General features: G+C 39.0%; 1 protein-coding gene and 1 long non-coding RNA gene across 2 annotated transcripts; both read left to right on the top strand.

The window, feature by feature from the left end:
- The first annotated feature begins 23,888 nt into the window (after positions 1-23,888).
- DLX4 (distal-less homeobox 4) lies at positions 23,889-47,913 on the top strand. Its single transcript, XM_081933683.1, has 3 exons — positions 23,889-24,660; positions 39,521-39,714; positions 46,322-47,913. The coding sequence occupies exons 1-3, from the start codon at positions 24,264-24,266 to the stop codon at positions 46,571-46,573; spliced, it is 843 nt and encodes a 280-aa protein (XP_081789809.1). The 5' UTR covers positions 23,889-24,263; the 3' UTR covers positions 46,574-47,913.
- A 15,661-nt stretch (positions 47,914-63,574) lies between these two features.
- LOC309382159 lies at positions 63,575-67,115 on the top strand. Its single transcript, XR_014173634.1, has 3 exons — positions 63,575-63,715; positions 64,076-64,157; positions 64,543-67,115. It is a non-coding gene; the product is annotated as an uncharacterized lncRNA (long non-coding RNA).
- The last annotated feature ends 4,974 nt before the right edge of the window (positions 67,116-72,089 follow it).

Below are 72,089 nucleotides of genomic sequence, written 5' to 3'. Positions count from 1 at the left end.
CACCTACCCCTCACTCAACCGCCCTCCCGCTTTCACCCAAAGCCTCGCGCCGCACCAGGAGGCTGAAGTTGGAATTTCTTTTCTCCCCTTTTGCGTACCTTGGCAACAGGACTGTTTCTCTCTGCCTCCTTTTCCAGCCAAAAAACATGGTGGCAACGGCAGTGGCGACAGAGGGAACCAGTTTGGGGACTTGGCTAGGCTGCCATTACTAGCGGTTCGGAAAGGTACGCCAGATTTTTACAACCTATTCGGGCGAACCGGACCAAACTAGTAGGAACCCACCTCTGCATGATCCCCAGGACAGGTCAATCGTCATAAACATAAACCAGTTGCCAAGCATTTAAATGTTGATGACTTGACCATGGGAATGCTGCAATAGTCATAAATGTGAAAAGTGGTCAGAAGTCGCTTTTTTCAATGCTATTGTAATTTTGAACAGTCACTGAATGAACCGTTGTAAGTCTACAACTACCTGCATTTTGCCTTTTTATTTATAATTGTCATGCTCAAAAATTATTAACTTTTAAAAAACCTATACCATTTATTTGTTCCGACAGTTAATAGGAGATTTCTAACATTACATAAGATAAAAGAGAATGAAATTAGTAATACTAGGTGTTAGATTCGGGCAACGAGAGAACAGACTCCGGACACGTAGTGACTTAACAGCTCTTTATTAGTAGTAGTAGTGATCCAGCTTGCTCTGTGGTCTGAGGTTTCCCCTTTTATAGGGATCGGGTACGCCTCTCGACCAATCAGAGCGATACCTGTTTCCCGCCGTAGCGGTGGACCAGAGAGGAGACTTGCCACGATATATGTTAATATCTAACACCCCTCCCCTCTTAGATGGAGCATTCCGGGTAGTTACATAGTCTTTCAAATAAGTGGGTGTTTGTCTAGCTCGGGTGGAACGTCGTAGTTCGGGTTGATCGGGAGTGGTTTCAGGATCGGTTGTTCTTTCAGCTTTGCTTTCTGGGGTCGGCTGACTTTCGTCATTTCGGCACTGTTCTGGTTCGCATTAAACTTCTTGTTCTATCCTCGGCTCGCAGGTGTCGGGTTCCTCTGTGTTGGGGCTCTCGGGTGGCTGACTTAAGTCTGGTAGATAGTTTTCGTTCTCAGCTCGTAGGTTTGAATGTGCCAGGCGACCCCGTAGTTGGTCTATGTGTCTTTTCCAATTTCGTCCATCTTCAAGTTCCAGCAGATATGAACGTGGACCCGTGACGCCGATTACCTTTGCGGGCATCCACAATGTTCCCCCTGCATAGTTGTGGGCGTATACTGAATCCCCTATGCTAAAATTCCGAATTTTACTTGTAGAGTCTGGGGGCAATGTGGCAGAGTAATTTGGGTGAAGACGGTCCAGGTGAGACCGTAGACGGCGGCCCATGAGTAGTTCAGCGGGGCTCCTACCTGTCGTTGCGCTGGGGGTAATATGCTGAATTAAAAGGTAATGGTCAATGCGTGTTTGCCAATCACCTGGACCCATTCTAGCGAGGGCCTCTTTTGCGGATCGCACCATTCTCTCCGCCTGTCCGTTCGATGCTGGATGGAATGGCGCGACGAGGGCATGCCGAATTCCCTGACCTGCTAAGTACGTTTCAAATTGCATGGCCGTGAACTGTGGCCCGTTATCGGACACCAGGAGGTCGGGCAGGCCATGAGTGGCGAAAAGTCGCCGTAGCAACTTAATGACTGCCTCTGCCGTGGTTGAAGTCATTAGGAGTACTTCTAGCCATTTGGAGTATGCATCCACAACTATCAGAAAGGTCTGACCTTGAACTGGCCCTGCGAAGTCGATGTGTATTCGCGACCAGGGTGCTTTAGGCTTCTCCCATTCTGTGGCGGGTGCTTCAGGGGGTGCTGGTCTAGATTCTTGGCATGGATCACAAGTGGCCACCCATTCCTCTATTTCTTTGTCCATGTTTGGCCACCAAACGTAACTCCTTGCTAACGCCTTCATTCTAACGATCCCCGGATGCCCAACATGTAATGCCTCTAACACATTTCTACGTAATGCATAAGGAATAACAACTCGATCCCCCCACAATAAACAACCTTGTAACACTGAAAGTTCATCCCGTTTTGCCCAAAACAGTTTGAATTCCGGGCCCACGTTTCCTTTCGGCCACCCCCTCCAAACCCAAGTTTGAACTTGCTTTATTATATTGTCCCTAGAAGAGAATCTGGCAACGTCGCAAGAAGAAACCGGTCCTGAGTCCAAACAGTCAATTAACAGTACCGGTACCTCGGGAGTGGGGTCAGGCAAGAGATCCGGGAGTGGGCAACGGCTGAGTGCGTCTGCATGTCCTAGAGTGGAGCCCGGTCGATGTATCAGCTTGTATGAGTACGCAGCCAGGAAAACAGTCCACCTGGTCATGCGTAGAGAAAGGGAGACTGGTGTGGGGCGGTTTCCCGCCAAAAGTCCCAACAGCGGTTTATGATCTGCAATTAGTTCGAAATTGCGGCCGTAGAGGTATTCGTGGAAACGTTTAACTCCAGCCACAGCAGCTAACGCTTCCCTGTCCATCTGGCTGTAATTCCTCTCGGCCGACGAAAGAGTCCTGGAGTAGAAGGCGATGGGTGCTTCGTTCCCGTTTGGCATCCTGTGGCTGAGGACTGCGCCGACGCCGAATGGGGATGCATCGCAGGTCAATACCAGTGGTAGCGTCTGGCTGTATTGCACTAGCAGCGAGTCGGTGGTGAGCAGACGCTTGACTGCGGCAAAAGCTGCTGCTTCGGATCATCCCCATCTCCATGTTGCGTTCTTTTGGAGTAGTCGATGTAATGGCTCAGCAACGGTCGCCTTCTGTCTCAGAAAAACGCTGTAGAAGTTAAGTAGTCCGAGGAAGGCCTGCAACTCGGTCTGATTTCATGGTGTGGGGGCGTCCTGGATCGCCTTAATTTTCTTTGAAGTGGGGTGTATTCCCTGACCATCGATTCTATATCCCAGGAATTCTACACTAGGCACGTTAATTTGGCATTTCTCTTTTTTGAGGCGGAGACCCTTCTCTCTGATTCTGGCCAAAACAGTTCTGACTCTTTTTAATAGTTGCTCCTCGTTTGCAGCGGACACCAAGATGTCGTCGAAATAAGGGATGACTCCTGGTATCCCTTGCAAAAGCCGTTCCATGACGCTCTGGAACAGACCTGGGGAAATACTCACACCGAATTGTAGCCGGTTGCATTTGAATGCTCCTCTGTGCGTCACTATAGTTTGGGCCTCCGCTGTGGCGCTATCCACGGGCAATTGCTGGTAAGCTTGTGCCATGTCTAGTTTAGCAAATATCTTTCCTGGCCCCAACGAGTGCAATAAGTGTTGTACTACTGGCACAGGATATGCGCTTTGTTGTAGTGCGACATTAATTGTGCATTTATAGTCCGTGCAGATGCGGACGGACCCGTCTGGTTTAACTGGGGTCACAATGGGAGTTTCCCAGCGCGCGTGATTCACCGGCTCAAGGATTCCTTGCTCTACTAACTTGTCGATTTCCTTATCTATTTTTGGGCGGAGTGCAAAAGGCACTCGTCTCGGTTTAAGTCGGATTGGCGCCACTTTGGGGTCTAAATTGAATGAGATAGGTTTACCCACATACTTACCAAGACCGGGGCTGAACACGTCCTCGAACTCCTTAAAAATCTGTTCAGCGCTGCTGTTCTCCACGGCGTTGATCCCGGTGACTTCTAACCCCAAGGCTTCAAACCAATCTAGTCCTAGAAGGTTCTGTAACAGCGCGCTGGCGATGGTCACGGGCAGCTGGGCTACGATGTCCTTGAAACGAATTTGGAACGTGCCTTGGCCCACGATGGGGACTCGGTTCCCCTGGTAGTCTCATAGCAGGATGTCTGGTGCACGTAATTGGCTCTTTTTGAGGCTAGGGATAGCCTTTTTCATGGAGGTCCATGAAATGATCATCAGGGACGATCCTGTGTCAACTTCCAGCTCGCAAGGAGAGCCCTCCAAGAGGACTGTGACTTTCAGCTTTTTAGGCCGCTTGGTGCGGACCTGACTTATTGTGGTGAGATAGGTTCGCAATTCCTCTCTCTGGGTTAACTCTATCTCAGGATCGGTATCCTGACAATACTCTCGTTGGGCGTCCTGGTAGAACGCTCTCTCAGCTCTTTGTGTGTAATCTCTCTGGGAATACGCCCTTTCAGCTCTTTGGAAATTTTCTCTCTGGGTAAACTCTCGTGGATTTCTCTCTGGGCGCCCTTTTTGATTTCGCCAAGCCCCTGGGTTGGACTTCTGTTGGCGGTACATTGGAGGCTGCCGTGAGGAGGCAGGGACTTCGCTCCGGCACACTCGTGCGATGTGCCCAAGTTTGTCGCAATGCGAACAAACAAAGTTCCTGAAACGACAGGTAGACCGGGGGTGATTCCCTCCGCAGCTTGCGCAGGGTGGCAAACGGAATCCGGGTCTCCCCCCTGGCCTCATGTGACTGCTCCGCATCCGGTGACTGTCCTCGAACTCGGAATCCTCGTAGTCTGGATTGGTGTCCTCGTAGTGGACTCTGGTGTGTCTGGGTGCTGGCTGGCTTACGTTGAAACCGCGTTGTATGGTTTCCGACGATCTTTCCGCTGACTCGGACGCCCTTGCTTCGTTTAGTGCTATTTGGAGGGTTAAATTGGGATTGGCCAACAGCCTTTTTTGTAGCGAAATGTCCTTTAACCCACAAACAAGTCTTGCCAGGATTTGCTTGTCCAGATCCCTGAACTCGCAATGAGTTGCTGCTTTACGTAGGGCTGCAACATATTGGTTGATTGATTCTCCCGCCTTCTGGTTCCCCGTGTTGAATTCCTGGCGGCAAATGTGGCGGGAAGGTTTTGGCGCGTAATGAGTTTGCAGAGTTTGCTGTAGTGCCGTCCATGATACCGCTTGTATCGGAGTAGGCTCGGAGAGGTCCCTGGCCGTGTTGAAAACTTCTCGCCCACAGTAGCTGAGGAAGATGTTCTTCTTTCGGGAATCGGTTATTCCCGTGTATTCATTCGCTTCGAGAAAGCACTCGAAACGAATCATGTATGCCTCCCATTGGTCGTTCATCGGGTCGAATGGAGCGGGAGGAGTGTGCATCGCCATCTTCTCTGCGTTGAATTTGCCGCGCTGCGGTGACCTGAGATGGCTGCCGGAATTTCTGCCGAATTCCTGGGCTGGATCGAATCCTGGGATTCTGGAGGTATCTTCTTCGTCCTATCTGTCTCTCGATCCCACCCTCGTTGCCAATGTTAGATTCGGGCAACGAGAGAACAGACTCCGGACACGTAGTGACTTAACAGCTCTTTATTAGTAGTAGTAGTGATCCAGCTTGCTCTGTGGTCTGAGGTTTCCCCTTTTATAGGGATCGGGTACGCCTCTCGACCAATCAGAGCGATACCTGTTTCCCGCCGTAGCGGCGGACCAGAGAGGAGACTTGTCGCGATATATGTTAATATCTAACACTAGGAAAAAGAGAAAGGTAAGCAACAACAATTAAGAAAAGCCATGCCAAAAAAAATGAGTTAATTTGAATAAGTACTAAAATTGAGAATTGAAAATATTCTAAGTTTAAAGTAGAGCGTGACAAAGATAGCAATTTGATTGCTAACAGTTGGAGTCATATTCACTAGGAGGTTAGCATCTGATCCCTTAGATGTGTTTACGACCAATATTTCTTCTTCTGTTTTCATCAATAAATAGGATGTGTGAAGTATTTAATGAATGATAATCTCCACTTGAATGACATAACGAGACCAGAGGCTCTGTTGCCCTGAGCATTTACACAACTTTCCTTCAATGAAAGTGGAGCAGTCTAAAAGCCTGCCTCCATAAAGCATTAATGATATTAATGGAAGAACTTCTATGTTTTTTATCATGGTAATACTAAGAGGAAAACTTTGAAATTTATTCTACAAACATGTCATTCAAAAAATGCATCTCTTTTCACTGCTCCAAGAACTAGGTTCTCCTGAGGAGACAGGCAATACCAATTTAAGATAGGAAACATGAGTTTGGTCCACTGATTTATACCCATTTAAGACAAGATTAAACACAAGATTTAATTAAATAAAAGCTTTCAAATTTTGAATTGTTACCATAGCCTTAGCAGGGAAATCTAACCACAACTGAGGAAAACTTTTTTCCATCCTAAGAAGAGCAGCAAAAGTATTTGAGGGAGGTCCTAACCCTGAATCTTCTTTAAGAAATTAAAGGTAAAGGTTCCCCACACACATATGTGCTAGTTCTTCCTGAGTCTAGGGGGCAGTGTTCATCTCTGTTTATAAGCTGAAGAACCAGCACTGTCTGATGACAATTCCGTGGTCGTGTGGCTGGCATGACTAAACAACTGAAGACCCATGGAACGCTGTTACCTGCCCACCAAGAGGGTCACTATTTTTCTACTTGCATTTTTACATGCTTTTGAACTGCTAGTTTGGCAGAAGCTGGGACAAGTAACAGGAGCTCACTCCATTACACTGCACTAGAGATTCAAACCGCCAAACTGCTGACCTTTCTAATTGACAGGCTCAGTGACTTAGCCACTGAGCCACCATGTCCCCTTAAGAAATTATTATGATCAGTTCCAACTGAGCACTCATCCCATCCTGAGATCTGAACCTCATGTAATATCTGAGCTATGAAATAAGTAACTACAAGTATTAATAACTGTCATCCTATAGAGCAGAACTTCAGATAAACCCCACTGAGTGTTGGTTGCTTGCTAAAATACCAACCTAGGGACTGATGAAAAAAGCTACTTTTTAAAGGAAAGGCATTGTTCTATGTCACGGACATTAACTAAGTTCCTATTTTAATGTTTCTTCTGTCAAAGGCCACTGCCTTTGTTTTGTCATGGTTCATCCTTAATTTGTCACTTTTACAATAGTTGGTCAATTTGATTAAAAAAATATCCCAATGCAGAATATAAGATCCATATCACTGGCATACATTAGGATTGAGATCTTATGTCCATTCAGGGAGGGGGTGAAAAAGTGTGGTTATTTCTTAGCCACTTCAATGTCAAAATAAATATTAAATTAAAAAGAGCTGAGTGAACAATCCTATTTAACACCTCTCTCCAATGACACAGGATCTGGTAAAAATTCTTGGGGACTCATTCTCTGTTTGGTTGTAATATCAGCATGCAGATTGATTATTGGCCTGAGTGAGAGGCAGTTATCAGTGAGAGCCAACTTGATACAGTGGTTAAGATATAAGGCTGGGTCTAGGAGACCATAAGTTCTCTTTTCTACTAAGGCATGAAACCAGCTGGGTGACTTTATCCCAATTATTCTCTTCCATAGGAAGAAGGCAAGGACAAACCACTTCTGAAAATCTTGCCAAGAAAACTATAGGGATTACTCCAGATACTTGTCAACATTGACTCAAACATGCACGCACATACACACACACATACACAAATCTATCAATATCTATCCCTTGACCTTTCTTCCATAATTGGGGAATACCAAAGGGAATCAAAGGGAGAAGTGAAATCAATAAATACAGTGTAAAGTTTCTTTTTAATCCATTGGTGTACTTTTGAATTAACACCTTCAGAATAAGATAGCCCTTGATTTTTATATAGCCTTTATGAAATCCTGCTTGTTCTAAATGTAAAATGTTTGTTGTTTCCTCCCAATCTTTCAGTTTATTCAGGAGACACTGAACTTAAATAAAATGGAATGTATGGATATTGGAAGGTTCTTTCCTATTGCCCTTTGTAAAAATAGTACATACTAGAAAACTCAAAACCAAAACATATGGTGTTAGTCCTTCAGAAAAGTCTTGTCTTCAGCTTTTTTTACAAAGTAGATAATGTTGAAGGAAAATAAGTCTCCAGTGGAAGGTCATTCTACAATCCATCCCCAATGACCTTAAAGGAGTACTTCCCTGCTTTGTTTGCATCTCCATCCCATGATTTCCCAGAATAGAGGACAAAATCTTCTTGTGGCATGATCGTTACGGTTAAGGTGACACTAGTGGGAAGCTATGTCCTTGTAGATAATCGGGCACAAGCTTTAAAAGGGCTTTATAACATTGTAGAGTACACAAAATAATAAAAATGGGATCTTTCTGAACATGCAAAGATATATTTAATTTCTTACAATGGTTGCTTCAGGTTTTCAGGACTGTGACTTTGTGTGAAAGTAAAATGGCAGATGCAGCTACTAAGTCAGTTGCTGGTAGTCACTGTGAGGACAGACAAACAAAGCCTTTCTCACAAAATGGGTCCCTTCAGAGGCCCAACTGACCAGCTAAAACCTCTTCAGGAGACAACATTGATTTTAGACTTGGCTACTTCTGAGATTATACATTTCAACTGAGCTGAATTAGGCAATGCACCTGGCAGCATGCATTTCCTTAAAACAAAAACCTCCTGATAGAAACCTAATCTAGTCATCTCTTGACATGTTAGTTTTTTAACTTGGCTGTTTCCGTGACATGTTAGTTGTTCAGTTGTAGTGAAAGTGGAGTGGGTTGCACAAGGGAATATTTCAAAATATGTATCTCAATTTGAAACCTGAAATTACCGTATATGTCAGTAAGAAGAATGGGATCAAATATCATTGAACCTTTCCACATTATATATAAAATGGGACACAGAAAGCAATTCCAGCAAGTGGGACTAGCATGGCAGATATTCAGGAAAGAAAACTTAGAAGCCACATAATTGCACTATTTGCCTTGTTTTCTTAAACCTCTGTTTAGAATACAATTATTGTTGCTTGTTGTTGCCCACGAAGCTCAGCTCCTGTATAGATGTGACTTGTGTACTTATGTACTTCTATGGTTTTGCAGAAAATGATCAACTCCAATTATCAGAATAATTAACCATATTAAGTGCTAAATTACTTCCTGGAACCCAGCCATTTCGAATATGAGACTAATACAAATCTCTTATCTAGTATTGGTATATTGATCCTCAGAGTTAAGCTAGTGATATTTTGCTGCTGTCTTTCAATGAGTGTTTAGAATCAGCATTTTAAGATGCTTTCTCCTGTCTTCCAGCATGTTCAACTGCCTACACATAAAATTAGATTTTCTCTTATTTACTAATGTTCTGTATTAGTTTATAATCTTCCCCGTCCCTCCCTTCCTTTTTGATAAAATTTAGATTCAAGGTGGGCTGTTACTAATTTATTTTTCCTTATGTGTTCTTTATTTTAAATTTTTTAAAACATAAATTTGTTTTGATCATTTTTTAAAAAATTGCTAGCCATTTGGAAGATGTTAGCCATTTAATAAATAAAATAAATCCCTACATTAAGAAAGGGTCCCTCCGTAAATCATAATTGAAAGTACACATTCAGAGTATGCACTGTCTTAAGTAAGTATTTAAATTAATGATTTATACTACAAGACTAATCCAAGATGCCTAAGAGTTAATTGTTCTAATTTAGAAATGAAAGCATAGCTTTCAACACAGGCTCAGGTGTCTTTTATTAGTACCACACTGCCATCAATTCAAGAGCTGGGGATTATTACCTCTTACAAAGCATTATAATCTATCTGTCAATCAATTAATCAAAAACCAACCTACCTATGAGGAAGAATGTGCTTTCATGTAAAAACATTTCTGCGTTTTCTAATTTTTATTATTCAGAATGCATATATCTATTTCCTGTACTATCTGTAATTTATGAAACTGTGAAGTTTATTTTTCACACAATCCATTTATTCTGGGAGGAAATAACTTTTAAATGCCAGAACCACCACCACCCCACACACACAAAAAAGCAGAGAATTATCTGCAGAGTGCTGAATACGTATTTGTGCCCTTGGCAAAAGGTTTGCTCAGGATCTCAAATGAGAAGAGGAAAGTGTCCATTTTGCTTTAGTTCAGCTTTTCTTTTCTTTTTTCATTTGTAAGTTAACTATTCTATCAGTTTGAGTTAATATTTTTATATATACACACAGAGCAGTGTTGGGTTTCAATTTTTTTTAGAACCTCTTCTGTAAGTGTGGCCTGCTTTGTGGGAGTGGCTTGCCAGCCATGTGACTGGGTGGGAGTGACTTGCCGGCCATGTGACTGGGTGGGCGTGGCCAACTTGTAAAATGTGGTGAAACTCACTTAACAACTCTTTTGCTTAGCAACCACAATGTTAGCTTAAGAACTCTGGCATTGAAGCACGCAAGTCTTAATGCTTTCAAGTTACAAGACCCTTGGACCCCTAACCCTTTAGGAAAAAAAACCAGGGGTGTTCAAACTTGACAGCTTTAAGACCTGTGGACTTCAACTCCCAGAATTCCTCCTCCAGTCATGTTGGCTCAGGAACTCTGGCACTGAAGTGTGCAAGTCTTAAAGCTGTCAAGTTACAAGACCCTTGCACCCCTAATTCTTTAGAAAAAAAATATCCAGGGGTGTTCAAACTTGACAGCTTTAAGACTTGTGGACTTCAACTCCCAGAATTCCTCCTCTTGCTCTTCATCTTGATGATGTGCAGACGGGCGGGGGGAAGGAGCTGGAACCAGTTCTAAACGGCACTGTAGATTTGTGGAACCTCTTCTATAGAAGGGGTTAGAACTGGTAGGAACCCACCCCTGACACAGAGAGACAGGTTTCTCCTTCTAGAAGCATTTTGTCTCCATTTTTAATTTCTTTCTAATGAATGTCATTTGAAGCAGAGGTGTTATTCAGCAGTTTCTGACCAGTTCTGGAGAACCAGAAATGGAAATTTTGAGTAGTTCAGAGAACAAGTTGACTACTTGTTCAACGGTTTGTTCCCATCAATTTTTCATTACTGGCACATGATTATTTTTACAGGTGTTCCAGTAAATCATTTTGGCTCCTGTGTTATTGTTTATAATCAGTTCATGCAATCTTTAAAACATATTTGATCTACTGTCTCTTTTGCTTCTTCACACAATCTCCACTTTAAATAATTTCATAATGTTTTAATTCTTGACTTGATTACATTAATTCAAATGACTCGCTCTTGAGTGGCCCACATCAAGCCTTTTGGTTTCTTTTTTTAAATGTTCCAGATGTAAAATCATTCCCAGATTTTATCATTATCCACTTTCCCATCAGTCTTGTAGAAACTGACTGTGTAAAATGGTTTTCCTTGCTAGCATTCTGTTCCTGTTTTTATTATTTTATTTCAATATTCATGTTTTGTTTCCTGCACATTCAGAAAGTTCCAATTTTTAACTTTCATCATTGCTTGTTTTTTTAAGTAATCAGTCAATGCTTACTTTCCTTCTTCAACAGTTTGCTTGACTTGAAATAACCTCTGTCTCCATTTCTGCACATAGATTTAAACTAGCAATATCAACACAGGATGTAACAAATAGTGAATAGTCATTAACTTTCTTGTTTTTCAATACAAACTGTCCAGTTCAGCTTAATGTCCAGTTAATCATTCTACCAGTTCATTTCCCCACAGGTATGGCCTGGATATTGGGGAGTTTGATGATGCGTTTGCTGTTCAATTTTGTCTTTAACAGTTTTCTTACTCTTTGGATGTATCCTTTATTAATCATGTTTTTAAATTGTCCGTGTTTAATGTTATCCAATTGTAAAATGCCCAGGTCCTTGTAGTTTTGTCCTCATTTTTCCCATTGGTTTGGCCATTCGATATTTCAATTTCATTACTGATTGTGATTTTGCCCCGATATCTCTGGGTCAAATTCTACTGCTATATTTGTGTTAAAAAATTCTTCCAGTATTTGTCAATGACTGGATTTCAGTTTCTGACTTTCTACAAAACTTCAGATCATCCTTACAAAGCAACTGTGAATTTTTGTTGTTAAAGATTTGTTTTATTCAAGATGACTGAAAGGAAAATTATAGCAATGACAAATGATAAGTTGATAATGAGTCGCCCTGGAAGATGCCTCTCCTAAGCCCACATTTTTCATTTCCAACCATTAATTCCATCTTCTGCTACTTTTGTTATTTTTTTCTATAAACATTCTAATGTTTTTTTTTACATGCGTTGTTTTCAAATATTCGATGATACAAGTATGTGATAATGAATCAAATGCCTTTCATAACCAACCAGCCTTTGTGCAAATTGGCTTTCCAGCTTTTGCAATTCTCCAAAACTATTTTACCAATCAGAAATTTATCTTTCTACCTCTGCTTTTCGTTTATTTTATTTTGCTTACCAGGGAGGATGTTATTTTCTTAGAAATAATCTTGTATGTTATCCACTATTATCCTATGAGTAATTAATAATTTAGTCAGTAAACTGTGTAGGCAAGCATGTTATGAGGCCTATGAGTTCCCTAGTATTGTCCCTTTTGCTAGGTCTTTTTGAACCAATTCTTAACAGTTGCTGATGCCTTCTTTATGCTTCATTAAGCTTCATAATTGGATGTAAGCTAGATATTTGAGCCAAAATCCATGCAACTGATCATTTCCGGAGGATGCCTAGTTTTAATCCTTTTTGCTCAATTCCTAACCAGGATGGCCCACATAGAGTACATTGCAATTGTCCAATTGTGAAGTGACTAGAATAAGACTGACTGTCTGAAAGATATCTTTGTCAAAGAAAGAATGCAACTGGTGCACAAAGGAACCTGTGCAAATGTCCTCCTGGCCATTGCTGCCACTTACTCTTTCAGCTAAAAGTCCAGGAGAAATCTCAACTCTATATATGTGTATCAGTGAAAGATGGCATTGCAAAATTTGGGGAAGATTAGTCTGCCTTCAAAAGTGAACTAAACTAAATTTTCTCTTGTCTACACTGTGTGCTAGTAGATTCTGGCTGCTCAGCTTCCAAACTCATAAATTCATATTGCCCAGGGCAAAAAACAAAAAACCTTGGCAACACAAGGTCTTCTCCTAGACAGGCTGCAATAAATCCAGGTGGCAGCTGGTTTCTTCTCCTAGAAAACGAGGTTGGAGTTTTGGATTTCTATTTCTGGGTTGCTTTTCTGGGCAATTATCACATCAAATATTGGAGCCATGGCCCTGCCTTCCCTTGTTGAATGTGGTGCCTGCAATCCACAAAGAAATTCAACACCGTAAAAGATTTAATTGCTCTGGCAACAGCAGACTGAGGCAAAGCTACGTTGTTCTTTCATTTTCATAGAAAGGATATCTTATTAACATAATTCCTCATTTCGGTTAGCAAGGCTGTTTTTCAAGTACATTCTGGATCATGGATTGCAAACGGTGGATTTACCATGAGTAGACAACAGTTTTTCTGCTATATTCTGGAGTGCAGATGCAAATATGTGTGGCTTGATCATTATACAGATAGTCCTTGACTTTTGACCACAGTTGAGCTCAAAATTTCTGTTGCTAAGCAAGACAATTGTTAAGTGATTTTTTTTGAGCCACTTTACAACTTTTCTTGCCACAATTGTTAGATAAATCATTACAATTATCAAGTTGGCAACATGATTGTTAAGTAAATCTGGCTTCCCCATTGACTTTGCTTGTCAGAAGGCTGCAGTAGGTGATCCAGGGACAATGATGTCATAAATATGAATCAGTTGCCAAGCATCTGAATATTGATCATGTGACCATGGGTATGCTGCAATGGTCATAAGCATGAAAAACAGTCATAAAAACTAATAAAAGAGACTATTTGTGGCTCAGCGCTAGCATGAGGGGTCCTTGATGCTCTCTGAGCTTACTTGTTTTCTTACAGATGTTTCATTACTCAAATTAGGAAACATCATCAGAGGGTAATGTTATTTAGTTTGGGTAATGAAATATCTGCAAGAAACAAGCAAGTGAAGAGAGCATCAAGGACCCCTCACAGTCATATGTCATTTTTTCCCCAGTGTTGTTATAACTTTGAACAGTCACTAAATGAATGGTTGTAAATCAAGGACTACCTATAATGTCCTAAGTTACTGAGCGCAATGACACCTTTTGAATGAAATACAGTATAAAAACATTGTGAATCGAATCAAACAACTCACATTCTTCTATCTGCCATCCTTTAAAAAAAGAGTTATTTCAACTTCCAGAACTGTAAAACATCAGGGACAACTTGGGCATTGTAAGAAAGGCCTCTCATACTAGAGCTGGTTTGTGGATTAAAGACGCCATTTCTACCCTGTTGTATATTGGTTCTTCCTTAGCTCATTTTTTTGTTAATATTTACCATTTTAATGTTATCTTGTTGTAAGCCACTCAGAGTTGCTTGATAGTGAGAGGGGAAGAATATACCTTTAATAAACAAACAAATAGCTGCTTTTAGGTGCACTAGGGAAGGTGGGCCATAGATATACTAATACACAAAATATCAAGCATGTAAAACATGGGCACCTTTTTACCTGATTTTGGATGAGTGGATCTTTAATTGGTATGTTGGTGGGAGGGTATGTCATTCTTTTTTTTGTACTAAGTTTTTATTTTATTTTATAGTGTATAAAAATTCCAACTTAAATTGAAGAGTGTGTTGTCTGGGTACAAATCATTTTAGGAAGTAATAATCAAAGTGTTTACAACAATATTCATCGCATTAATATCAATTATACTCATATTAATAAGAGTAATAATCATACTATTTGTTTAATCAATTTAACACGTCTTCCTTGTATCACTGATCCTTTCACATATTTCCCTGTTTCTAGCACCTGTTTTTGTCAGCTGGCCATTGATAAAATAAGACCCAAGCTAAAAAATATTTGGTTTCTTTCTTTTCCTTAATTGTAAGTGTTAGTTTGTCCATTTCTGTGCATTCTAATATTTTCCTAATCAAAATCTTCCTCTGTTGGATCTCTTCACTTTTCCATTGTGCAAATACTATTCTCGCTGTGGTTAATATATGTAAAATCAGATATATATTCCCTTTGTTATACTTATCTGGTAAAATACCCAACAAAAATGTCTCTAGTTTGAAATCTATATGTTGTTTTTTTTAATCATTTTTTTACAGCCATGTATGTATTTTTGCCCAATATTTTTTTTTTACTTTTTGACATGTCCACCACATGAACTGGGTGTCTGGTGGCATTTTCAACATTTTGCAGAATTATCCTTAAACATCTTTGCTAGAATTGTGGGCGGATAATGCCACCTATAAAACATTTTATAAAGATTTTCTTTGTATGCAGTAGACATTGTTAGTTTATAATTTCTATCCCATAATTTCTGCCATTGATCTAACTCAATCAAATGGTCAAAAGTTTTAGCCCATACTATCATTGTCTCTTTTACTTGTTCATCTTCAATCTTAATATTTAACACATACCTATTATGTTTCCCCAAAAATAAGACAGGATCTTATTTTCTTTTGAACCCCTAAATAAGCACTTATTTTCAGGGAGGTCTTATTATTTTTGAGATGCTGGAGGTGGCAAGCGTAGTCACCTCATGGCTCCTGCTGTGTTGCAATATTTTCAGGGAAGGCTTATTTTTGGGAGAGGGCTTAATTTAGTGCGTGCGCTAAAAAGCCTGGTTGGGCTTATTATCGAGGGAGGTCTTATTTTCAGGGAAACAGGGTATATATTTTCTTTATTAATTTTTCATCTTTCCCTGTTAATATCTGATCTAATTCTGTTAATTCTTTTTTTAAACCATACATTTTAACATCTTTCTCGTTTCTACATTGTATCTGCACATATGAACACCATGTTATCTTAATCATTTGATCACTCAATTCTAGTTTAGTTTTCAGTTCCCCTTTTTCATTTAAAATAACTTTATATCAGGTAACATTCAATAACATTTGGATAAATCAGTGCCTCCATTATTGAAAGCCAGACCGGTATTTTCAAATAATAGTGTTCTTTTCTCCCATACTAATAATAGTTCATTTCTAACATTATGTCTTTGGAAATAGCTGTGTATTTTGTTTTTTTCCATATCATAAAAAGGCATGCCAACCTAGTTCAGGATCATGTCCCTCCAATGTCAATAGTTTTTTGTTCCTAATACCAATCCATTATTTCACCCAAGTAAGTATCGAAGCCTGATAATTCCCAATCTGGTAGCCCAAAACCACCACTATTTTTAGAATCTTGCAACATTTCCAAACTTATACTTGCTTTTTTTCCCTTGTAAAATATATTTTAATATTGTTTTATTTAATTCTTCAAAATATTTTCCCCAATTTTATTTGTATTGTTTGAAATAAGTATAATAAACTTAAAAAAATATTTATTTTTATAGTGGCTACTCTTCCCATCAATGATAATTGTAGATTTTTCCACTTCTCTAAATCCGTTTTAATTGGTTGCACCAGTTTATAATAATTATCTTCAATCATTACACACCTTGTCATTAGTTGAATTCCTAAATATTTAACTTTCTTGACTCTCTGTATACCTATTTTCCTTCTTAGTTCTTTTTCTTATATGTCGGTGACATTTTAAACTATTATTTTGGTTTTTTTTCTTTATTTACTTTCAGTCCTGGAACTTCACCATATTCTTCTATTTTCCTAATTAGTTTAAGTCCATTTTCTTGTGGGTCTTCCAAGATAAAGACCAAATTGTGTGCAAGTGCCTGTAATTTATATTGTTCCTTTTTTATTTCCATAACTTTAATGTCTATATCTTGTCTAATATTTCTATTTAAAACTTCCAATGTAAATATAAATAGTAAAGGAGATAGTGGACATCCTTGTCCTGTGCCTCTTTTAATATTAAAATTCTCTGTCGCATCTCCATTTACCATCACCTTTTCTGTTTGTTTATGGTATATTGCTTTTAGCATATTAATAAATCTCTCACCAAAGTTGATAAAGTCGATAAATTTTAGTTGTAACAACATAAATTGCCAATTTACATTATCAAATACTTTCTGCGCATCTAAGAAGATCAATGCCATTTGTTTTCCAAGATGTGCTTCATAATATTCCAATGTATTTAAAATCATTCTCATATTGTTTTTAATCTGTCTCTTAGGCAAGAAGCCATTTTGGTCTGGATGCATAAATTCAGTTAGAAACCTTTTCAGTCTCTCTGCCATTATAGAAGCATATATTTTGTAGTCAGCATTCAGTAAAGATATGGGCCTGTAGTTTTTTATCTGCATTAAATCTGAGTCTTCTTTCAGAATTAAAGTAATATTTGCTTCCATCCATGAATTTGGGATCTTCTCATCAATCAATCAATCAATACTTCATTATAAACTTCCAAAATTGATGTGCCTAGAGTATCTTGTAGGCATCTATAGAATTCTGCCAGCAGCCCATGTGGTCCTGGTGCTTTATTGCTCTTTTGTCTCTTAATCGCTTCTGACAATTACATCATTGATACTCATTCATTTAACATAGCTTTTACTTTTTTTGGTACTTTAGGTAGTTCAAGTGGAAAGAGGTGGGGGATTGAGGAAATAGAAGATTGTTGTGTTATTGCTAACTATCTTTTAAAAAACATTTGGAAGATTTTAAGTCTATTGGAAATGATGAGCACTTCAAATTTAAGCAAAATAGAGAGAAAAATACATCTGCGTCCTCATCAGCAACTTCTTCTGCTGCATCTAATCCAGCAGGTTCAAAGATCTTTGGATAGCATGTTGCAGCAGAAAAAAATGAATGATAAATACGTGCAGAAATGAAATTAATTCTCCAAGCATTTCAAGAATCCACAACAAAACATTTTGAAGACATGAAGAAAAGAATGGAAAAAAATGGATGATAAAATAGAACATTCAACAGACAATTATGAAAAATGAACAAAGGATGCAGAAAATAGAAGAGAAATCAGAACAAACAGAGAAGAGAAGAGGTGGACGATAGATTCACACAGGCAGACAAAAATTCTGAGAGAAGAGTAATTGTGTTGAGATGGATAAAGCTGAATACTACTTGAGATTCCAGAACATCGAGGAGGAAAAAGGAGAAAATCTTGCAAAGATAATGGCAAAATTGTGGGCAGAAGCCATGGAAGGGGACAAGCAAGAGGTACTTGCTGGAATAGATGAACTATTTTAGAGCATATACAAGATATGCGTCAAGAAATAAACTACCAAGAGATGTACATGCGAGATTTACCAATAAGACATTAAGAACAGAGATACTTCAAAGAGCAAGAGATAACCCACAGAAATACAATGGAAGAGAAATAATAGTTCTGAAACAAGTTCCTAGAAGAGTAAGAGATACAAGAAGACAATATCAATTTTTGACAAGACAATTAATTAAACAGGCAGTACATTTCAGATGGTTGATACCTGAGGGAATTTGGTGATCTGGATGGACCAAAGACATAGATTGGATACTATAGAGAAAGAGCAATTTTATGATGAGCCATTTGGATCATATGAGGAAAAGAAAAAGAGAGAGGAGATGGAGGATAAAAAATAAGAAGCATCAGGAGGAGGAAATGTACAACAAAAAGAAGATGAAACAGAATTAAAGGAGAGAGCAGAATGGGAATGTGCAAGGAGAAAAGAATAGAGAGAAATAAAAGCGACTAGAACAACAAGACCTATCTACAAGTAAAATTATGGAAGAGGAAATTAAACTTTTGCCAATTAATATAAATGGACTGAATTTTCCTACGAAAAGGAAAAGGACTTATAATAAACTAGGAAATTTAAAATTAGATATTATTTGTCTCCAAGAGGTCCACATCAAAAAACAGCACAATACATTATTGGAATATTCTAAAATTGGGAAACTATACTCATTAGCACAACAAAAGAAAAGAGGCATGCTTTTATATATTGAACAAACAATAAAAGCAAGACAAATGTTTGTAGATGAAGAGGGGAGAATATTGATGGTGGAGGTAACAATGTATTATAAACAAATACTTTTAGTAGCAATATATGCACCAAATTACAAACAAGAATTTTTTTAATGAAAAATTACATAAGAAAATTACTGAATTGGAATAAGAAAATATTTGTGTGCTGGGGATTTCAACATGATTGTAGATGCAGAATTGAACTATAAAAACAGTAAAGTAAGTAAAAAAAACTAGAAAAAACTTCCAAAAATGTTTTTTTTAATGGCAGAAGAAGTAGGTATTCAAGATGTATGGAGAGAAATAAATCCTAAAAGAAATAAATACTCATTTTATTCAAACAGACATATGACCTGGTCAAGAATAGATATGATATGGATGTCACCAGAGTTAAAGTCAAATATGCAAAAAAATAGAAATAGAAGCAAAAACCTGGGCAGACCAGTTGGAGTTCAATCAATACTAAAAGACAAGGAATGTATACAAAGTATGGAAAAAGAAATTGTCTTTAAAAAGAATAAAATAAAAAAGAAGAAACTTCATTACAAAATGCATAGGACACTGCTAAGGCTAGTATGTTATACTAGCTATAACATACACAGGGGGAAAAACAAGAAAACAAAACAAAACCCAAAGAAGTTAGCAGAAGAACATAAGAGACTGGAACTAGAATTACAGAAAGAACCAATCAAAAAGATTTTTAAAAATCAAATGGAACTAGTAAAACATAAAATAAATTTACTAGAGAAAGAAGAATTGGCACAAAAAATAAAAAATGCTAAACAGGACTTTTTAAAAAATGCAAATAAACCAGGAAGATGGTTGGCATACAAACTAGAAAAGAGAAAGAGAAGAAATTTTTACATAGGTTGGTAGATGAGAAAGGAACTTTATACTACCAAAATGAGGATAAAAAAATAATAATTCAAAATTATTATGAAAAGTTGTATGAGTAATAGAAAGTTTCAGAAGAGAAAATTAAAAAATATTTGGAAAAAGCAGAACTACCTAAGGGAGGGTATGTCATTCTTATCTGCCACAATGAAACATCTTTATCATCACCTTAGTAATCAGTAGAGATGCTATAATTGTATTCTTAATCAATTGAGCATTAACAGAACACTACAACAGAATTATTCTCATTTCTCCCACACAGGAAACCAATTTGTGATTCTCTTTCTCATCTCAGGTTTCACAACAGAAAAGCTGTTCAATGGTTTAATTTGGGAGAGTTAATGTATTTTATGCGTTACCATAAATTTTCTGTCCTCCCATCAAAAACCAAACTTTAAAACAGACAATAGAACAAATTACAACAAAGTAGGCAAATGGAATTATAAATAGCTATTTATGTAGCCTAAAGAGTCACTGAAAGCTGTATAACTGAAAAAGAGAGAATAATATTTGCAAGAAAATATCTAGGTTCTAAATTACACTAGCTAATTTTAAAAATGGAGGCTGATGTCACACAGGAAAGTAGCTAAATGTGGAGTAATTAACCATTGAAGTTTTCATAGAAATGCTCATTAAATTATCCTGGTGAAGACTCACTCAATTATCTAATGGCCATCTGTTCTCCAAGGCAACCAGTGTTGATTCCGCCCACAAACTTGATTTTGACCTGATTGGAAAACATCCGAAAATTCAATTCTACCTGAGAAAGTCAGGCAGTGGGTTCCCATTCATTCTAGAGCTTTTTTTTGTTTTTTAAAGAGAAGTTTGGGTTTGAGACTGGTTATACTCCAGAGTGCTCAGACTGTAATGCATTATTTTTTTGCAGACTAATGGATGTACTCAGCTTTCAGTGATACACACACTTCAAAATATAAGCAAGCCAAGAGCCAAGACAAAATATAAATCTGAATTCTATAAGCATTCCATTAATTAAATGTAATTCATATGATTATTCTAAGTCATATTTAATCATTTTCTCCTTCTATAGAGATAAAACTCAATGATTTTTAGGGGCCCTAAACCCCTGGATTATATACTCCTGTCTTAACATAAATTGAGGAACAATCCAGGGTGTCTATAGATCAGAAAAATTAAGGTAGTAACTACATATTTGCAGCCCAACCTCTTTTTATATGTATCATATGCTTAAAAGTGGGCAACATCTTGACTTGTGCAAACACCCCTGCAAACACTCCCGGGCACAATTTTCCCCCTTTGAAGCACTTCCCACTGACAAACAAATGCCTAGAGGCTCACTTCCCTTGACCAGTTTTCATAGATGGACAAGAATCCAGAAGTCCAGCCGTTGGTCTTCTTCCAAGCAGCCTTTGCATACATTGTGGCTGAACCAAATTATATACAACTATTAATATTGAACAACCAGCTTCTCAATAACTATTCTTGTCTCTTAGTTCAAAGTCCAAACTGGAATATAACCAGGTATTTTTTTTTACCATTTTAGCAATTTGAAAACTTACCCCAGTAAACTCTCCTTCACTATTTCAGGATCATGAGATAACAAACTTATATTGTCTCTATATCAGCAGCTTAGAATTCTTGGCTGTCCTTGCTAACACTGTACTATGGATTGTGGGTTCTAATCTAGACCTGGAATCCCATTTATCCTGAGTGCCTTTCATGGGGCTGGGTCAACTAGAATTTCCAAGACGCTCCCAGATACAGATCATATAATTCAAGCGGATACAAACATGTGAAACCATAGTTTACTCCCAGGGAACAATATTTTAATGTGTTTATAGTACACCTTAGTAAACTATTTGTGTCAAGCGTTTTCGAAGAAATCTTGTAAATTGCTCTGAGATGATACCAAAAGAAGCCAAGAAGCATTATTCCATCACCCAAGGAGTAGGTGGATTAATCAAGATTTCATTCAAACCAGTACTAAATCTCAGGACTTGTTTCAAAACCCAGTGCACAGGCTGTCATTTGAACGAACAGCAAAAACAGCAGCAGCAGCGTAAAAGCAATTTCAGCACCTTTAAGCACAGTCCTACCTGGAATTCTCTTCATGTCTGGGATTCAGAAGAAAGATGTATAAGTAATCTTGAATCCAAACATATGTTTATTATATTATTTAAGCTTGCAAGATAACCAACCCAAAGATTAAAAGTTTGATCAATGAAAAGAAATACGAATAAGACTGAGAGGATAAAGTTCATTCAGGACTAAACAAACTTCCTTTGGAGTTCATTTAAACAACTAAGACAATTATAATCTCTTCCTATCCCATTGTTGATTTTGGCTTTGAGTCAGTGATATGAATAATAACAGGTATGCTTTGAGAAGCTGTCTTTGTATGATCTCCTTACTATCTTCCCTTTACATGCAGGATTCATTTAATGCTCAGCAGCCAAGAGTGTCAGACAGCTACCTGTTTCAGATTAGAATGATTGCATTTTTATTTAAAATAATGTGTCTGACAGCACAGTAGCTGGGAACCAAGCCCATATTTTGGAGGATTCCTTTGCTACTGCAGAGAGATAATTGTGCTTAAAATGAATGTTGGAGATGGGTAGTCTGATACTTTCAAAATATACCAGTTTGCAACAATTTATAAAGTGAAGTGTTTTGTAGAAAAAATGTTTCATTACCAAGAGTATTTTGCTAAATATCTGTCAGGCTAATGTTAGAGATTCAAAAGTAAGACTACAAATTCTGGATTATGTTTTGATTTGGGAAAGATATTTAAAACAATTGGAATAATGTCTGCCTAGTTTTCTTGTCTAGACTGAGATGGATGATGGTTAGTGAAATTGATGATGGTGTTGGTATAGAGAACCACATTTCAAAATTCATGTGGTTCAATTCATGTGAAAGATTAATTATTACAATAACCTTGATAGGTGGTTAGCCAGATACTGCATAAACATGTACAATGAAGAATAGTCCACCTCTCACTTGTATACTTGACAATCAACATTCACCATTAGGAAAATATTTTCCTTGAGGGTGATATTGTTTCCTCCCATTTTTTTTTCATTCTTCTCTTCCCTACTCTGCTCCATACCCGACTTTGTGGCAACTTTTCTCTGGACAGTTACAAATTCATGTGGGCAGGGGTATTGTTTTACAGCTTGCTAATGGGAATCTCATTGGTAAACCTGTTGAAAATAAGATATACTACATCCATAGATTCCTCTGATCTACTGTTTTTTTATTTAATTCTTTAACACAGTTGTCATGTCACTATTCTCACTAAAAATTCTCTGTAGCAACAGCATTTTTCCTCTGATGCTCATAGACTATATTGATCTGTATTATAACTTTCAAGCTGATGGTTCATTAGCAGTCTAAACTTTTTCTCTTTCTGAAAATGGATTTATCATCCAGTACATCACCTGTTCTCCAAGGATTCTGGAAAAATATGGTAGATGTTTTAATATCACACGTGCATACTCCTTTACTACCTGGGACAAAGTTTGTTTAGCCGTGGAAACTCTATCCAGATTTTTCAGTTGATCATGAAGACTTTTTGCTTTGGTGCAATCCTTAATTTGATTGCACTCTATCCTCTTCCAGCAATCCAACAGAAGAGTCAACACCATTCCTTGAGAGGGAGGAGAGGGAGGAGTAAGAGGAAGAGAGACCACTTAGTGACCATGAACAGTACTATATATATTCAGATAAATTTTTTTTTCATGGCCATGACCAGGTCCCAATCTGGGTAAGTAGTTGATAAAAGAACTTGATGATTTCAATCCCTTTCCCCTTTTTCTTGAATTTATTCCATCATAATGTGACTCTTAAGAGGGGGAAAAAACCCTATCCTATCTTAAATGTGTTGACAAACATTCCATCTAGATTCCTTTTCAAATTTCTAGAGGGAATTGGCCAGGGGAGAGGGGAGGACTTGTCTAGACCTGTTGATGAAGTCGTTTCATATTTAGACACTCGCTTCCTCCGCCTCCCCCATCGGTATTAATTAACAACTGTATCGTTTTCCCCTGAATTTTAGATAGTCCTCCGCCTAGTCCAAGGGTTGACAAACATTTGAAGTTGGACTTCCTCCTCTCCTTTCCCTCTAATATAGGTGAGAAAAATAGACGTGCCCGGACCTGTTGTGCTCCATCCAATCTATCCTCTTATTCTCCCTCTGTCTTCTCCCCTGGGGTGGGGGGGCGGCGGCCGAGGGAGTTACTTAGCCGGCTTGGTGGGCGGAACTTTAGAGGGAAAGCGGCGGCTTTTTCGCCCGGCTGGCGACGCTGAAGCTTTGGAAGGGAGGTCCTCAGGGGCTCCGTGACATCATGCAGCGGGCGGGCCAATTGGAGGCGGCAAGGGGCGGGCTCGGGGATGAAAGGAGAAGGGGGCGAGGCGGGAGGGGAAGGGGGGGGAAACGTCCCCTCGGTGGTTTTCCTCCTCTCTTGTGGGACCAGGCGTGGAGAAAAGAGGGCGCTCGGGGGGAGCTTGGGGGAGAAGGCGAGGAGCGGGCGCCGTTGCTTGGACGCGAGCGACTGAAGGGCCCGAGGAGGAGGCGGCGGAACAACTGCAGACGCTGCAGGTGGCAGTAGAGACGTCGGAGCTTCCCTTTGGCTTGACACGGGCTAAGGAGGCGGCGCTGCTTGAGCATGAAGCTGTCTGGCAGCGGCAACATAGATAGTGGTCGCCGCCGCCGGTCTCTCGAATCGCGGTAGTAGCCGGAGTCGTGGATGCTGCGGCGGCGGCGCCTGGCCTTTCTCCTCGTCCTGCCGCGGAAAGTCCCGCAGATCTTTTGATGATGACGATGAATTCTCTGGCCGAGAGCCTGCTGGGACCGCCGGACCCGTCTAAAGCTGCTTTTCTGGACTTCGGGCTGGGCGCTCCGACTTCTCCTCACCAGCAGCCGCAGCCCTCGCAGCCGCAGCAGCATCCGACCACTTTGGCGGCCCCTTACTCGCTCCAAGCCTTGCACCCGCTGCCGCCGCCTCCGCAGCAGACCCCGCACGACGGCGGCGTCTTTTCTTCTCCTGCCGCCTCCTACGGCAGCAGACCCCTGGCCTATCCCCCTTACCCCGGGGCGGCCGGTGGCAGTCCTCACACCTTCTACCACCACCACCACCACGGCACCTCCTTCTCGACATACCAGCAGACCTCGAGCACCCTGGGCCACGGGACGAGGCTGGAGGAGACGGGTAAGGGGAGGCTGGTTAGTTTGGGCGAAGGGGCGGGAGGCAAGCCCGGGGCGGCTGGAAACCCACCCCCACCTAATTCGGGGAGGGGGAAGGTGCAATCTCCGTTATTTTATCCGGATGATAGGATTCCGACACGGTCACCCCTGAACACCAGTCGAGAACAGCCCCTTCCTCGAGCCACCAAAAGATTGGACTGCAACTCCCGCTGTCCGAGACAACAGGTCCATGGCCTCCGGAGTAATGAGAGTTATAGTACAGCACATCTGGAAGGAAGGGGGCTGAAGGAATGTGGACAGAAATGTGCTGTTTTCGAAGCCTTAGGAGGGAATTGGGGGGGGGGGAGGAAGAGAGGTATAGGAATGGAACAAATCAATATTAGTATCCGTCACTAACAAAGAATGTTGCCCTTTCCTTTATTTGGGGGGTTGGGGTTGGGTTGACATGCAGATTAGGAATTAATGAGAAAGAGATATGAATTGCCCTTTTCTAAATTAAAAGTTATCCTGAGTTTGTTCGTTCAAAAATAAAGCTGAGGTCGCAAATTTAGACGAGACTTCCCTGTTCCATTGCACGGAAAGAGGGTTGAACCACACTGGCCTCTCCTCCGTGGGATGAAAGAGTCCTCAATTCCTCCTGGAGAATGTGAATCAAAAATGGATCGAAAACTTGAGGCCACTCCCAACAAGTGTCAGTGAAATGTTTTTGGTGGGTTTTTTGTTTTTGTTTTTGCATTTGCTCAGTATAAAATCTGCATTGCCTGCCGTTTCGTTTGCAGCACACTCTTAGATCTGAGTTGAGGCAAGCATTTCAATTACTGCACAATTATTTACAAGTAAGGAGTCAATGGGACGGCAGTCTACTTATATGAGATTTCTCTTCCCTGCATGCCCTACTGGCAGCCTCTAGAAATCTAAACTAAGATAAAAATGACAAAAGAAATAGAGCCCAACACTTTATTCAGAAAGGCTACCTTTTTTTGGGGGGGGGAATTGCTTTTGCGATGAAATGAATTACAACCCATTGTGTTATGCCACCCTTAGATAGTACAATTAGAGAGAGAGATCTTAACTCGAATGAACTATCAGATGGAATAGCTTGCACATGATTAAAAAACGTATTTCGATGAACATTTATTTATTTTCTTCCTCGTCCCCCACCAGTTTCCCCCCAAAAAAACAGCACCAGTTTCTCTTCTCTGCTTTTCTCCCCCTCATCCCCATTACCAGGTGGAAAGGGTCTGCTCCCCCTGAACTTCTTGTTCCTGGAGTCCATTTGATAAGCATCAAAACTTCACAGGCCATGGCTGAAGCTCTGGCACATGGATCTAAGGAGGAGAAAGGCAGTCCTCTTGGGGGCAAAACAGGCAGCTCTTGAGTAATGCATTTCTGATGCTCAAGCAGCTAGAGGAGGAAATCTCATTAGTTTCTCTCCTCAAGACCTTTAGAAACTGGGATATTGCTTTTCAGATTGTGTGATCACGATGAGCGCTGAGATAAAATTAAACCAGAGAATACTAGGTTGGAAAAGGTTACTAGTTAGGGTTTGTATTTTAATGAATAGTTGAGCAGTGATTAAATAATGTGCAAGCTTTCAAGACTCTTAATGGAAGAATTGGGGCAAAGATGCACAAAAGTAAAATTAATAATGCTGAAAGTAAAAATAACTACTCCAATCTTGATGGAAAGGATCAGATTGAGGAATGGGCCAAATTGATTTAGCAGCCTGGAGATAATAGGCATTGCAAACTTGTCTGAACAGTACCAAATGAGAAGGGAGAATGCCTGCAGCTCAGTGTTTTTTTGCAACTCCCAGAATTCCCCAGGCTTCATGCTGCCACCAGTCAGCAAGCAGGCTGGAGAGTTCTAGGAACTGGAAATCACACATCTTAAAGTTGCCAAGGTTGAAAAAACTTTGCTCTAGTAACTTTTGGTTCCTGGATGCTATTCTGCTTTGAGACTTAGTGTCTTACATGCCTGTGGTACTCTTTCAAGGTTACATAAGAGACCATGGACATATTTAATATATTTTGTTTTGCTAAGAGCAATCCAGACAAATGATGATATAAAATGATTTAAATGTGACATCTCACTTATTTCTGACCAAAGTCATTTCACCCTGCTGGAATGAAACTTTCTTTTTTGCTAACTGCATTTGTTTATATCTTTCCTGGAAACGTCCCTTTCCTCCCCAGCCCATCTAGATTGAACATGCCTCTGGGCACAGCTCTGTTGTTTTGCTGGTTTTCATTGCTATGTCAAACAACCAGGTACACTGAAGTGCTCTATAAATAACTTACTACAAGAGGTAGAAATTGTTCAGGAAGCCACCTGGAAAAATTCAATAGCAGCTCAAAGGTAGATGATATAGGACTGAAGCTTTTGTTGATGTGCAGAGTGTCTCTTTTTACTCCTACTGCTTGGATATTTTCCATCCTCTTGATATAGTGCTTCTAGAAGGAACAGGAATTAAGACCTGTTTTTTCCCCCTGGATTAAGTTTTACCCCTAAATCTGGTCTAATCTTCAGGTTTTAGACTTCAACCTCTAAAAGTTCCTGCATTCAATAAATTGAGTCAGATATGCCATGTTGCTCCCCATATCTGCACCTGACAATTTATATTGTTTTAGTCCCTCCACTTATGTATTCTTTTTCATTAGCTTTCTAGTCCAAATTCCTCTTCAGGGAAAAATAAACTTTCCATTTCCAGGATGTTCCTAGAAACATTTATCTAATTATCTATCACTTTGGATTGGAGATTACTACTCATTATCTTTTGGCACAGAAAATGTACTGTTTTGCTTTTGATTTTCTACCATCTTTATTAAGAGCTTTCTTCCAGGCCTATGTTCAAGGACACTTAGTCTAATGATATAGGAATTCTTTCTTTCCAATCCCTTCTTCCACTAAAGGATGCCATTTTTGTCCATGTTCGTGGGATTTCTAAACGTTTGAGAAACTTGATGTTAGTAGAATCCTTTAATATAATACTGGTTGACTTTTAAAATTGTATACTGCATACAAAAATATGAATAACATTCTTGTTAATTTACAACACAGGAACTGTTTTGAAACTGTCCCTTGAAGTCATACAACTTGGCTTCAAACTAAGATCACAAGAAACATACTGTTTAAAAATGAAATTATCTTCTAAACTGTGAATTTACATAAACCGAGTTCTGTTATTTCTTTTGGAGCCAGCTGAGGTTTTTAAAAACTATATAATTTAAAAGAAGCAACAGCACTTTAAAAAACCCTCCATGGTTTTTAAATGTAAAAATCAAAGGTTGTAGTTTAAGTATTAATTTATGCTTTTATTTATTTTTCTTATCTAGCAAGGAAATGCTTTGGAGAAGAGAAAATAAGTACTATAACATTATTTATGTTTTAGAATGCACTAGTGAAATTTTTAAAAGGTTACTTTATTCAGCTATAGTAACTAATGCTATTTTTAAAACTTGGAGCAGTGTTCCTTTCTAATTGTAAAGGTATTCTGACTTTAAGGTTAATCCATAACCCCTAGGCTATATGTCTCACACACACCCCTCAACCCCCATCTGTCCAAATTTCATAGAAACCTTTCCCAGAATTCCATGAGACCAGTTTGCTAAATTTAAGGGAGGCTCACATTAGTTTGCTTTAAACAATGCCTTGATGTACACACGTGAAAGGGGACAATTTACAGAATTGTTCGGTGATCAACCGCTGTCAGAAAGATAAAGGGAACATGGACATTAGAGATTCAGAGAGAGATATCTTCCCTTGCCAAAATAAAAGCAGGGGTTTTTAATTTAAGCATATTAAGAGCGATTTACCTGCAGTGATGGCAATACTGGAAGCAAAATGCTTCTACAGTTGGTGAAAAGCAAAGAGACGCTCTTCAATTTTTGGAGAAATAGCCTCGGCTCGCCCCTTGCCTGTTTCTGCAAAGAAAAGAATCCCTGGGTTAGTAATGCCAGTGCGTGCTCCCTACTGAAGTTAGGTGTTTATTAAATGTCCCTTATTTACTTGTACTATATACTTTTTTTTAATTTTAATTTGTACCTGTCAAATGAACACGTGAAAGAGAAAGCGTCCTGCTACCGTGTGAAACTAAATGCAGCAGCCAGCGAAAAGGGTCCCTCGCTGGCCCTTTGACTGAAGAACTAAAACTATTTAAGGCGAGACAGTCGATCCCACTGGCAGCTAATTAATTAGCATTTACTAATTGTTATGAACCCGAAGAGTGGGGAAGGGGGGAGCCCACAGCAAATATTCCAAATCAGGCAGCAAGGAACCGCGGCTGTAGTGCGCGCGCGCGCGCGCGGCCCTATTGAAGGATTGAGCGATCTCCGTTTCGGAACTGTGTTAATTTTCACTCCGATTTGTGGACTAGACAAAGCGCTTCGTTTTTAATTGCTAACGTTTTCCAGGTTTGTTCAGAAGGAGGTCGCCGCGGAGAGTCTGTTCCCCCATCGCGGTTTGCTGCATCATCCAGCTGTTGTTGCTGGGGACAATGTATCAGCCACGGGAACTTTCTCCGACGTGGTTTATTCAAGCGTCACCCACCACCGCGGTGGAAAGCTGATCTTCATGACTGAGTTACATCGGCCCAGCAATATAACAAAACGTGCTAAAATCCATAGAAGTTTTTTAGGCTAGACTCATTCGCTAAGCCACAGAGCGACCGTGTTTTATTGAACAAAACACGCCTGGCTGGGTTCGCATAATGCCTAATCAAACCCAAACAAACCTATTATGGTTTAATTTGAGTAGGAACCCAGCCCTATCTTGCGCTCCTAAGAGTACTTCCCAGTAAGTTAGTTTAGTCTGCTGAATAAAAAGTCGTTCCCTTCCAGTTGAATGGGCTTCGCCTGAACTGCATCTCAGCGCAGTTTTTTGCTTGAAGTTTGTGGGAAGATCAGAAGGAAGTGACGATCCCCTTCTATTGTCCGACGAGGTGGCTTTCCATCAGACATAGGTAACCTACCTGGTACACTCGAAATGGCTGGGTCTACATTTCCCATCATCTTTTGCCATTGATCACCCTGGTTGGACATGATGGGGGTTTAAATCAAACACAGCGGGAAGGTACCAGGTGATTGCCTATTTCTGTGGCTATTTCCTTGGAGCCGTACATCATTTCTTCCTTCGTGAGAGTCTTCATAAGCATTTTCCTACCCGCCTTTCAAATGTCTTCCAAAGGGCGGTTTACAAACATAGGTTGGACTACAAACATAGGTTGGACGCTACCGTTGCCGCTCTTAAGACAAGGAGGTCGGCAGGATTTGAGGCTGAGGGGAAATCTAGCTGCATCTTCGAGGCGAATGAACGGCGATGCCCAGTTCCTGTTTACTCAGAAAGAAAACCCACACTCATTTCACAGGCCTTTCTCCGTGCGTGTAAATCTATCGTTGCAATCCTTACCGATTTTTAATACATATATTTTTAATTTTTGGTAGTGAACCGGCTTGTGTAGAATTGCACCGTGAAATTGAATTTCGGGGAACTCAACAAACCTGCCCGGGGATTGCGCTGTGTGAAGACGCAGTCTTGTGCGGATTTTTCGGGTTTTTTTACTTTATAAATAGGGGGTGGGGGTCGTCCTTCATTCAGGCATTGCTCCGAGATGGGGAAAAGAATATGAGGCTGAATACCGAGCTGCTGGAGGAAACAGGGGAGCCTGCGCCCCACTCTCTCCCCTAACCACACCCTTCGCGCAACAGGTGGACGGCGGAGCGTTTGGACTCTTCCTTGAAACTCACCCACGGCCCTTGAGCGCTGGAGGGTCGCTTGGGGTGAATCGTGCAACTCAAAAGCGATGCCGGTCAGGAGGTGTTAAATAGTTGTTAACCCCCCCCCCCCTCCCAAGAAGCCGAAAGTAACAGTGCCCGGGTCATGAAATGGACGCGTTATGTGAGTCAAAGAAAATGAAAAAGCTCACTTTGGTAAGCTTAAAACAGTTTTAACAGTTCATGTGTTTTGGAACCTGAACTGACCTTTCTTTTTACGCGAAGCCAATATTCAAGCGGATTTCCCATGTCCCACCGCCCTGAATAAGATACTAGTTTCTCTGTTGCACATCTGCCTCGTTTCTATTCTGTTATTCTCCTGCCTGATGTAGTGGAAAACCCTAATTCCCCATTAATTCTTACCTTTACCTTTAGTGAGTTTCAGCTCCAGGTTACTGCTAAATCTTCAATCTTCCCTAATCATAAGCTGAATTAGAAATCAACGTTTCAAATAGATCAGCCAATAGAAACTTAAGGGCTCTTTGATTCCACTTTTAAAGGAAACCAAAATCAGTTTTATTTAGCAATTAAAGGTACAAACCATTAGATTCGCCTTCTCTCTGTCAAACAAATTTCACTTTACTTATTTGTAAAGGGATGTATAATTTAAGCTAGTAGAGCTGGTAGAAGCTAAGTGACTGGTAATTTATTTAAATGCATATTAGTTTATTGTATCTGACCCTAGTTTTAGAGTAATTAGCAGTTATTAGATAATGGGGGCAAACGTGCCAGTTTTCACTTAGCGTTCTTGTAAATTTCTCCTTCCCACGCATTCACAAGGTTCCTATTATCTGTCTCGGGCATATTCTTCTTGTCTTTATTATTCTAAGAAGCCTGCTAACAGACAATAGAGTTCCTTTAAAAAAACAATAACTAGGGGAAACCCCAAAGAGTTTAAGAGACAGTTTATATAATACAATGGGGGGGAAAAGCAGGCGTATTTTGTGTGAGAAAAAAAAATCCACATTAAGAAAATACAGTTATTAACTTAACGGACGATTTACAAAATAGAGAGAAACCATTCAAATTTCCAAGAATTCTTTATTACACAGATTATTTCTAGACGAAAGGGGGAGGGGTGGCGTTTAAACCTTTACCGTCCTCCCTCTGATTTTCTAATCAGATTGGGAGGTGCCTTGGGAAAAGCTAGTATCTAACCATTGCGTGGTTTATTAAGAACGGTTTTGGCCAATATTATTTCCTCCCAATCCGCGGATGGACAACACAGACAAAAACAACCAATTTGCATTGGCATCTCCAGGCATTGGAGATTTCGGATTGGATCTGCGTTCCAATCCGAGTTCCCCAATCGAAGGGGGGGAGGGGCGGAATAGCTGCAGAAGGAAACCCCTCTTTGGAGATCGTATGGCTCTGGTGCATCATCTCAGACACAAATTTTCCACAATTTGCCTTTATACACTTGTTTGTTCTATGCAAACAAGAGAGTACCGCATCGTATGCCTAATTACAAAGACGGAATGTACTTGAAAGAAGAAAAGGAAATAAATGCACAATTCGATGGATTTCCCCTTCACTCTGCCCCTCCTCGTCCTTTTCGCTTCTCACCTTTCTGGGGGCCTCTCAAGCTGCTTCAGTTTGGAGAAAAACACACTCCATCCCGAAACACAACCTAAATGCAGTGGCGTAGCAGACGGATACAAACATGCTGGTTAATAAATACCTAAATTTTGGAAGGAGAAATTTGGGTCTAGCTAAAGGGGAGTCCCGTTGAACTTGGTAGGGCGTGTCTCGTCCTGCCTGCAATTCAATCTCTGGGGTTTGCAGGTCCGGCTCCAGGCCGGCGGATATTCGAAGCATCTCTCTCTCTCTCTCTTTCTCCTTCCCTCCCTCTTTTCTTCGAGAGAGAACAAGTTTGAGGTGTGGCTCTCCCTTTTCTTTTCTTTTTTCTTTTTCTGTTATTACACTTTATCTTTTTAATTAGGGCAGACATGGGCCAGGCGTCTCAGAGTTTGGTCTTGGGTTGATTTTTAAATTAAATTATTCCTTTAGGGTTTCGGATGTGTCTTTTTAAACTCTGTTCTCCGCGGGCTGCGTGGAAGCGGTTGACGCCTGTTCAACTCTCTCTCTCTCACACACATACACACCTCAGGTTGATTTGCCAAATCAACACAACCCGGAGCTTTACAAAAAAAAATTATTATTATTTTTGCTTTTTCATGGAATCCCAGCCCTCTCGATGCTGCCCTTCGAGTTGTAGGGATTTTGTACGGCGGTCTCGTGTGTCGTCGGTTTTGTTCAACAATAAGAAGACCGCCCGACTGAGGCAAACGCGAGCGAAGTTGCAAAGCTAGAGCTGGATTTTAGGTGGCAGCCCTGCTGAAATAGGGGCGGGAGTGCTTTTGAGTAAAGACAGCCTCGCCATAAGCGTTATCGATTAAAGTGGTGGTAGGGGCGAAAATAAGGCCGAACTTCAGGGGAAAGTGGTTTGGGGAACAAATTTATAGTTTAGATCAATGCCGGAAAACTTACTTTCCCTCCCACTATTTTCTCCAGCAGCCAGAACTACTGAAATTCAGTTTTAATCATCTCAGAAAATTCATTAGTTCGGTTTAAATCGATTCGATGCCCATCAGATCGAATCATTTAATTCCTCACTTAATAAACCGATTTTTTTCGTTTTGTTTTTTAAGGAGTAGATCTTTTGGGAACATCAAACGGGCTGAAATCATCACTTGACACGTGTGCCGCCATATTCGTTTTGAATATGATGATGATGATGATGATTAGGCAAAAAGATACAGTGACGAAAAGGCAAAGACAAAGAGTTTAACCCATTAAACTGACCAAATCCAGTTATTGGATTTGAATCGATTGCAAGATAGCTGCCTGAAAACGGGGGAGGGGGCTTTATTTTCCTCATAACTCAGTCGAGTTCCAATATTTCCACTCCGTCTCTTCTACAAGGCAGATTAATAACACCACTCAACCATCGTTGAGATGCTATAAAGATATATAGGTTGATACTTATTGACTGCAAATAAGCACTCCTCTACTTAATATTCCCCAGGAGATTCACCTGTCGGCTTTCATCTCAGTTGTAATCTAGTCCATATTGACTTTCTCTTCTGTGTTCAGAGTGTAGTAAACGGGATTTTATTTAAATACGACATAATCTTGCCTTTGAAAGTTACTTCTTCCAAGGAGGTAGACAATAACGTTCAAAAGCGTGTAATTACACTTTAAACAAACTTACAAAAACAACATTTTCTTTGTATTCTTGTCCGTGTTGGGAGGCAGGAAGAAAGGCTATAGATGGATTTCTGATTTCTGCCTTGCTGTTTTCTATGGCATACTTCATTTTTGCGCAGGATTGCAGCACTTAATGCAATCTAAACACCTTTACTCAATTGATTTGTTTGGGGAAGTAAATGTGCACATAGCAGTTGTCACCTTAATCGAAGTGCCTACTCAGAAGTAAGATCACCAGAGGTCTGTAGTCATTTCTCCGTCCTTTCCCCCTCCTTAATATTGAAACTCGTCTTAAAAGTGACATGGACTTTCTCCCCCTCCCCCAATATCTTTATCTCCACCTTCTTTTTCTTAAGTGAAAAGTTGATTTTGTTTCTGGCTGCGTCCTAATCCTTTCCAGTAAAGCCTCCAGCTTTAAACCTGAATCATTCGCTTTGGCTGGAACATGAATCAACTTTGTAGTGCCAGAGCATATTCTTATAACACCCACCAAGTCTCCAATTCTACACCCTTCTGGAACTTGATATCAGTGCATAAAATTGAACTTACTTTTGGGTAAAGCTTGCAGAACAGTCACCTTAGGATAATTCTGAATTCTGATCCTAAACTCCACTGTGCTGGGTCCTTATTGGGATTTAGCAAATAATCAGTATGTCATTCTGTAGATTGCACAGCTTTTATCCTCTCGGCAATGGTTCTGACCTTCATAGGTGTAGAAGTTGTCCTTTCAATCAACTAAACCTTCAGTTGCTGAAATCTACGCTCCATTACTTAAACTTGAGGGTGCTTTCTGCTTGACCTATATGAGAAGCAGAGGTTTACAACCTAAGTCCCAGGGCCACATGAGGCCCCCATATGCCTCCAAAGGCATTCCTTTTATTATCTGACTGAATTAAAAAAAACTAAATATGAAAGTAGAGACTATATGGATATATTTTTATTATAATGTCAATGTCAAATTTGATTGCTCCTTCCATGATTTTTGAGAACACAGCTCCAGGCATAACTTTTGCTAACAGTTGTACGTGCAACACCAAGTCCATCCTTGGCCCAGGAAAGTTGGGCACTTCTGGTTTACAGAAAACTCTAGTATATTAAGTCATAATATCAAGCTCCAAGGAAAATCACCATAGTTATAATGATTGAGGATAAGGGGTTCCTTTTTTGTCAAATCCTCATCTGGAGGTCATCAGGTTGGGAAAGGATTGGAAGATGAGCCAATTAAAGTGATTCAGATAAAAATCCAAACAAGATTAGGAAATTAGGCACACTCTGAAGGAATGTTAGCTGGCAAGCGTAGATTGTATGAATCTGGTCCAATGCAAGATGTCTGAGTCAATATGATTACTAAATTTGAATAAGCTGCATTATTAATACTATTGACTGTATTTGCTACCTTTCTATTGAGTGAGATAAGAATCATGTTTATAGTACTTAGCATAATACATCTTATAATTTTATGTTAGTGATAGTTTTATCCAATTACCCTAGGGAAGAACAGCCTACTTCCCATCAGGCATTGCTGAATTACTATTTCCAACATTCTTATTGTTGATCATACTAGGTAGGCTGCTATGAACTATAGTTCAGCAATATGTGGGCCACGGGCTCTCCAACATCCCAGCAAGGAAGGACAGTCATATGCAGTCATATAGATGGGATGACAGGATTCATTCCTCCCTTGAACTCTAATACACCATTTTATTTGTGGCAATGGCTCTTCTGTGGGTTTAGTTTGCAATTCAATGTGCTGGACAAATTTAGGCAAGAGTTTTAATTGAGTAAATGATGCTACAAGAATGCAGCCAGTGTTTTGGTTCATCCATGGTTCAGTGAGTTGGACAATACCAAAAAAAGTCAGTTTCATAAACTGTGGTTCAATTAACCACAGCTTAGTAAGCAAAACTAGTTTTGTTTCCATGGTGTTGAAATACAGTAAATGTGTAGCTCTCCTGTGGGTTTGCAACCCTTGTTTTATCAGGAATTGTACTCTTCGTTGATTTTCATCGTATGCATGGTTATTTAAAAATACATTGAATATGATTTGTTCTATGCATTTTTCAGAGTTAGATTTATGCTTATCTGGATGTGAAGTGCATTGAGGTCTTTTAATTTTGAGGAAGGGTGCCTGGAAATGCAGAATGCTCTGAAAAGCTGAATCATCAAGGTTTTCAATCAAAGAGTTGCTGAGAAAGAGAAGGGAAAAAACCAATCTACTAGTTTAATACATGGGATGGAATTTTAAAGGAAAATGATACTTATATTAAATTAGAAGGGTAATTATAAATGTACTGGTAGTTTATTTTCTTCCTTAAGTGCTGCAGTACAGCAAATCCTCTGGCAGCCTGAGTGGGTTTCTTTAGTTCTGCATTGCACCTTTCTTTCAGCTGTCTCCCAAAATGGGGAAAGCCATGTTAAAGGATGAATTATATTCCAGGTGAGGCTTTGTGTCTCTGTGTGCATATAACCACTTATCCAGATCTGTTTCATTACTCCACCAATAGAAGAATTTACCAGGATTGATATTCATTTGTAGGGCTGTGATCCCACCAATATTCCAGCAATGGGGTAGCACCAATCCCAGGACTGAGCTACGTTTTCCTATTGAAGTCTATATTTGATCAGGTTTGCAAAGGATACGTGGTGGTCAGGGTTGAAATGATGTTTATGCATGGATTAAATTCTTCTTTTGGTTTCTTTCACATGCATTTTCTTTGTGTGTTGCTTTCCACCTTAAAAGTCCATGCTAAACTAAAATGCAGCAAAGAAAAAAAAATAAAGGAAAAAAGGTACACTTTAAGGAACATGATTTTTTTCTTTGTAAGCTAAGGCAATGCAGGAAGCCTTTAAAAAGCAGAGTAGCAAACTTTTTTAAAAAATTCTTTTTTAAAAAGATGTTATTATCTGGAGGGAGCAGCATCTTATAATTCCCTCCCACTGTCTCTTTATTTTTTTCTCAGCTTGTCAAAACTTTGTGTCTTGTGTTATCTCTTCTATTGTGGGTTCTCCAGTAGCACATGGATGTGGTTTACTGTGGCGTCTAGGGAGTATTCTTCCTTAAACTGAAGAGTTTGTCTTGCTCTTTGCACATGAACTAAGCTTCTTAATTAAATCTGCACTGGTGAGAATTAAAGGCAGCCCTGTAGAGGGATCTCTTCTTCTTCCCCTGACACAGTTTCAAACCCAGATGAGGGAAAACAAGGCCTCTGATTGGGCCACAACTGCTCTCTGAAACTGTTTGCATTTTGCAGTGTTGCTTTCTTCTGCTCAATTATTTTCTCCCGGGGAAAGGGCAGGTTTTTAAAAACACAGAGGATAATGAGGAATTCTTGCCATAATGCAGTAAGCTTGGAATGCTCATCAAATCTAATAGGCCGGGAAGAACTGGGTACACAAGCTAGATTCTTTGTACAGTGTTGTTGTCGTCGTCGTTTTTAGCAAACTATAGCACTATATCAAAATGCACAGAAAAAATGCCATTGATGAAACATATCTTGCAATTTTGACCTTGTATCTCTCATTCCATGCTCTTCTCTCTGCAGCTCTTTCGTCCCTTTTTAATCCAGAAAAAAATGAATCTTTGAGCTTGAAATACAAACAGATGTCAGGTTAATCCCCGCCCCAAACTTTGCTCTTTTGGAGAGAAGATAAGCTTTTTGTAATAGATTGAATTTAATTGTGCTGCATCATATGACCTTAATAAACACTTTCTATGGGTTCATCCATATTGTTTGCAGCCTAATTGACAGCTGCTTCAGTAGCCTGTTCTTGTTATTTAAACTCCTTCTTGCCCATGTTATCTCAATCAATCAAAAATGACTTAGCCAATTTGATAATTCCATAGTGAAAGAATATTGTTATTAACCAATCAGATCAAGTTATAATATCACAAATAGCACTCCTGCTTCTCTTCATTCTTAATGGCTATGCTTTTCATCTTGCATATTTGGGTAGGCCAGTCAACTTAGCAGGGGCCCCCAACCTTTTGAGTACTGGTTCTGTACCTGAGAGAGGTTTCTCTGTGGACCGGAGGGGGCATGGTTTTGTGTGCTGCCTGCATCCCACAGATGTGGCTTCACTTATTTGGACAGCCCAGTTTCTGGCATGCTGCCAACTGGTGCCAGTCCATGGACCAGGGATTGGGGACTCCTGAACTAAAGTGTTTTCAGACTGTCAAACACTTTTCTGAACAAATGTTTTGTTTGAGCAGAATGTAAGTGAACTAAGAGTGCATGACAGCTTAATTGCCAAATTTCTTTCTTCAGATCACAAGTATTTCAAAGTCATTTGTTTGTTTTTTCTGTTAAATAATCTTTCTGATGATACACTTTATTTGTGCTGAAAATCTACTGGAGCTCAAATTTCTCCCCCAAATTCCCATCTTTGCCATTTATTCAGGGTACATCATTACCTTAATTTAAATCCAAATCCACTAATTAACAGTTCCTTTCTAATGAATTGTTTAGTTTAGATAGTGATTCAAGAAACATCCTTGATTGACATGACTATAGTTTGTGGTGGTTCATTCTGGAAAGAATTATATTTTCTCCAAGACAACACCTGCACATTTGTGGGATATTGGATCCACATTTGGCACTTATCTCCAGTGTCCTCCCCATTCCTACCCCTAAATGGGTGGAAATACCTTGGAGACCCTGGGAGTCAGAGTGATCTGTATTGTATTATAGTTTAGATGCAACTGCCCTTAAAGAAGTAAATTCCAGCTGATGCAAAAGGCTACCAATCAGGGCTTAAATATATAGGGAGACCTTGGACTAAGCCCATCTTTCCAGCTCTTCATATGATTCAGGGGTTTTCCTGAGTTCTTTAATGGCAAAAAGCAATTATCACTATTCAGAATTTAGGAGCATTGACTATGTATCTTGGGTTCCTGTCAATGTATTCTTGTTGGGATCTATAATTCCAATTATTTAATTGTGCCAAGATCAAACAGTGACTTATTGAAGGAGCCCATAAAGATAAATAATACCCATTCTTGGCAAAGGAAGCACTTCCGTTGTAACTTCATCCATATCTAAATTGTCTATCAGTTTAGTTTTTTCATTGGAACTATCAATTATTGAGAGCTGTCAAGTTTCTGGAATTCATTACTCTAGAAGTACATATACCATGAGGTCTAGGCTTATATTTTGCCTTTACATACATTAATTTAATTTTCAGACTGGTAAATTAGGAACAAGGAGCCTCTGAGCATACACAGAATAAATTCCCACCATTTATCATATCCATTATGAGTGGTGAGTATTCTGGTCAGATATCATGATATTCTTGGTACCTTTCAACTTAGAATTAGAATTTGTTTTACATCTACAAAATTAATAGATGGACATATTATGCAGAGTGCTTTCTGGATACCAAATTATAGCATAACAGTAAGTTGCCAAACAACATTTGTGGTTACCTCAGAAATCTGACACGGACAATAGCATCATGTTTCATTGAAATTTATTGCTTTGTTGTTACTGAAAAGTGCCAAAGCAGTTGCAAAGTCAGAAATCCAAGGAATTCACTATTATCTTTATAACCTTGCTTCTGGGAGGCAAAGCAGTATACATGGTGCTTTCCTCTCCAATTTTATCCTCACAGCAACCTTATGAGGAGAGTTAAACTGAGGGATAAACAAGGCACAAAGGTGCTTATTGACCTTCATAATGGAGCGGAGGTGAAATCGGGGGTCTTTTTGTCCAGCATTTTTGCAATAGCCCCATATTGAAATACTAATTTAAAAATTGCAAATAAGTATTGACACAGATATGAATCTCAAGTTTGCTTAAAACCAAGCAGTTCAGTAGCCACTGATGTTGGCTTCAGCTACACATTGAATCTTACTTTTTCTCTTTAATTCTGTTTTTTTCCCAAAAGAACTGGAGAAATCAACCATCATAGAGAATGGAGAAATCCGTATCAATGGAAAAGGGAAGAAAATACGGAAACCACGCACCATTTATTCTAGCCTTCAGCTCCAGGCCCTCAACCAGCGATTCCAACAAACCCAATATCTGGCATTACCTGAACGGGCAGAATTAGCAGCACAGCTGGGCCTGACCCAAACACAGGTGAGATGCTCTATTGATTTGTACCTTCCACTTCTTACCCATCAATCCCTGCTTTCTGAGAGCGATAATCTCCACAACAGCCCTGTAAAATTGGTTAGAATAAAGATGGTGACTTGCTTAAATCTAGCTCTTTCCATCTTGTACAAGGGTATCAAACTTGTGACCTGCAGGCTGGATGCGTCACACACACACCCTTTTAGCAAGGGGGGGGGGGAAAGTTGCGATACGTCACATGATGACATGTCATCGTGAGTTTGACACCCCTGATCCAGTAGATGAAACTAAGTTGCCAAGTGGTTTTTCAACCTTGGCAATTTTTAAGATGTGTAGACTTCAACTCCCATTCATACTGGCAAATTTTATGCTGGCTGGGGAATTCTGGGAATTAAAGTCCACATATTTTAAAGTTCACAAGGTTGAGAAACATCAATCTAGAAGCCACTGGGAGGAATATTTAATATTGAAAAACTGGTGGATGGGAAAGAGATTTTTATCGTGTATTGTCTTCTGAAGGGTGCAGTCTGGATTTCTGTTCTAGATATTAAAAATAAAACAACCACTGGAGTAGGGCAAAGAAATAAAATAAAATAAGGCTGGAGAACCTGATTTGTAGTGTTCTAACTGAACTTCAGCTCCCAATGTCCCATGTCCCTGTTGGCCATGCTACTAGGCCTTCTGAGAATTGTACTTTTCTCAATCTGCTTGCATGTTAACTCTCATAAGTAATTGACCTATAAAGGGATGATGGCTAATGTTTTTCACATTCAGACCAATGTATTATTATAATTGTGATTGCAACCTTTCTTTCCCCACTTTAAAGCCAAGTACGAATGCTATTATTGTGTTGAGTACCCTACAGCCCTCTACTTCTTACTGAGCTGTACCATATTAACATCATTAATTAACCTGATGTTGCAGAAGAACTCTTGCATATCAATTTCAGAAATTCTGGCTTTCCAAGGGTATTGTATACTTTCTCCAGAGTTCTTTTGTTCTTCCCAACTATTTTATGCCTTCACAACTGACCTGGGAAATAGATTAAGATGGCCCCAAATCAACCAGTAACCTTCTTAACTGAGCAAGATTTTAAATCTCTGATCCCTTCCCTGGTGACTTAATTGTTGCACCATGGCTTTAAAGTCCGCTTTCTTGGGAAACTACAAAGATAAAATAAGTAATGAAATAAGTATCACAATAAGTAATACATAGAACAATCTGTTTGCATCAAATTGAAACCCTGCAATAACTTATCTTTTCTGCTGATAACATTGCTTGGAATAGTGGATAAGATGCAATCAGCAAATTTTGGGAAACTCAGATGTACACCTCCCTAAAAAAAAACACCTTAGGAAATAAGTTTAAATGTGGGGGAAGGAAACTTCCAATCAGCTGGATGAGAACTGAATCTGGGTATGGTGGATATAAAATATGGACTGATTGATAAAAGAAAGAAATATGGGCATTATAGGAGATGTTAGGTACCAAAGGTAGATGGAAATGGAGTCATTGCAACATTTCATATAGACATCAACATTTCATAGCAGATTCTATGGATACAAAGTAATAAGTTGATAATAATTGCAGCATTTAATGTGTTAGAATCACTTCCCGGAGGATGCTGCATTCTGTCTTAATAAGATAGGTGATATGTAAGGATGGACATATGAGTTATGAGAACAGGGGAGGTTGTCACTGAAGATATGGCTTGGAAAGACCTGTAAATCTTCCAAGATTCAGTGCTGTCAAAAGTCCCTCACACACAACTGCCTCTTTTACAGATGGCTAAGCCACTTAAAGAGATAATTTGAGACAGATGAATGGCACAGATGAGATCTTAGCCAGAGGAACTTAAAAATGTATTTGGACAAAGAAGAAATTCAAGTAAAAGCATCTATGTGCTTTTGGAAGGCAGGATGGCAGAATGCTAAACCTGTGAATTGTTATAAATAAATGTTCTTTTTCCAGATAGAGCATTTACAAATCTACTATTGATAAATCAGAGAGTGGAACTTGCTTGGTCTTCTTCTACTTATTTGTCCCTTGGAATGCAGAAAGAAACCAAACAGCCAATCATCTTTTCCCAAGAGATTCCTCAGGTTATGAGTGTTCTCGAAGAGATCATCTTAGCTTCTGGATGAGTGTGTGATAGATATTTCACAATGCAGTACTAGTTTATAGAAATGGTGCTACACAAGGCAAGGCTCTGTCTCACTTTCATGTGAAACAATGTTGTGCACCTACAGAAATAGATTATCCATCAAATAGTTGCATGGACATTAAGACCATTCTTGATTTGTTGCTAAATGGAGTACCAGCATGGTGTCATAATCATTTTGTTTTTGGTCATATTCCTAGGCTTTCTTCTCACTGCCAGCACATATGTGAATGAGGCTTAAACTATAGTTAGTTACACTCACATTAAAGAAATACCCCCCCCTCCAAACCACAACACTGCCAAGGTCAATGTCAGGTAATGTAAAATATGTTAGACTTTGTTTATAAGTTGAACTTGAAACAAAACTATCTAGAGATCAACAGAGGGGACAGCAAATTTCACTTCCCTATAGTTTAGGGCCAACAAAATGATGTGTGTAGTCTGCTATATATCAGCAGTTTAAAACTTGCACTTGCATGAAATTTCTCTTTTTGAGCCATAAACGATAGGTACTTGTTTTCTCTAAATAAGCAAGCCTTGCCATATCTCATTAATACATTATTAGTAGTGCCTATTTCTAATCTAGTTTTTATTTAGTTAGTTCAGAACTTGACAACTTTTAAGATGTGTGGACTTCAACTCCCAGAATTCCTCAAACAACATGCTGGGAGTTAAAGTCTACACGTCTTAATATTCTGGGATTAATTCCAGTTTAATTGTTTAATTATGTATAATTATATATAAAATTGCTTTTTAAACTTTGCTAATTATTTTGAGGATATTTTTTCTGCATGAAAGGCTTAAAGTAATGTTTTTAGTAGATTAACTATCGTTTCTAGGTGCACCATTGTTAAGCAACCTTCCAATCCTCTCCGAATCTTCACTGAAATCAAACTCTCAATTTGATTAGAGTTTATGCCATAAACTCCAGCTCCCGGATGCAGTGTTTCTCAACTGTTTCTCTGAAGCTAGGTGGAGAAATTTTGAGAATTGAAGCTAAGATTGAGACACTGACCTATTTTTAAAATGTGTATTCTGGCCCATATAGTATATTTGCCTACTCTTAAAAGGATTCCCAACCTTTTGGTTAAGATGTAGGTTAAATGCAGTTTAAGGCAAATAAGTTCTCTTTTCTGCTTTTAAGGAGCTACGTGAGTAATGATTACTTGATCACACTAACACACTTGTTTTTTTTTAGAAATTGTGACTTGTCAGCTCAGTGCACTTGTTCAATAAAAGTCCGGGATAAACTTTTTTTAAAAAAAGAGAGAGCTGGAGGTGGTTTCAGGGAGGTTTCTCTTCTCCTGGGCTGAATGCATATCTTCTTTGTCCGGAAAATTTCCTTCTGGGCACACAGGCTTTGCTGGTTTCTGAAGCAGTACAAAAGCTTTCAGAACCTGTTTTCTGGGGACGAAAATGGGATGTGTTCACACTGTAAGCAGCAAATCCTTGTTTAGACTGCCTTTTTTGGAGTGTGAATGAAGGAAATCTGTATCACAACGAACATATTTTGATGATGTTAGACTTTCTTCTATTGCTGAAGTTTGCAGGGTTGTTGCTTGGGTAGTTCAAACAGGATTTGCTCACATATATATTGATGTGTTTATTCTCGTATTTCTTTGTCATTGTTCACTTTATCCCATTTTACTTTTGTTTGCATGTCTTTTCATTTTTCTTCCTATTATTGCAAGCCATCTAGAGTGGCCTGAGTGAGATAGGCAGTAAATGTAATAATAAATAATAAATAAACAAACAAACAAACAAAAATCTAAGAGGCCAATGAATGTTGTTTGAGCATGCTCAGTAGCCATAGCCTAGTTTGATCTTTGCTAGGGGGATGGGGGACAGAAAACTATGAGGGAGATTGAATTATCAAAATTCTGATTGGTTCCACTAGGATCTGCAACATTATACTTTAGCCCCATTGGTTCTAACTAAAAGCATATCTAAACATTCTATAACACTATTGGTGTGGGTCAGTGTTTTTTTTCAAACTTGGCCATTGTATGTTTTACGTACTTCAACTGCCAGAATTCCACAGTCAGAATTCTGGTTGGGGAATTCTGGGAATTGAAGTTCACACATCTTAATCTGGCCAACTTTGAAGACAGCACTGTTCACACATCTTAATCTGGCCAACTTTGAAGACAGCACTGTAAGATTGAACATACCAAGGATTCTTATGCTAATAATAGGCTGGACCTTGGTTTAGCTACACAGCACTTATTGAATAATGATTTGCTGTGGTGGTGGAAACAACTCATGGCCTTTTAATACCAGTCTTTCAAATTACTGGGAATTGCTCAGGTAATTTAGCTAGAAATGCTGAGACTTGAACCTAAGATCTTCTGTTGGCAAAGCACATGCTCTTTATCACTAGTCTCTGGCTGACTATCAAGCAGAGCTTTTTTTTAAAGATTAACCACTTGACAGGGTTAAAGCTAATCTATCAGATCACAATTTAACACATTTTAAGAATATTCCCTTCCTTGTAACTCTAGCTTCTCTCCCCCACTCCACCCTTCAGTGGTAATTTTGTTTAGTAGGCAGCCTTTCCCTTTTGCTGGTTCATAGGTGAAGCAAGCAAGATCATACAGGGAACAGACATGTTAAAGAAAGAAATAGGTAAAATCCCAGAGAGGGAAATGCAGGGTAAGCTGAAGGAAGAAAACACATTAAAAAGGATAAAGATTGACATTGTATCCCTTTCCCTAAAAACTCACTCCTTGCTTTTGACTGCTTAATTTTCAGCACGTTCAGCCTAAAAGATATTTTTCTTGCTCTCTTTTTTTCAGAAAGTTGCAGACTTGCTATCTTGATTCTAAAGTCTTCTTCTGTATTTTCTTTCTGCATTTTAAGTTCTTATCTGATGCAATGCATGGCACTTGAGCCAAATCTGCAAACTAATCAAAAAAGGTAGCGTCCCCGAACCGACGAGGGCTGCGGGGAGTGGGTGGGATCTCTTGCTTCAGACGCCTGTAGTTTTCCTTTTCCTCAACATGCCCTGAAGATCAGACTTTACACTTTGCCCTCCTTCAATCTTTCCACAAGTGCCTTTGTGCAATCGGCTTTGGAGGTGGGGGAAGATGGGGAGGGGGAGGAGCCCTGCTTGAAGCAACCAGCTAAGCCCAGGGTTAGGCTTCAGCAGAGAGCCCAAGAAAGACATGTGAGAGCAGGCTGCCTGAGAAACGTTTAAAATCGTGCTGCTCTTGGCAAGAGCCCTGGGAAATGGGAGGGGGGTATTTGCTTGTTTTCCATTTTACAGATGAGGGGAATTAAGGAAGAAGCAAAGAGACAAGACCACCACTCGAAGGTAGCAGGAGCCACTCAACAGTCAACTTTTTGCCATAAGGGTGATTTATATTTGCATGTATGTGTATACAAACAGACCATCTTTCAATTTGAGCATTCAAGGATGGTACCAAATAATAAAATGCAGAGTACAAAAATAATTCAGAGGCAGAAATGAAAACCAGTGCAAGCCTTTATTATTAATTACAAGTCAGGCAAAAATACGTGTTTTGGCCACATTTCCAAATGAAAGCGCAGTGGGTGATGAATGCAACTCCTATGGGACTGTGTTACATACTTTGGGAATGATGCAGGCGAAGGTGTTTCTACTTTGTGCCATAGGGGTACATCTTCCAGTGTAGACATTGTCAAAGGGGGCATGTCTACTGTTTGTAACGCCCAAACAGATTTGTAGCAAAAGCAGTGGGCATTCAGATAATCTGAATTTAAGCAATTTAGTGCCTTTTTCAATATAGGCACTATGTGAGTCCAATATTTTGTATTATTTTATATATAAAAGCTATTACTTTGGGGAAAGGCTGGAACTGTATATCCAAAGGCCTGTATTATATAGTATGTGATGCAACTCCACTGTGTGACCTGATTTCCTCTGTACTTTGCATTTTGGCAACACTTAACAAATTCATGTCAGATTTAACAGTGACCATCACTTTATATAGATGTCCATGTAGGCCTAGGTCCAGGGTTACCTGAAATTTAGGTGAACAAAATCTTGAAAAGATGAACAGAACCAACAGAATTAAAATCACTCTTCAGAAACTTTTGAAAAAGTATCTCTTTAATCTAAGAACATGAAATTTTCTTCCTTTTAGCATTTCCAACTTATCCAATAGCATTCATTTGTTATTTTCAAATGCCTTGGTATTCATGAATTTTAAGGATCTTGGAACAAGGATCATCTTACAAAAACCAATGAGGAAAAATATATATAGAATTCTTCAATCTAAATAACAAATTTAGATTGTTATTTAGATTGTTATTCTGCTCAAATAACTATGAGTAGAAACATTAGGTAGGAAGAAAATAACAGCCATTAAAAGTAGAAAAATGTAGTTGCAAAAAGTTCTGGATTAAACTCCTCCAAATTTTACTGTAGCTGTTCATGCGTTCTCTGCTTGCACCCATTTTCTCTTAACCCAGGTCAAGATTTGGTTCCAGAACAAACGTTCCAAATTCAAAAAGATTATGAAGCAGGGCTCCAGCATCCAAGAAGATAATTTACATAGCTCTTCATCTTTGTCCCCATGTTCACCCAACATACCTCCTCTTTGGGACATCCCCATGGCATGCAAAGGACCTCCTCTGCCTTCTAACACCTACATCAACAGCTTTGGACCTTGGTACCAACAGCCACAACACCAAGATGCCATGGGAAGGCCTCCAGTCATATGACAAAGACAAAAATTGGAATGTCAGACCATCTCATGTGCCCTTTTCTGTAAACCTCTGACCAGCTTTCCTGGTATAGGGTGGAGTTAATGGCTTCTTTGAAGGAATTTCCAGACTTTTTCCCTTGACAAGAAGCCCTCTAGCTGAGATGACTGCCAATATAGACTTCCCTTCTCTGATCCAGGGCCATATCTAACAATGGTGACAGAATATGTGATGTAGAGGTTGGGAAAGCGCCCCAGATCCCCTTGATTGCAAGTCAGGAGCCGCTGAGAAGAACCTCTTCAGTGGAAATTTATGAAAACAGTGCCTGTGTTATGGTTCCAAAGATAAGCTCATGAGTAATGTGGCCCTACATAGCATATTGTATAGTTGTATTAGGAATATTTTTGTTGCCATGAGTTTTGTTTACTTCTGTCAAGATTTCTGTGCCTTAAACAGTTTTGATAACAGATATAAATGAAATTGGTGTAAGCTTTTTTCCCTAATGTAGAGCTTCAGGCAGGGGTGAAAAGATTTCATCTTTTGTATCTCTGTCCATTATGCAGCTAGATAAAGGCATAGAAGCATTTATTCTATTTTTATGGCAATCTTAGTATAGCAGAACAGAATTCTATTTCAGAAAGGTATTAGAAAAATGGACTACTGAATTGGGTAAAAAATCAAAAATGAAAGACTATGCAAGGGGCAAGGAATCTGAGTTTTTCTGTCCCCACTGGACTCCATCTCCTATCAGCACGTCTGATTATAAAAGAGGATGGGTTTTGAAGTCCAACAGTTCATGGTACAGCTCCATACCCTTTTGAACATGGCACATGATTTGGGAAGTAAAATGCTGGTTATTCTGGAGATTTCTTCTCATGGGATTAAATTGGCAAGAAATATAGTATATCCATCAAATTGTGTTCAATATTTTCCCACCTACAAAATAAATTACAGTTGTAGGTAGGAATGACTATAAATAGCCCCCAATTTACAAACATCAGTAAGTAGGTTTTGAAAATACTCAGAACATCATAAAGCCAATTTCTTAAAGATTATGTTTTAAGAAACCAAGAATTGTGTTTACAATTGACAAAAAGTTTATGGAATGTAATCCCCATAGTTGCCTGATGAAGTTTTTTTGGGGGGAAAACATATTTGCTTCAACCACTGTATGAAGTCCTCCCCATTTGAATAACTTTACCTGAATAATTTTAATTTTAGGTATCCTCCACAATGCTTTGCCAAGCAGAATGACAAATGTTTTATTTATTGAAACAAAACTTTTGGTATATTGTATTGGTTTCTCTTTATAAACAGAATGTAAAATTATAAATATTTTCCTTTTTTTGGTACACATACATTTGTTATGCCTTTTCTTTACTTGGCTAGCAAAGTGTGAAGCTTAGGTTAAACCAGAGATAGTGATAAAGGATCTTCATGCTAATTCCTGCAAACTTAATTCATGGGTGCAAATAACACCTTGGGAAACATTGGTCTCTAGCAGAACATACAAGAATTTGGTAACAAAAAAACTCTGTGGAACTTCACACATATGCAACCATTCTTGCTTGCTTGCTTGATTCAGAATTTTTGCTGGACTAGAGTGAATGCCTAAAACATTACAAGAGAACAAACTGATTTAGACTAGGATTCAACTGAGTCTATTCAGAATCTATTGGCTTTCCTGCAGCTCTACATTCCTTCCTTAACAATTCAAGTCTCACTCTGGGATTGAATGGGATCAGTTGTCTGAGACAATGAAATCCATTTCTTCCCATTCCAGGATCATCCCTCTTCTGAGGCAGAATGATTTAATTAATCATGAAAGGGAAGCAAAACATTACTAATGTAATTTGTGCTATTTTTTATTGGCTTCAAAAGACACAGAGACAGCTTCTGATATTTTCTGTTGGGAACCAAAAATGAATTGGGTTACTTCACTTTGTGTCTTGTCTTAGGAGAGGTATCATTGTTGCAGGCAACAAATGCCCAATATTGACTGTTCCTTAAGGAGAGTTATTTCCCCACACACATCTAAGCCAAAGAGCATGAATATCCAAAGTCAACCAAATTATTTGGGCATGTGGAGAAGAGAATCTCACAAGCTCATCTTTTCATCTCTAATGGAGAAGTTAAAAAGTAAATATCTATTAACTGTCTTGCTCTCTCCCTGTATGGCAGTTGACCACTACTCTCCAGGGTTGGTATCCAGGCTTATCATAATTGGGCAGGTGCCAAAAATTTCAGTTCAGAGTTTAACATTAATTCCTGCAGCACAGTTTCTTTTTCCTTTTAAATTTTCTGCATAATGATCCATCTTTCTCCAAATGAATAACAAGGATGATGAAAGAGCAATAACAGTGCCATTTCCAAATCTTCTACTGTTGGAGGTGAATTGGATACCACATCTCCACTCCGCTCTTTGTGTTGAAAAGTTAGCCAAATTTGTAACTTGCATTTTCTTTTAGCCTAGAAATTTGCAGGACAAGCAACACAACCCATAAAATTACTCCATCACTCCCATCCCATCCCATTAGCACTAAGGTCACTTCTGTCTTAAGATACTTGAGTGTTTATTTGCCTGGCTTTAGGTGGATCTTCCTATCATTTCTCACATACAATGTGCTTTAAGGAAGCAAGTGTTCCTATTGATAAGGGGTCAAAGTAGGAAGCTGTTTTTCTTATATAATTGCCTTTTGATAGACTTTTCTGGATCTCATTATGGGATGGCTACTCTTAACTCCTTTGTTTTAGGACTCTAGACTTTCACCCATAGTTACTGAAAACAAGCCACACAATTTCTCACTATTTTAAGAAACCTTAAAATCAGAGATCCAGGTTTCTAGAAAATTTGGAACCAGAAAGTTTCCTATGCAAATGAGTACGATTCTGCTGAGCCTATCTTTGCAGTATTCATAGTCTGTACATACTGTATATTTTGGCTAGGTTATCTGATATGAGAAATAAGTCTAACCTATTTTATGAGGTTTCACTGGTACATTCAAAGAGACTGAAATATTTGTTATGAGGGGGAAATGTTTTTACTGGCATATTGGAAACAATACGGGCAACAGTCAATCAACAATAAAACATCTCCCCATTTGGAAACTGCCAACCCTGCCTGAGGTAGAAAATTTTGAAAACTTTTCCAGCCCACATCTCTCATTAAAACTGGCTTTTAAATTATGTTAAATGTAATTCTTCCCCAGGGGTGTCCATGGGGTAGAATTGTGGGTGGTGGTAGTGTTTCAAACAAAAAAAAAAAATCAAGATGGCACCTGTGAATTTAAAACTCCGCCTTCTTTACATATTACATATATGATCTGTGTAAAAAAAGTGGGATTCTTTTTTGCTTTCTTTGACTTCCCTGTCCCTCCTCAAGAAAAAGAAAACAATTTGTCCATGCCATTTTACATCATCAATTCTCTCCTGCTTATCAAAATTTGTCCACTGATGATGTTAAGTGGCAGTTAATTTTTCATTATTGATGATATGTTTCCCCAGATTTCTAGATTCTTCTGTAAGCTTCAAGAGATTGGAGAACCATAGTCAAAAATATATAGCTCCATGTGCATTGTCAGTTTTTGACATTATTCAGAGGAAGATATTATTTGGAGCCCACAATTCAAACTGAGGTCATCAGTATCATAACCAGACACTGACAAATATTCCCTGTTGAAAATAACAATTTACAGTAGTCCAATAATATAATGTCAAGGAATTAACACATCTAGCACACATCTACCCATTTTACAGATTGAAGCTCCTGAAACTAATGGCCATTCTACACTTGTACCTAGCAGAAACTATTGGATGGTGAGGTGGTAAATAAATAAATAGAGTTCAAACTGTCCTTGGAACGTTTTTAAGTGTCCTTTTATTTAGAAGTGTCCCTATGATGCCATTCTCTCCTTTGAAGGAAAGTTAATTAACTCTAGTGACTAGGAATAGAGGCAACTGAGGCAGGATAGGCATCAAATCAGTTCAAATATTTATTTTAATCACTGAATGGCATAAGAGTAGGGATTTACAATAGGGACTTCTCTTTCATGCTGATTCAAAGGTATACGGATTAGTATATATGAACTCAACAATAGGGGGAAGAGCAAGGGCTGTTTTTGACTCTGCTGCTGAGGAGGGAAAATCTGTGATTTGCCTCCAGAAATGCAAGCGGGCTCCAGACATCTACATGTCAAATCTTGCACATGCACATTATGATCAGGAAATGAAGTTCATGGGAAACAGCATTCTAACATATCAAATTCAGACATACAAACTACAAAATGGGATAATCAGATGAAAAACAAGAGAATTAGATTACAGACAAAAACAGTGGACCCACCCCAGCCTGTAGTGGTTGTTCCTGGCTCAGCAGAAGTCAGTGTTGCACAAGGGGTTCTTCTACCTGGGCATGTACCTCAGATCAGGTGCTGGGTAAGTGTGGGATGAGAGACCTGGCCAGGAAGAAAACTCTGGAAATACTTACTGCCACAAAGTGGAGGAGCTGTTCTACCTTGACAATTCATTTATTTCCAGAAATGACTGCACATCTTTTGTCAATATTATTGTCCTCCTTCCTCCTCTTCTCCAAAGGCAATTTCTGTAGCTATCAACTATGGTGACAGCCCACAAGTGCAGTTGAGGAAGGGAAGGAAAGAAGGAAAGAAGGGAGGGAGGGAGGGGGAGAGAGGGAAAAGGAAGAAAGGAAGGAAGGAGGGAGGGACAGAGGGAGGAAGGGAGGAAAGGAGGAAGGGAGGGAGGGAGGGAGGGAGGGAGGAAGGAAGGAAGGAAGGAAGGAAGGAAGGAAGGAAGGAAGGAAGGAAGGAAGGAAGGAAGGAAAGAGGTCTTCCTCCAGGGCCTCATAAATTGGTAAGTCTTTTCCCATACAGGTAGACCTCACCTTAAGACAACATTTAAGCTCAAAATTTCTGTTGCTAGGTGACAAATTTGATAAGTGAGTTGGGCCCATTTTAGAATCTTTCCTGCCATAACTGTGAAGTGGATCATTGCAGTTGTTAGTAACATAGTTGTTAAGTGAAGCTAGCTTCCCCATTGACTTTGCTTATCAGGAAATCACAAAAGGGAGTCACATGATCCCAGGACATTGCAAGTGTCATAAATATGAATCAGTTTCCGAGCCTCTGAGTTTTGCTTGTGTGACCATGAGGATGCTACAATGATCGTAAGTGTGAAAACCGGTCACAAGTCATTTTTTTCAATGATGTGTAGCCTCGAACAGTCACTAAACAAACTTGTAAGTCAAGGACTACCTGTGTTCAAAAAACAGATATGAATGTTTTGGTAAAAATAACAGAGAATCTTTTTGTATAAAAGTTTTTTTATTTACTTTTTCAAATTTTAAATATAAACATTCCATCTTTCTTTAAGCAGCGTGTTGTCTGAGTACAAATATTTCTGTGCAACATCCTTCCACAAATTATAATACATTGAACAATTAAACATTATAATGCTTTTCCTTTCCTTTATTAACACATTTTCCAATAAAAATACCATAATAACATTAAACATAATTATTCTCATCATAGTAATACTAACAATTGTCATTTTATTCTCATTTTTATCTTAATATATTTTCTGTTCTTCTTTTAACTTTCTTTCTTTTTTACCTTTCCTTTTATTTCCAGTTTCCTTTTTTATTATCTTATCTATTGGTAAAATACTTCCTATATCAAGTAATAATCAGTTTGTTCTTTCTCCTTAATTGCTAATGTTAATCTATTCATTTCTGCAAATTCTAATATTTTCCTAATCACCTTCTCATCCATAGGAATTTCTTTGCTTTTCCAATGTTGTGCAAATACAACTCTAGCTGCAGTTAATACATGAATAATTAAACATGTATTCTCTTTATTGTAAATTTCAGGTAATATTCCGAACAGAAATATTACTGCTTTTAAACGCAATATGTTGTTTTATCATTTTTTCCAACCATGTCTTTATTTTTATCCAATACTTCTTTGCTTCTCCACATGTCCACAATATATGATAATAAGATCCGGTATCTGGTGGCACTTCCAACATTTAGCTGATTTATCTTTAAACATCTTTGCCAACCTCGCCGGCAGAAGGTGCCATCTATAAAACATCTTGTATAAATTATCTTTGTATTCAGTTGACATTGTTAATTTATAATTCCTGTCCCACAATTTCTGCCATTTATCTAATTCTATCGTATAACCAGTTTTTTTTTGCTCATGTTATCATTGTCTCCTTTAATTGTTCCTCTTCCAACTTTATACCCAACAAGTAACTATTATAACTACAATTTATTTATTAAACTTTCCTCTCTTCCTGTTAGGATTTTATCTAATTCTGTTGGTTCTTTATAAAAACCCTGTAATTTAGCATCTTTCTCATATATAGAATGTATCTGCACTTGTGAGTACCATGTTACATCTATCTCTTGTTCCAGAGGTGAGTTCCAAATCCCGGCGCTACCAGTTCGCTTGTGCTCACGCAATGCGTGACTCTTCTGCGCATGCTTCCCGCCACCACCACTACCAGTTCGCACGATCCGGGCCGAACTGGGAGCAACCCACCTCTGTCTTGTTCCTTCATTTCTTCTTTATTTTAAGTTCCCTATTTTCATTCAAAACCTCTTTGTATTTAACAATATTTCCCATGCTAATAACATTTGGGTGAATTAGTGCTTCCATTGTTGAACACCAGATTGGTATCCTCAAATAGTGTTGTTCTTTAATTTCCTCCCATACTAACATTAGTGCATTCTTTATGTCGTGTCTCTGAAAATATCCATGTATCTTGTTTTTCCCATACCACAAAAAGGCATGCCACCCCAATTTTAAATCATGTCCTTCCAAAGTTAACAATCTTATATTCCTCAATACAATCCACTCTTTCATCCATGTTAACACACCAGCCTGATAATACAATTCCTAGTTTGGTAACCCAAGGCCTCCAAAATAACAGGGAATCTTATAGCACTCTAAATAGCTTTTAACTCCTAAAATTCCTAGTCATCATGATCATTTCCTAGAATGTTGAACATTGAAACCTGAACCTCTAATGGTAGACTAAGATCTGGGTGATCACTAGATAGCAAATACACAAAATGGTAACTACATGTCTTATAGTTATCCAGTTCTTTGCAGCCCAGATCTCAGAGACCTATTTACCTGATACCAAGAGTTGAGGGCAGCTATTTAAGTTTCTTATAAAAGATACTCCTGGAACAGGAGTGGCAGAGTGAGAAATTAAAATGATATAGCTTCTAGTCTCAGCCACTGAACTTTGCCTGAGAACCAAGTAATGCTAGATCTATATGAAAAATAATGGTAATAACCATTGTAATGAAAAAAAATAGAATAAAATTGACTGACCCACTCAGGAAACTTTTTGAGTTTCTTTCTATTTAGTTATATTCTTTCTAATTAGTTATATTCTCATTTATTTAAGAATGAGCCACAGTAGCGCAGTAGTCAGAGTACAGTACTGTAGGCTACTTTTGCTTACTGCTGTCTGTCTGAAATTTGGCAGTTCAAATCTCATTAGGCTCAAGATTGACTCAGCCCCCCCATCCTTCTGAGGTGGGTAAAATTGTTGGGGACAATATGCTGACTCTGTAAACTGCTTAGAGCAGAGGTCACCAACTGGTGGCCTGTGGACCACTGGTGGTCCACAAAAATTTTTGGTGGTCCACAGCACACCCGGGTGGAGAAGCTGCTCCGGGATGACTCATTTTCTCTGAAATATTGGACCGGCCAGGCAATTTGTGGTGGGCCTGGAAATCTCTGCCATAGAGAGAGGTACGTGCAACTTGCAACTTTGCAGGAGGTGCAACATGCAAGGAGTAGCGCAGCTCTTGCTTGCTGTAATGAGGTAATGTTGCTGTTGCAGCTTAGGGGGTTGCAGGCAGGCGGCACAGACAGCCAAAGCAATGGGTGTCTTTTGTCCCCCTGCTGTGGCTTCCTGTCGGCTGAGCCCTGCTCCTTGCCCTCCCCTCCCACTTATTCCTTGCCTGGCCTGTGAAGGGAAGATTGGGGGATAGAGATTCACTCCATATTCCAGAGCGGGAGCAAAACTTCATCTCTTGCTGGATCTTGTGGGTGATTCTGCCGGCCCTTTTTGCTGCTGTGTGACTGGGAGATGCATGACTTCCTTTCCACCCCAAGATGCTGGCTGGCCCATGAAATGAGAGAGAGAGAGAGAGAGAGAGAGAGAGAGAGAGAGAGAGAGAGAGAGAGAGAGAGAGAGAGAGAGAGAGAGAGAGAGAGAGAGAGAGAGAGAGAGAGAGAGAGAGAGAGAGAGAGAGAGAGAGAGAGAGAGAGAGAGAGAGAGAGAGAGAGAGATGGAAAGGAGGTGAGAGACAGAGAGGGAGAGAGAAGAGAAGAGATCCTGGTGTTTTGTTTTCTGTGGGAAAAGGGTCCAAATGGATCATTGAGTGTTTAAGTTTGCAGAAATAGGCAGCCAAGTTAAGTGCCTGAAGGACCCCATCCTGTCACTGGGTGTCCAGATGTTTCAGTGAGCGTGCGCTGGATTCATATTAGTGGCCCACAGGATTTAAAATTATGAATTTCATGGTTCCTGAAGTCTGAAATGTTGGTGAGCCCTGGCTTAGAGAGGGCTTTAAAACACTGTGGAGCAGTATATAAGTCTAAGTGCTATTGCTATTGCTATTGCCAATATATTACTACATTTTCCCTCAGCAAGCTTCCTCAGTAAGGCCCAATTATTGTCCTCCAGAGAAGGATAATAAGGAAAAAATAATAATTGACTATTGTTTGTGCTAACTATAGGCCAAATAAAGTATTGATTGGGAGTTGATTTTTCATTTTTAGACCTACAAGCACATCACCCTTTTTGCTCATGAGGCTTGATGTCCAAATAGTTTGCAAATAGGACTCTTCCTTCCCTTTCCGATAAATGTGTGTTACATTTCAAACTGCATTGAGAAAGATTCAACTGATCTGGGAAGGATAAATCTGATCATTAAAAAAGCTGTCCGACATAATCTGAAAATATCTCAGGGTGCAAGCAGAGCTTCCTTGCCTCACTCTTAAAGGCGGGAGTGATGGTGAAAGATGGGAAGATTGACTCACTAAGGCATCTTTGTTACACACTTCCGGAATCCCATGTGATCACTTACGTCTTTCTACCGTTTGCCTTATCATCTTGCTTTCTCCAGAACTAAATACCAATCGTGTTCATGTAACACACTGAAGTATAAATTAGCCAATCTAAATCCATCTACAAGATTAATTTCTTTTTGACCATGTTAATGTGTCTTGCAAACTTAAACAAAATAATGTGTATTGTAAAACACAGGGATTATAAAAGAGAATGAATCAAAGAGGACAGATTTCCCTAATTTGGCATTCTCCAGATGTGATAGTCTGCATCTCCCACCACTTCTACTCAATGTACTGTCTGGGGATGATGGGAGTCATAGTCCAATTTGGAGACATCAGATCAGAAAAGGCGCTAATGAAATGGACGAGCTTTGGCTGCCTTTGGAAGGAACTCTGTTGGCTTTTTTCATAATTCACAGGTCAGAGTCAACTAAATTATGTTTGCCATGTAATTAACCTCCATTGAACTCCACCAGGTCACTGGAGCTATTTTTTCTCTTTCTTTCTAACTATCCTTCTGGAATAAGTAAAATCTTTATCTTTCCACATGCATTTAGGTTCTTTCTCTTCCACCTTGACCTCTATAATTACCCAAATGAGAATATATATTATGTGCAGGGATTCAAAGCTGGTTAAAAAGAAGGGAGACACTTATTTTAATCTGGCTTTTTATTTCATGTGAGTTCTTTCCTCCTCTTTCTTTGATAGTTCAACATTGAAAAGTTAATTACTTCAAGACTGGAGTTGAAGGCAAGCAGACATTCAGACCAAAATAATAACAATAATAATTGAGGACCAAAGAAAGAATCAACCTATGCCCTCCTTTCTCCCCAATTCAACTTCAAAGTCATACAAAAATACATTCAGATTTAAAGCAACCATTGTAATTCAAGCATTATGGAAAATTGTGAGTTGTTAAATTAGGATTTGGGTAAGAAGGGATGGATCTCTATCTTTAGCATCAATAAGTCATGGGAGTACCTTGGCCTTACCCCACATAGATCCAAAACAACAATTATTTTTAATCTTAATTTATTTCATATGAATTATGTTCTTCAGGTCTTTAGTGATTTTTTTAGGCCTTCATTCAGGAAAAAGTCTGCAAAGTTTAAAGATATTCATTTGAATTCCCCCATGACAATGATAAGGTAGACTGGAAAAAGAGTAAATTTACAATTTACAGTTGTAATTACTTTTTTCTTGTAATTGTGACTTAACCTAGGTACTGGGTTTTTACAACTCCTGGAATTATAGATCACAGCTGGTTCTTTATACAGAGTGGTATATTAACCATTAAACAGACTAAGCACGTATTTAGGGCACCAGGCCCAAAGGGGGCACCACAAAGTTGAGAAAGAAAAAAACCCCAATGAATATTTGTGCATTATGTACAAAGGAGATTTGTCAGTGATTAGGGCACCAGTGAGCCTTAATCCGCCACTGTTTATACAGTATACTAAGCCATAAGCAAACTAAGGCTGAAGCTAAGTGAATGAAGCATTTACAATTTTTTTTACTGATTTGCTCAAATGTTTTTTGTGAGTTCAGACTTTTGGACTCTAAATTGAGAAATTATTCCAAGAGCGAAGATAGCCCAGAATTTGGATCATCCCCAGTCCTAATCCAAGTTTACAATAAACGTCAGAAGAAAATAAAGAATCATTGAAATTATTTATGAACAACTGCGATCTACTATGTGACCGTATTTACTATGTGACTGTATTTACTATGTGGTTGCACTAGGACAGGGGTGTCAAACTTGATTTCATTAAGGGCCACATCAGGGTTGTGTTTCAGCTCAGGAGGATGGGGTGGGCATGGCCAGGGTGGGCATGGCTATCTCGGCATCACTCATCAAATCCTTCCGTAAGAAGCTCAAAACCCACCTGTTTAATCTAGCTGGCTTGGCCTAATTCCAGCTCTCTCACCTCAGTCTGTATTTTTAAATTTTGGTCTTAGGCTAAGTTTTTAATTTTTATAAATTTGTACAGGGGTTTAAAGTTTAATTCGATTTTAACTATATTTATGATTATTTGTAAGGTTTTTAATTTGGTACCTGTACACCGCCCCGAATCCCTTCGGGGAGAGGGGGCGGTCTAGAAATCAAATCAAATCAAATCAATAAATAAAAAAATAAATGTTGGGGGTGCCTGTGGTGGCTCAAGCACTCTGCCAGCAAAGACGGGGGCCCGAGCTCCACTTTTTGCTGCAACGGCCTCCTGCAACCCTCTGCCAGGGTTTATTCTGATTGATTTATTCTTATCAGTCATTAAAAAACAAGATAGGATTCGGATCTGAATTAACTAGAGGAATTGTGGATTAAAAAATAACTCCACTATTGTAAAAATTAACTACCAATTGCTGCAGTTATAAAAAAAAGTGTCCATTCAAATTCTGGATGCCACATTGCTTTACAGAAGCACGCATTTATGTAATTTACTAGGCTATTCCAAAGGATCATTTCTCCTAATTTGTTTCACTCCAAGAAATTATGCAAAAAATTATCCAGACTCTTCTATAATTCACAGGTAGACTGAAGTTAGTATTCTGAAGATTATAAATATGGTTAGGAATTTTTTTCCTTTTGTAAGGAAATTTTGACATCATTTGCACTAAAGTCAGTGAATCTAGAGAAATGGTGTCATCCATTATTCCAATCCTTTCTTGGCTCAAGAGTATAAACTGAGAGAAAAAAAATAAGCTTCATTGTGTTGGCAAAAATGTTCAAACCATTTCTGCAGCATTCACAAAGCTCATAGTAACAAAGCTGGGAAAAAGGAGAATGAGATGAAAAAATGGTTAGAAAACACTAAGTGAAAGAGAATCAGATCATGAGACTGAAAACAATGACAGTTGGCTTGGCTGAAATTGAAATTTGTACAACCTCTCCTCCTCCTCCCCCTCCAAAAAAAAAATCAAAAAAGAGAATATGGGCAACCTTGAAGCAAGACTGTTGATTGAAATAAATATCCATCTCTCCCTCTAACTTTGCACAATTCTCCCTACCCATCCACAAAGCCAATGATAGACTCACTTCAAGATCCACTTTAGTTTAAGGACAGATCCAAGAATTACCAAACCAGCAATCCAGAGGTGGGTTGCTCCTGGTTTTACTACCGGTTCGCTTAGTGTGTGCTTAGTGTGTGCTTCGCACATGCGCAGAACAATTTACAGTGAACTGCGTATATGCATGCACTACTAAACAACATGCCGGCAGCGGCAGCGGCAACCAGGGAACCGGTTTGGGAGTGTGACCAGCCTGGTTCTGCAACCCAGGCCAAAATACCACTATTGGTTTGGCTGAACCGGGCCAAACCGGGAGCAACCCACCTCTGCAACAGTCCCACTCCCTCCCTCCCTTCCCTACCATTGCCTTATAAGTGAGTTCTACTTATTTCCTTCCTCCCCTCCTTAGGCTGTGATGTCATCCTGCCCTTTACCTACAGTAGAATGGCAAAACTACCACCCAGAGTTCGAGTTTTGCAGAGGATTCAGAATTGGGAATAAAGCAGGTTAAGAAACATCTGTCCTGCCTCAAGAGAGTTATAATGATTCCAAATTACTCTAGTAGAGCCTGAAGTAAATCTGTGTCCTGAAATGGAACATTGGCCTAAATAAATGTGGTCCTTCCCATATACTAGTGTATGGGAACTAGTGTACTAGGAAGCTATTTTTCCCCCCATCTCTGAACGATACCACTTTTTCTTTTGAAGTGCTGTTAACCAGCAAGAAACACTCCTAAATATCTTGATAACTACATTTCATATGAAATCTTTGCCAATTTTATTTGCTGTTAATTAATTTCCTCCACATTTTTAATGATTCCTAATGGCTAATTCTTCAGCTTCTCCCCTGTCTTAAAGACAGGTATAGGGGAATCAGCTTACTTCTGGTAGTGTGCTTTCAAAGTTCAGAAGAACATCTTACACTGATTATAAAAGTCTGAAAATTGCCTGGATAGAAGCTTTGCACATTCTAGTAAATGAGGCCTTTGCTGTCACAAATTCATATTTCTTTATTGTTTTATTTAATTTGTCAAACATGCACAAGATAACAGGTATAAGTATAAACATGGACATGAACACAGGAAATGGGTACAAGTAAATGAGGACAATAGGACAGGGACAGTAGGCATGTTGGTGCGCTTATGCACATCCCTTTACAGACCTCTTAGAAATGGGATGAGGTCCACGGAAGAAGGTTAAAGTTCTGTGGGTTTGAGGATGTAACAACAGTCAGGTAGTGCATTCTAGACATTGACCACTTTGTTGGTCACTCATATTTTCTTCAATCGATTTTGGAGCGATTTACCTTGAGTTTGTATCTATTGTTTGCCCTTGCAGTTGAAGCTGAAGTAGTCATTGACAGGTAGGACAATTCTTCACTCATTTTATTTTCATTTTGTATGCTAATTGGTCGGTTTTGCTCAAACCATAGGGGACTTTATTGACAGGATTCCAAGAACTGGCTGTCATGAAACATGGGTTCATTAATCAGTTTTGAATTAGCACAACATGGTTTGTAAAACATAATTTCTGGTTTGAATTGTGACAGAGGTGCCTGGAAACACAGTAGGGCTCCTGAGCATCCTATGGAGGAACTCAATCATCAGTGTTTTTTGTATGCTTTGAAATCACATGAGGATAATCAAAATAGAGACATGCCATCTCTCTGTGTTAAACATTGCATGTTTCAGCAATCCTTCTGTGTGATTAAAGGAACAGCCTTTTGTTTCCTTTGTATGACAAGCTATCAAAATATATTTGCAACATTAAAAAGAAACCCAGCCGTCAGTAGTTTATTGTAATATCAATTTGTCTTTTTGTTGGAGGGAATATTACCTGAGATAGAGATCAGTATTTAGCTGTTATGTTCTGATGCATCCTATCTCTGACTGGATTATTTAAAAAAGAAAATTATCCGATTGAGTAACCGAATATAGAATTGAATGCAAAGTATAATTATATCAGGTGGTGAACTTGAAAATAATTAGCCAGCAGCTGTAGATGTTAAACAGTTATGCCTCTGCCACAGAGATTAATACAGACCTGTTCCTGCAAAGGAAGGGCAAAGCAGCTGAAAACATCTAATTCCTCCTTTTGGTTCAGCTATTGTTTTGTTCAAGATTGAGGTGATGATGTATTATTATTATTATTATTTTGGCTTGTTACACAGTCAGATGTCTAGACTGGATCTGGCAATTTTATCAGCCTATTGAATCCTTCCCCAGGATCTTGGATAGGCAGTTATTGTTGTTTGATGTGATTTATTATTATTGTTTGGCTGGGCAGGGTGTACAGATGTAACCGTCAGTGTAAACATTGATATAAGAACATTAACAATAAGCAATGGCTTTCTGGTCTCACTTCTTATGACTTTGCCTCCTCTCTTCTTAGAGTTTCTAGAACGGGGGTGTCATGTCGTCATGTGACATATTGGGGTTCCCTCCCCTTTGCTAAAGTGGGCATGGCCAGCGTGTGATGCATCTGGTAGGTTATGAGTTTGACAGCCCTGAGATAGGGCTTTAGTATGCCATGGTATGTGTCATTTTGAATTTTTTGATGTACTTTGCAGACCCCCCTCCTGTGCTCTCTTCCATGCTCTCTCTCCTCTCTCTAACTAGAGGACCATTCTTCCAAAGATAAAGTTATTGCATTCAAAGGGCTTTTGAAATTACAATGAAGGTTTCCTGTTTTGTTGCTTACCCATTTTTTGAATGGTGCATACTGAAGGAAAGTCACCATAAGCCATAAAATGTTGCTTAAAAATTTTCACATTTGATTTTGTCTCATAAACTGTTTTTCAAGCTTGGTTTGCTTGATCAAGCTTGGTGATCTTTGCAAATGATCTTGGGGTAGATGGGAGGAAATAATGTAATAAAAAAAATCCTACCTGCATCTTGAGTATGATATCAGATATGCACAATATTAAATGCTATATAAACATTTTTCGGTAAATAGAACATTTTCTGAATTAAGTAGTAATATTCTTGCAAGACATCAACGTAATCCAATATTGCATATGTATATTTGCACACTTAACAGTAATATATTATTATAGCTGCAATTTTAATAATAATGATATAATGATATAATAATGATATAATAATGATAGATATTTGATCCTTTTCAGATTTAGCTTGTGTCAAAAACAATTAGCTTATGGATAATGTATACTTAAATGTACTGTAAATATTACTACCATAGTATAAATACTATAATTTAATTATGATGATCATTTATAAGAAAACTGAATTATTGAATTGAACTTCATCTAGATACAGATATATGAGGTTTAGGGGTTATTTATGTGTGTCTGTATATATCCATATACAGAAAGATATAGATGTACAGATATTCTTCTAAATTCAGCTTTTGCTTGGTAGATATGATTTCTACTTCCACAATAATTCAGAAAAAAATGATGCACATTTTCTATATATGCACAGAGGTCATTCAAAATATTCAATCCAGAAGCATCCAATTCAATTTAACTTTTTGAATTAACCTGCAAGCATGACCCAGTGGTGGGTTCCGTATCCCGTTCCAACTGGTACGGTTGGAATGGGCCCGGCATCACTCACATGGACATTTGCAGTGCACGCACATACGTGCGTGCAGCATGCATGCGTCGTACCTGCCTGCGACACCTCCGCAAGCCTCCACGATGCTCCAGCTGCTTGGAGGAGCATCACGCAGGCACTGTACACGCCATGCACATGTGCAGAAGTGCCAAAGGCTTAAAGGATGGGTAAGGAGCTCGTGCGGGTGGGTGGGCCCTCCGGAGCACCATACTGGAACGGTACCCGGTGTTCAGGGCAGGCTCCGGTATACCCATACCGGAACATACCGCCTGCAACCCACCACTGGCAGGGCCCCAGTTTGTTCCAGGCCAAACCTCTGAATTGAATATTCACATACTTCATGCACAGGTTAAAGTTGTGGTTTCTTCTTGTCTAGTTAATAATGGACACTTTTGAGTTATGCCGAGAATATGGGCAAGATTTTAGAAAAGTCTATATTCGATTTTTGTCCTTGCTAAACATAGAAGCGTGGGGCTGGGGGGAATGTTAAGAGCATTGTTTTTTTAAATAACACCAATTATATGGGAAATTAAAAGAAATGGTGGTGTCCCTACTAGTATCCTTTAAACTTTGATCCACATTTTATTTGGGACAGAATACAAACATTGTAAAATAAATAATCACCACTTCTTCTCTGGGAATATTTGTTAGATTAGAATAGCTAACATCTGCCTTATAGACATCTGTGTTTTTCACTATTGCTAACTAATATATTTGAAAGATGTAGTTGAATGTGTCAAAATATGTAAACATTCTTGTATCAGCTCATTATTAATGAAATATGCAGTCTTACTAATGTTGTACACTAGGAAAATTGTAGATAAAAATTAAACTAAGGAAAATGTCATCTTTAAAGGTCAAAATTTATGTATTTATGGAATAACAAATGATGGGAGAGCAAACATATTGCAACTGCCCCTTCAGAAAAGTTTGCTGGCTTCTTTCTTGATGCTGTTATCATTCCCTTTATTTGTTCTTGGCAGTCAACTATTCCAGAATTTTGTGCTTGAAACATTTTGTTTTCATTTGCGCATCATATTAATCTACCTAACAGAGGGAGTGTTTTTAATATGACATGCTTATTATTAGCTTGTTAAAAAATTCAACAATCATTTAATTTTTCTCAGTGTGATCCAGAGAGTACCAACTACTGTGATAAAGGAAGAGGAAATAAATAGACAAATAAATAAACCAGAGGAGGAGGAGGAAGAGGAGGAGGAGGAGGAGGAGGAGGAGGAGGAGGAGGAGGAGGAGGAGGAGGAGGAGGAAGAAGAGGAGGAGGAGGAGGAGGAGGAAGAGGACAAGGAAGAGGAAGAAGTGGGACCTCTTAGTTGAGAATTTGGGAAATCTTAATTACATATACTTGGAGAATATCAAGTTGGGAAAATTGGTGTAGAACTACCAAAAACTAATTTGTTGTAATGTGACAGCTCTTTAGAAATTTGAAGATGTCATTCCCCCTTCATGGTAAATATATAGACCTCATTCAGCTTTTCTTCATGAAACTTTGGCTTCTCCCCATTTTCACCATTCTTCTCTGTAGAGCTTAATTTCTAAACAGCAGTCTAAAATTAAACATTGTTTGAGATAAATGGTTGTAAAATATACTCTTATGTCTAGTTATGCTTCTATTTGGGTTGTGGTTGGTGTGGGTGTGAGTTTGCATGTGTGTGCCTGTGTCTCTGTGTGTATCACATGAGTATCAGATTGGAAATAGAACTGCTATCTTTTTCTAAAATGACAGCGTAGAATGGGCCCATTAGTGATTCTATACTTTTCCCTGGTTATACTAGCAGCTCCTTATTTTTCTTCCTTTATCCCTGCAAGGTTGAAGGAAAATGCAAACGATAAAGACCAGAAATCTGATGGATTGATGCAACAACAGCCATGGATGCCACACAGAAGCTGCGTGAGTGAAGATCAAACACACTTTGAAATAACTTCCATGGGGTCATCATGAGTAGATATTGGCTTGAGCTAACAACAGCAACAGCAACTGTAGGAAAGTATAGAGATCCATTCGCTCATGTTAATAATCCTTTCACCTAAAGATTTGTTTTTACTCAAATATTGGGGTTCCTCTGAACCTGTTTCTTATCTATCACCCATTAGATGCATGTCTGCATTCAGTAATGTCAAGCTTTACAGAGATGGCTAGATTATTTATTTTCTTGCAAAGAAAGAAGTCATCCATATAAACAGAAGATCTGTCTAATTAAAGTGCACATGGGAATCTCTAGAGTTTAAATCTAGAGTTTAAATCCTAATATTTCTCCATTTTTCTGCATCAATAGATGTTTTTGCCCACCTATTCAAGGCCAGAAGAAGCAACTGCTGTGATGTTGCGGTGATGTTGTGCCTGGTTTCTGAATAATGGATTCCTGTACTGCCAGTTTCAACCTTTCCACAGAACGTAGGAGGCGGCCAGCATATCTAAATGCCAATCTGTTGTCCAAACTAAGAGACATTGTTTTTGTGGAGAAACTTGAGTGGTCATCAAAATCAGTGTTACTCAAAATTCAATAACTTTAAGATGTGTAGGCTTCAATTCCCAGAACTTGCTATCCATCTATGTTGGCTGGGATATTCAGATAATTGAAGCCCACATATTTTAAGATTGCCAAAGCAGAGAACCACTGATTAACATGCTGAGAAATCATGTGTGAAAAACACTGGATAGATGCACCTAACAAGAGATAGTGTCAGAGGTGGTATTCAGCCGGTTCGGACAGGTTTGCCTGAATCAGTAGTGGAAAGCGCAGGTGGACCTGCCCGCCCGCCCGCCCCAGCTCTAAACTGTCCTATTTAGGCATATTTTCAAGCCAAAGCACATGCGTGGAAGGCCAAGTGCATGCATTTGGAGCATGGCAATGGTGTCCCAAAGGCAAATGTAGCTTTCAATTATATGCCCCTTTAACTTATGAATTAAAGCTAGCCTTAATTGTTCCTTGGCCACTGGACTTTTGATCATTAAAAGATGGGAATTTTCAAGATTTATACAGGGCTATAGAACAACTTTATTCATTAAATGTATATGCTTTTACTGATTTATATGTTTAACTTGTTAATCGGTGCCAAGATGGAATGGAAGAGTAGAAGGTGAGCACTTCCATGCTGACAAGCATCACTGCCAGAGAGCTGGGCCATCTGGGGAGGGACTGTCCCAAATTTTGCTACCACACCTGGTTGTCTCACTGTCTCCTTGTGCCACCACCCAATCCGCCCCACTGGTTTGGTAAGAAGTTACTGCTCAGCCTAGTTCAGCAAAACAAGTTGGACAACTTTTGTTTGGCACGTGGCTCCTCTTAAGGTAGGGTGAGCTTGGGCTGTCACCCCTGGGCGGAATGCCTCTCCGAGTCATCACGGCTTCCTGTCATGACAGGACATTGGGGACACTGAGAAGGAGGATGAATGGCAAACAGGATTAAAAACCAAAGAGTCCCACATCCGAGTCACTTGCTTCCCCAAACTGAGGAGCCCGTGTTTCCCATTCAATCGCCATGATCCACGCTTATTCCCTCAAATTACCTTGTTAGAGAAATTCTCTGTGTGCCTAATGCTCTCTGGATAAAAGTACCAATGTGGTATTTTTCTCAGCAGCTATAACTTATTCCCGTGCTTGATTTGCTATGTCTTTTCAAGAAGGATTTGCTATTTGGCTTATTCCACTAGTAGTAAATAACATTGTAAAATAGCTTCACTTGATCTACAAAAATTTTGCACCGAAAATATGTTTAGCTTTATAATAAACTGGTGGAAAGATATAAAGAGCTGCCGTTGGACTTAAATTAGTGGTCTGGAGAAAATAGTGGTTCTCTTCAATAAAAAATAGGAAGAAGCCTCAAAACAATAAAAAAAGACATCCTCAATTCCCAATCTGCAATTGCAGTCCATTTTGTCAGTCGAAGTTGTGCACATTTATTAACTTGTTATCCTTGTAATTGTTTTGATTTTATGTAAGTGAGCAGCTGGTGTGTGGTCAATATTTGATGCTATCTTGTTTTTTTTTTTATGGCTAATCCTGAAGATAATAACACTGAACTCAGTTGATTTAAGAACTGCTTTTTTATTACTGACAAATTTAAAAAATGCATATGTGTGTGTGTGTACTGAACATATGCTCTGCAACAACTTTACAAAGTTTTGTTTAAGCTATACAAATACAGCACTTCAAATCTTGTTTTTGATAGCAAGGTACTGAGGGAGAGGCATACATTTGAAATGAAACAAATTAGCAGTAAAATTGATGTTATTATTAAAATTAAAAGTTTTACTTTTAAAAAATGAAGATGGTGAACAGGGAATGCTAGAAGAAATAGCATTTAGAATTTTATTTTAAAAAAATATCATATTGCACTGCAATTAAGATTTGTAACTTAGCTTGTTTTCTCAAAACTATTTTTTTCTTTTGATGACTTGAAAACATGGCAACTGTTGACATACAATTGAATATTTCTTTTACAACTAAAAGCATGTGTACTTATTTCACTTTTTTTTTATTTTACTCATTATTTTAAGGAAAACTGAAATGCCTTAGAGAAAATTATGGTTTCTCAGCCAGGCCACTAACAAAGGTACCTTTAATGGTTGGGATCTGTAGGGGAAAAATAGATAGTCTACCAATGACATGTTCTGAAGACCATGGTTCTAGGCCAGAGTTTTGTTAACCAGTACAGTAATTCAAGTTTAATAAAAATTTGAATTCACATGTATTCTATGGTTTGCAATTGTTTAATGTAGTAGTTCTTTCATGTGGTATATATACATCTGTTCTGTACCATGGTGAAACTTGGAAATAGTCTAGGTGGGCATAGGATAAGTCACTAAAATGGTCTTTAAAATGTATCATAAAAATGTGATAATAAAATACACACAAAAAATGATGGACTTTTCATTTCTATGATGGTAGACTTGGGCTTTGCGTGGTGTGATGAGATATGAAAGGTTGAGAACCACTGGTTTAGAACTTGAGTAAAATGCAGACATCATTTGGTATAATATTTTATGCATTTTTCAATGTTGCTAGTCACTCTAGAATGAAAAACTCACAAGGTGTTTAAAAGAATTTAAAATGTCATGGAAGAAGAAAAGACAGAAGCAACTGGGTGTCAACACTAAATGTGATGAGTCTTCAGATATGTCCTTTCTTGGATGCATATGGAAATATGCATATGCATGTACCAAAATTAAAGGAAATTAAAAAGGCCAATATTCCTTTTTAGAAAGGGCATCTGTCTATGAAATACACCAACGTACTTGCAGAGGTCTAAGGAATCTGAGTAGGACATCACACCTGTTATCGTTTTTCTGTGGCCTCTCTTCTTCCTTTCTGTGGCTGCTTGCCTAGTTTCTTCTTAAGGAAAAGACAATGGAGAGGAAATGCAGAGTCCAAGATACAGTATCTTGCTCTTCAAGGGGTTTAATAAGACGGCATCTTCTTTGCCATCACACTTAGTTCAAAAGAAGACTAGAATGACAACTAAAACTTACTTCTATATGCTAGGTCAGCAGACCTGCACAAATATAGATAACCATGAGTTATCTAGAGTCTAGACTCCTCAATATGGGCTAATTGAGGCAACTGCTCACAGACTGAACGACACTAGGTTTGGAAAGGTAAGATGAATGATCCAGTGTAAACTGCAAATACTGTGGTTCAAAGCTCTAATCCATTGCTGTGAATTCTTGGGCCAACCACTATGCCTCAATTCATTCTACCTCATAAGGTTGCTGAGTAGATAAAATAAGCACCATGAAAAGAAAGACCTGAATGGTACTATATGGAATGATTTATGAGTTTGGCTTGTAGGAAGACTTCACATTCTTTCATACGTGAATCATATGTCATACTCCAATCAAACTCCCCATCACCACCACCATGTGTTTCATTTTAATGTGATAGAACAATGAAATGTCAAACAGAGAAGAAACAAAATTTGGAATCAGATCTCTTATTTAAAACCTGGATAATAACCCTTTTCAATCAAACCTTTTTTTAATCTTATTGACTTTGGAAAATTATTCTGAATGAAATTATCTGGTTATATTTAATGACTGATTATATCTGATCAGGATCAATTCTTAGTGACTACATAGATTTTATCCATGATTTGTCCCCACCCGGTCCTTCAGATCTTTCAACAGTGTACCTATCACTGTAATTGACTATATCTCCTTTGCTGTTGATCATCCTTTTCTTCTCTTTCCTTCTATCTTTCCCAGCATTAGAGCCTTCTCCACAGAGCTGGGTCTTCACATTATGTGTCCAAAGTAGAATAATTTGAGTCTGGTCATTTGTGCCTTGAGTGAGAACTTGGGTTGAGTTGTTCAAAGACCCATTTGTCATTTTCACTGTACGTGAGATTCTGAAAAGTCTTCTCCAATACCAACACCAAAGGCATCAATACACTTTCTATCCTGCATACATCAAAACCCCTATCCTTTACAAATTCCACCCAAATTTAAAAAATAAAACATTTTGAGATTTTTTTCTCCCATGTTTAAGTTTGAAATCTGTTATGCCCACATTCCAAAAAAAAAACCTCTTAGCATCCCAAAGTGGTTGCCCCAAATCAGAATATTACATCATGCTAGCATTGCAATTTTCAGTGTATACCCACAAGCATGCAGGTGTAAAATTCCCCAACTTTTGCCAAGAAATCTTAAAGAAAGTCAGTTTTTCCCTAAATGAGAGGAAGTGATTCTCTCTCTGACTATTCTTCCTAATTCCAATGGAAAATGCTGCATTATACAAGAAAGAGGTTGAGATAGGAATGCGCTCTGCTTATTCAGCATTTAATAAATGTGTGCATGCTCAGGGACGGCTTTACAACTATTCTTAATGCTAAACTCAGCTAGTCTTTCAAATGTTTTGGACATTCAGACTTCCATTAAAGTGGTTGCTTCACAATCCATTAGTTCTTTAGCTCAGTGTTGTCCTTTCTTTGACTGCCAGCAACTTCCCAAGATTCAGGGCAGAGATCTCAGCCACATACAGAAATGTCTGTTTTTGAACTTCTCTTGCAAAATAGAGGTTCTCCTCTGATAAAGAATTCTCCTCTGATACAGAGCCTTCAACAATATTGAGAAATAGCTCTGTGGTGTGTGTGTGTGTGTGTGTTTGTGTGTGTGTGTGTGTGTATACATACCTGTATGCATCTGTGTGTAGTGGTGTACTCCCAACATGGGTTTAAACACGTCAAACAAACACTTTCCTTTCTTGTTCTTTCTTTTTTTTCTCCTTTAATTTTTATTTGGCAGCTGTAGTAAAATACATGGCTGTCTCCACATTGTCTGCCCACCCGCCGGCACAAGGTTCCTGTTTGTACACAGCCCTCAAACAAGAAAGCTGAACCTTGGGGTGTGTGTGTCTGTGCAGAATTACTAGTTGGGTTAACTCTTTCCTTATCCAAGACTAGACATTTTCCTCCTAGAATTAAAAATAAGGGCAACCCAGTCCTAGACGTTATATTGCTTGAGAGATGGGGCAACATATGGAATAACATCCCCACCTACATCTCAACTGAAGGCATCTGCTACTGTCCAGTGGCATTTGAAAAAGCACATTGCTACATTTAATCTTCTAAGCAGCAGAGTAGATGTTACAGGCATTCTCCAGAAGGCAGAAAGCAGGAAACATTTCCTTCACCAGTTAAGGCTGGTGACAAAGTCGAGCAAGCTATCTTTGAAAGCATGGTGTGGAGGCAGAGCATATCCAGTTTACACTCTCCAAGTTAAATAAAGTTATTTTGGTATTGGAAGTAGCAGCCCCCAACCAAGGCCATGCCTTTCCCTAGCACCCCAGAATTGGTCACTTTTGTCTAATGGTAGACATCCCTGGAAATGTAAGGTAATTTCCCATAATCAGAGGTTGGGAAAACCACTAGGGACTCTATGTGCAGAGTAGATTGGATAAGTCAAGGGCTATCAGGGTTGACCCTAAACAGAGATGATTCAAGAAATCTGGAAACCTAGACTGCTTTCCAAACCCTTTTGTGTAAAATACACTGTATAATATTATGTTTCAGCTATGTATGTCTTCTTATATAGTATATTCTTACCACTCATCAATTTACTATTCATGTAAACTACTAGAAAGAAATGAGAAAGGCTGTGTTCTTGCATCCTGCTAAGCCATCACACTCTTTGCAATTGGCTTGTAGTGTTACAAGAACCCAAGCCACCCATGGTGCATGAATCATGATAAATACAATCTTTTTTTATTTGGAGCCCACAAGTCCAAGAGAACTGGTGGGAATCCATTATCTTTTAAGTAATTGTTAAGCATTTGCTTTTCAGGTTGAGCTTTTAGGGAGGTGATGATTCAAAATCAATTGATCATGGATAAAGTCCCAATGGTCCCAAATACTCTGTCAAACCTGAAGCAAGGACAATCAAGTAGGTGGAGAACACAACACTGCTGTTGCACATAATATGAATTTATTTGTTTGGGTTTGATTTCAGAGCTGCTTATACATTTTAAACCTGTCCTGGGTTTCAGATAAGATTGTTTGGACTCTTTCCTCCCATTGCACAGAAAGAAGATGATCTGATATCCTTCTCTGACCAATATGAATGTTATGAAGACAAACCAGCATTGTTGAAACTAGACGTTCCCTCAAAGCACAAGACGAACGATGCCTTCAGTTCCTCTTCCATGATATCTTCTGAGCTTGAGGTATCAGAATATAACAGCCAGTCTACACTGGCAAACCGTGCAGGCAGGTAGCATCATGTTAGTCAAGTAGGCAAATTTGACAAGTCAGCTGCAGCGGTAGGTTGATATCACAAATCACCTACAAAAGAGTGAGGATTATGGAGAAAGTCATCTTTGCCATGACGGGAAAAACTGGGCTGACATCAGGAAAGCAAGAAGAGCTGCCTGAGCCCCAGGCAAGTCTCTCTGACTCCCACCAAAGGAAAACCAAGTCAGATGCTAAGCCCTACTGAGTGTGGATAAGGAAAATAAAGAAAGGGAGAGGGTTGCAAAAAACCAGATGGCCACTAGATGTCAGCAAAGATATCTAAAGACTTCTAACTCTTTCCTACTTGTCCAGAGTTTTGCAACCTAGATATCTTTTCTCTCTTTTCTCAAGCAGGAAGGAGAAGGAAAATAATAATAGACTGGAATTGAGCAGGGAAGAACCATGGCCTCTCAGGGTGTGCACTAACAGAAGAGATGGATTCTCCTCCCTTCCTCCCTCTTTCTTTATTCTCTTCTTCCCCTACACCTTCAGTTCCCCTACGCCTTCCCCTACAATTAGTTGAACATATATGGGAAATGATTTGACCTTTCAGGAAAGAGTAGGTAAGCCTCCTGTGCTGGAAGGCCTAAAGCCCCATGCCCCTTGTAATGTTTCTGTTGCCAGTTGGTATAGGTTTCGTGATATATAAAATCTCCATCACTAGAGCTCATGTTCGTTCATTCATTCGTTCATTCATTCGTTCATTCATTCGTTCGTTCATTCGTTCATTCATTCTTTCATTCATTCATTCTTTCATTCATTCATTCTCATATTATTCTATCCCAGATACCTTTATCTGGGATAAATTTACCATCACCCCCGGGTAAAAATTATATCTTCAAAAATAGAGGGGACTTACAATCTCTCTAAATAGAAAAATAGAAAACTGATGGCAGAAAAAGATGTAGTGTTCCACAAGTCTACCCATTGGGGTTTATTATTATTTTTATATATAGTTGGAAGATGGAAATGTGTTTACTCTGAGCATGTTTAAACTCAGTTATTGATGATTGAACCATTACCTCCACTCGATAAGGAGGTAAGGACTTGAAGACTTAACTGAAACTCCTGGCATCTCTCACCAATGGCCATACTAA

Source organism: Natrix helvetica (assembly GCF_964273705.1).
Source record: "Natrix helvetica genome assembly, chromosome: Z".
Classification (NCBI taxonomy): domain Eukaryota; kingdom Metazoa; phylum Chordata; class Lepidosauria; order Squamata; family Natricidae; genus Natrix; species Natrix helvetica.
The sequence above is the reverse complement of the archived record's forward strand: the minus strand, read 5'-3'. Positions and strand labels throughout refer to the sequence as shown.

Coding starts and splice junctions, on each gene's coding strand:
- DLX4 (XM_081933683.1), top strand. CDS start 24,264: ATGATGACGATGAATTCTCTGGCCGAGAGCCTGCTGGGACCGCCGGAC. Junction 24,661..39,520: donor GACGAGGCTGGAGGAGACGG/GTAAGGGGAGGC, acceptor TTTTCCCAAAAG/AACTGGAGAAATCAACCATC. Junction 39,715..46,321: donor TGGGCCTGACCCAAACACAG/GTGAGATGCTCT, acceptor CTCTTAACCCAG/GTCAAGATTTGGTTCCAGAA.